Source organism: Oryza glaberrima, chromosome 6, assembly GCF_000147395.1.
Source record: "Oryza glaberrima chromosome 6, OglaRS2, whole genome shotgun sequence".
Taxonomy (NCBI): domain Eukaryota; kingdom Viridiplantae; phylum Streptophyta; class Magnoliopsida; order Poales; family Poaceae; genus Oryza; species Oryza glaberrima.
Genome location: NC_068331.1, coordinates 19,923,789 through 19,995,361, shown reverse-complemented (window position 1 = coordinate 19,995,361; position 71,573 = coordinate 19,923,789). Strand labels below are relative to the sequence as shown.

The 71,573-nt window shown below is 43.0% G+C and overlaps 6 protein-coding genes across 6 annotated transcripts; 5 read left to right on the top strand and 1 right to left on the bottom strand.

Moving 5' to 3' along the window:
• Nucleotides 1–8,767: 8,767 nt before the first annotated feature.
• On the top strand, nucleotides 8,768–10,240 carry LOC127776609 (peroxidase P7-like). Its single transcript, XM_052303073.1, has 3 exons — nucleotides 8,768–9,093; nucleotides 9,198–9,389; nucleotides 9,467–10,240. The coding sequence occupies exons 1-3, from the start codon at nucleotides 8,881–8,883 to the stop codon at nucleotides 10,016–10,018; spliced, it is 957 nt and encodes a 318-aa protein (XP_052159033.1). The 5' UTR covers nucleotides 8,768–8,880; the 3' UTR covers nucleotides 10,019–10,240.
• Nucleotides 10,241–11,780: 1,540 nt separating this feature from the next.
• Nucleotides 11,781–19,155, bottom strand: LOC127777736 (uncharacterized). Its single transcript, XM_052304355.1, has 10 exons — nucleotides 18,493–19,155; nucleotides 17,171–17,257; nucleotides 15,261–15,302; nucleotides 15,088–15,193; nucleotides 14,643–14,707; nucleotides 14,519–14,563; nucleotides 14,313–14,420; nucleotides 14,139–14,226; nucleotides 13,669–13,715; nucleotides 11,781–12,438 (listed from the first exon to the last, which is right to left on the bottom strand). The coding sequence occupies exons 1-10, from the start codon at nucleotides 19,072–19,074 to the stop codon at nucleotides 12,355–12,357; spliced, it is 1,254 nt and encodes a 417-aa protein (XP_052160315.1). The 5' UTR covers nucleotides 19,075–19,155; the 3' UTR covers nucleotides 11,781–12,354.
• A 7,496-nt stretch (nucleotides 19,156–26,651) lies between these two features.
• On the top strand, nucleotides 26,652–31,022 carry LOC127775529 (O-fucosyltransferase 8-like). Its single transcript, XM_052301780.1, has 10 exons — nucleotides 26,652–27,533; nucleotides 28,045–28,134; nucleotides 28,254–28,359; nucleotides 28,633–28,703; nucleotides 28,791–28,879; nucleotides 29,142–29,262; nucleotides 29,425–29,568; nucleotides 29,678–30,003; nucleotides 30,108–30,348; nucleotides 30,438–31,022. Exons 1-10 carry the CDS (start codon nucleotides 27,240–27,242, stop codon nucleotides 30,765–30,767), a joined length of 1,812 nt encoding a protein of 603 aa, XP_052157740.1. The 5' UTR covers nucleotides 26,652–27,239; the 3' UTR covers nucleotides 30,768–31,022.
• A 5,233-nt stretch (nucleotides 31,023–36,255) lies between these two features.
• LOC127776023 (exopolygalacturonase-like) lies at nucleotides 36,256–37,890 on the top strand. The gene is made up of 2 exons (XM_052302344.1): nucleotides 36,256–36,798; nucleotides 36,903–37,890. The coding sequence occupies exons 1-2, from the start codon at nucleotides 36,307–36,309 to the stop codon at nucleotides 37,647–37,649; spliced, it is 1,239 nt and encodes a 412-aa protein (XP_052158304.1). The 5' UTR covers nucleotides 36,256–36,306; the 3' UTR covers nucleotides 37,650–37,890.
• A 947-nt stretch (nucleotides 37,891–38,837) lies between these two features.
• Nucleotides 38,838–46,855, top strand: LOC127776981 (uncharacterized). Its single transcript, XM_052303516.1, has 4 exons — nucleotides 38,838–39,838; nucleotides 40,241–40,683; nucleotides 46,297–46,603; nucleotides 46,678–46,855. Exons 1-4 carry the CDS (start codon nucleotides 38,838–38,840, stop codon nucleotides 46,853–46,855), a joined length of 1,929 nt encoding a protein of 642 aa, XP_052159476.1.
• A 16,530-nt stretch (nucleotides 46,856–63,385) lies between these two features.
• On the top strand, nucleotides 63,386–65,082 carry LOC127776029 (exopolygalacturonase-like). The gene is made up of 2 exons (XM_052302347.1): nucleotides 63,386–63,924; nucleotides 64,029–65,082. The coding sequence occupies exons 1-2, from the start codon at nucleotides 63,433–63,435 to the stop codon at nucleotides 64,773–64,775; spliced, it is 1,239 nt and encodes a 412-aa protein (XP_052158307.1). The 5' UTR covers nucleotides 63,386–63,432; the 3' UTR covers nucleotides 64,776–65,082.
• Nucleotides 65,083–71,573: the final 6,491 nt, after the last annotated feature.

Sequence of the window (71,573 nt, the reverse complement as noted above, 5' to 3'; positions counted from 1 at the left end):
ACGTTCGTTCTCACGGCCTAGAAATTCCCACATTAATCGGAGAAAAGAAAAACAGAGTCCATATAGAAATACAATTTACAAATAGTTGAAATTTAGAATTAAAAAAATAAGGAATATTAGAAGAGGAGACTATAGTCCATATAGAAATACAATTGAGAAACAATAGAAATTCGGAACTAAAAATAAGGAATATTAGAAGTAGAGTACATAGTCCATATAGAAATACAATTAAGGAATAATAGAAATTCGAAATTAAAAATAAAGAATATTAGAAGTAGAGTATAGAGTCCATACAGAAATACAATTAAGAAATAATATGTCGGAACCCGGAACTAACAACTAGGATCCTACTAAGATAATGTATCAATCCCTAGATCAGTAAATATCATACAATATAACTGGTTCTTCATTGCATACGTTAAAGTTTTACAATACTAAGGGTTTTAGAATAATAGGTACTCACCTAACTAATTAATTAATACACATCGGAAGTTTCTATCAGTGTTGTGGAAAACGGTGTTAATGGCCGTTAATACGTCCGATAATACGAATACGGAGATCAGACCGTCACGTCATGCTGATGCGGTCATAATTAGTCGGTAACGAACACATAAATCCGATCATTACCGATTAAATCGTCCATCTCCGTCTAATCAGCCGTATAATCGTCGGCGTGATGATGGTTGTTAGCTGTGCCCTTTACTACTACTGACTACAAGCTCTTCCGAAATTCTCACAAGGCAGCAAGATGTAAAATGACAAGGAACTGACTTCCTCTAAAATTTGAACATGAGTTCCTTGATTTTGATGAAGCTCTTCGAGGTAACCGATACATATGTTATTTGGGACCTTGATTACGGTCATCTATGCTATGTAACATTCTCTTGATAATCATTTCAAGCATGATGAACAAAACCCATCACTATGTGAGAATTGAGATATACAGTAACAGCTATCCATTATGAACTTATTTAAATGTCATACATGGTTATTCTATTTAAGGATATATAGAAGGAATATATTTAGTTATATGCATTTGTTTATCAAAAAGGGAAAACTATTATCAACTATGTACATATATTTTCAAAACGTTATATTTCCGCCAAATTCCGATTAATCGTCCGCATTCTGATTAATCGTTTGGCGGTACCCTCTCCATCCGATATCCGCATACCATCTTCCACAACACTGGTTTCTATACATTCTGACTAGGGAGGTATAACCTTTAGGGATTCTCTAAGCTATCGGGGTCATCATAGAAATAGTCATAAGGGTCCTCCTCTTGACCCAGATCTGAAAAAGGGGTTATAAGAGCAAGGATGAGTATTCACAATACTCAGCAAGTTATCATGGAAATATGTTATGCATTAGCATATAGTAGGGTTCTTTGCAAAAAGCAGTAATAAACAATCTGGAAGAGTTATAGCAAGAATTTATAAAACATATAGACTTTAGATTTCTAACCAGGGTACCATATGAGTCCCGATACTCAACTCCATGAGTACGGCTATTCGAATAGTTTCAAAGATATTCTACTGCAGTAGATGTACACTTTACCCGCAGTCCACGACTTGCTGATAATCATCGGCTTTAGTCATGGCCCAGTATTAAGTCATTAACAATTGTGGCACCTGTTTCATGAACTTATATCCTCATATGCTCTGAACGTATTGTTAACAGCAGCAAGAGGAGTTCTGGCATTCCCGAGGTATTTAAGAGGAACTGATCGTATGACACCACGTCATCTCGATCAGGGTTTAGAAATATACCATATAGTTTATACTCGAGTATCACAAACCATTTACCTGTACATGGTAATGGTTAAAGTTGCCCTTCGCGGCTATAGTTGCCTCCTGCGTGAGGACTTAAAAATAAGAACCACTATACAGAGGTGCCATATTGCTAATTAACATAATAACTAGGTCCGTCCCCATTCTAGAAACTGCGGTCGTACCCGTTCGTTCGACATAAATACCTGATAAAACTTATATCGATCGAGACAGTACTAGCCACCTGGAAATCGTTCAAATCTTACGTACTGTCCCAATCTAAGTATAAGGTATTTTAACCAGATTGTAAGCAAAATAAGCAATACTAAATTATCTGGGTTTCTATAATTGATTTATGCATAGAAAATAGAATATTGAATAGGATGTTATAAATAACTAATTTGTAAAATATAGGCTTAAATGATCAAAAGGTATATGGTAACTTGCTTTGCTCGATGTCCTGAGATTGATTGCTATTATCTAGTGTGTCAAAAGAATCCTCAAGACCTAGGGTTAAGCATATAAAATTTAAATTCAAAAGGAATTCAAATAAAATCCAAAAATAAGAAAAATTGAGAAAATAAAATAAAATGGAAAAATAGTAAAAGAGGGTTCAAAAGGTAGAGAATGATTTTAGAAGAATATTGGTCCAAGTTTCGCTGGAATTGGATCTATATTTTAAAATATATGGGCTTCTAAAGTTTGAAAATCAAATAAATGTGAAATGGCACTATGTGCGGGTCCCACCTGTCAGTCTCTCTCTCTTCTCTTCTTCTACCTCCGGCTGATCCCAAAAGCGGCCGCCGGCGCTAGGGTTGGCGATTACGGTGGCGATAGAAGAGAAAAGTGGTTGCGGCCGAGGAGGGGAGGGAGCTAGGGTTCTCCGGCGACGGCGCGCGAGCGGCGGCGGAGGGGTTAATTTGATATGTGGATAGCCTAGCGGCTAGGGCGGCGGCGGCACGGTTAGGCCGTGAAGGCAATTGGGATGGTACAAGTTAGACATGGCTAGGAGAGAGCTCCTAGAGCATCTACGAGGCACCTAGATGGATTCCGGCAGCTTGCCAACCTTTGGCAAGGCGCGGAGGGTAGTTGCCGACGAGCGCCTCCATAGGCGGCGGCCGTGCTCACGTCGGCAGCCCATAGGGCGACATGATAGTGCAAAGTGATTGCTAAAATGGAATTTAGGGAGTATGTAGATGATTAAAACGGAAGAACTCATCGAGATCGGTTGAAACGAAGGATTGCGGCCGGAAAAACTTCTCGGCGGTGAAGAACAGAGCAGCGCGGGGGCGGCGGTGCTCGGCTTGGCGCGGCAAGGTAAAACTCGACGCAGGGCTTCGGTTAGGGTCTACTATGCTAGAACATGGTTGATATAAGGTTTTCTAAGGGATATTTAGGGCGGAGGATGGATGGAGTGGTGTGGAGTCGATCGCGCACAAGGTGTTTGACCGACAAGCGGTGGTGATTGGTGGGATGGATTGGTGAAGCAGAGCTTTGCGGTTGTAGGGTTATGGTTGTTGATGATCGATGATGGACATGGAAGGGATTGGGGTCCTATTTATAGGGCTATGAGGAGCGGATGAGCTCGGGCACCGTCATCGCCATGGATGAGCTCGATCTTTGGATATGGTTAGGGCGGCAGAGGTTGTGAGAGGGCGGCCAAGATCAATTTGAGTGGCGGGAGGCCACGTTTGAATACTTACCGGCAAAGGATTTGCTTGACCACGAGTGAATTCAGCTGGCGACGTGTTGGCGCCAATCCGGGCGCGACGCGCGGCGGCGGCGAGCATGGAAACGGCCAACTCGGGGGTGAATGGTTTGAATTGTGAGAGGGGATACCACCATCTATCTTCAATCCAACCGCGCGGCAAGAATTGGCGCGATTCACCCTGGGTAGAAGCGAAATCGTACTCGGCGGCGGCTTTGGACGGGAGCGCACGGCGTCGAGTAGCGATTCCTTGCGGCGGTCATCATCCCGGCTTTGTCTTCGTCGTGATTGGTGCGGCGGCGGTGGTCTGAGGGCGTCGAACGGCTAGCGGCGCGCCAAGGCGATTGGGCACGCGCGATCGATCCCGAGCCCGACGTGCGGCCGCTCGGCGCGTGGCGAAGTCGGACGCTAGAGAGCGCGCATGAAGGGAGGAAGTAGCAAAGAGATCCACGGTATTTGAGTGGGATGTGGTCCCCTAGGATCAATTCTAGACTTTGTGCAAGATTGGATAGGGATTGGGCTGTGTTAGTTGGGTTAGGCATTCTGTCGAACACCTTGAAGGCAATGAACAGTGAAATTCAAGAATTTTGAATATTTCCCTAGAAAAGATTTGAATTTAAACTATGAATTTGGAAGGGTTTGACTAGGATTTGAAGTATAGCAAATCCTCATTAATATTAAGATAAACTAAGGAAATAATCTATAGTTTGAAATTTGAGAGAATTTGCTCAAATTCACTAGGGTTTGGAAAAAAAAGAATAATTAGGGTAAATTAATAGGGTTCTAAGGAAGTAATACCTGAACCAATTAAGAATCAAATAGATTTTTAAAACACACTAATTTAATCAAAAGCCAGCATGATGCAGTCAAATTTTAGTTTAAAATTTGAGGATGTTACATAATAGAAATTCGAAATTAAAAATAAGAAATATTATAAGTAAAGTATGGAGTCCATATAAGAATTTAAAACTAACTAAATTCGGAATAAACATAGTAAAATTAAAATTAGAGTTTAGAGTTCGTATAAAATACAATTTACAAATAACTAAAATTCAAAATTAAAAAACATGGGAAGAAGACTCTAAAGTCAATATAAGAATACAATTTAGAAGTAGCTTAAATTCGAAATTAAAAATTAAAGAATATTGAAAGATGAGTTTAGAGTCCACACATAGATATACAATTAGAAATAATAAAAATTCAGAATTAAAAATAAATAATATCGGAATAATAATTAATATAATTTACAAATAATTAAAATTTGTTATTAAAAACAATTAATAACTAACACATATATAAAATACAATATGAATATTATATATTAGTAGTTTCGTAAAAGTAGTACAAAATTTAAAATTTTGTTGTCGTTGAATAATACATTGAGAAAACATATATGTTATTATATGATAGAAAATATAATGTTGCTAGCCGCGCAATCTGCGCGGACCACCATGCTAGTTCTATATTATAATACTAGGATGATACTCTTTGAGACACATCTAACCTCTACCATTTCTTTAAATTAACTATTTGAAAAATCTTATGCTAAACATCAAATATTTATGATCAAAGGGAGCATATCATTAAGAGCGCTCAAAAAGAGTCAACCATATTTGTTTTAGATGCGTATAGAAATTACCGCGCTAATCAGAAAAATGACAAATATTGTTATAGTTAGTAGGTCCAGAATACTTTTAGGATCAAATAAACATGGTCGAATTAAAACTTGATTGCGGAAGAAAAAATCTAGTCTATATTCCTAGATTCAAAATCTGGTACAGCCCAAGTTTTGCAACCTAATTAAAGGCGGAAGGAACAAGCGGGTAAAGAGCGGTGAAAAGGATAAGAAATGCAAACACAAAGACATACGAGTTTTTCCTGAGATATCGGAGATTCGAAAATCTCCATTAATTCTTATTGGAGCACACGACACAAGAGAACTCTTGCTCCCCTCTATAAGGTCACGAAGTCCATGGATGCTTGCATAGTAGTCATGGTTCCTCTCTACTCTGGATGGTTGAATGCCAAAACCTTCAAAATGCATCAGGTCTCTTACAAACTTTAGGAGAGATCATCGGGGACACCTCCAAAACTGGCTAGACATGCCGAGATGCTAAAAGTAGCAAGATGAAGTCTTCAATTGAAGCCACATAGCTCTATATTCTTGGTTGGGTGCACACTAAGGCTTTATTCATTTCACCGGGGAATACCTTGGCTTTTTCACGATACATAAAACAAGAAGAACTATTAGTGTATGATTAATTGAGTATTAAATATTACAAACTTAAAAATATATATATTTATTTATTAAAATAAATTCTTATATAAAAAATTTCTGTAAAAAAGAATTACCCCCTCCATTCCATATTGATCATCATATAACATTTTTCACCAAACCTAATAAAGTCTTAACTTTTCTATATTTCATTTAATGTTAGTATGTGGTGGGAAAAAAATCAAGAAATATGTAAACTTTAACTCTCCTCATGCACAAGCAACGAGAGTTTTACTATCCGAAATGAATACGTGCATGAATGCAAACTCAATTCACATGCATAAATGCAATAATACTACACATTAAACGGAGGGGTAGGGTTATATAATGATCAATTTAGAATTTTTGACTTTTGGTTATATAATGATCAATATGGAAGGATGGAGTGCCACTTAAAAGTTCGAGAACGTGCTTACAGAGAATAAGGCAGTATCTAGACGAAGAAGCTGATTCAAATTCAGTCTAAGTCACTCTCGGGCTGAAAGAATGAAAGTGAAGCACTAAACTTGCAAGAATTGATCTACAATTTGCTCTAGGTGCTCTTGAATGGATGGGAAAACATGTAGTGCAAATCAAATATATAGTGGAAACCTGAGAACTATCGTTGTATAAAATAATATGCGCATGAGATATCCACGTCACCAAGAGTAAAAATTTTTACTAGCATTTTTAGTAAAAAATTTTTACTCTTGGTGCACTACTACAGAAATGATTTTCCTGGCAGGGACCCTTTTAGATTGTGTGCGGGCGCTAACTCGATCCGCATGGGAAAATCGGCTCATTTTCCGTGTGGTCCATTTAAGAGGACCGCACAGAAAAATCAATTTTTGCAGACGGACATATTAAATGAATCACATGCAAAAATAAAACTATTTTCACAGGGGAACATCTTAACTGAACTGCAAGCAAAAATGCATTCCCTCCCACACACTTCAAAATTTCACCTACTCTCTTTACCTTTTTCCTTTTATTATTCACTCCATCACTCCTCCTCTCATCTCTCACCTACTCTCTCTCTCATTTTATTATTCTCTCTCGTCACTCCATCACTCATTCTCTCATCTCCTCTCCTCCCCTCTTCTCTGAGCGCGCGGCGCGGGCGGGAGGCCGCGGGCTCGCCGCCCCTCCCCTTGCAGATCCGGCGAGGGGGGGAGAGGGTCTTCGGCTGGCGACCACGGGGACGACGGGCCGAAGGGAGCTAGGGTGGCGTCGTCGGCGGTAGGGAGGCATGGGGGCGGCGGATCCGGCGGTGGGCGTAGGCGGCGGCGGTGCGCGGCCCCTCCCCTCCCTCCCCTTGGATATCCGGTGGAGGGGAGGGGCGTCTTTGGCCAACGACCACGGGGACGATGGCCGGAGGAGAGGGTGGCGTCGGCGGCGGTAGGGAGGCATGGGGGGCGGCGAATCCAGTGTCGGCGACGGGAGCGGGCGGCGAATCCAGCGTCGGTAGCGGGTGACGACGGCGGTGGTGGTGGCAGCGGTCTCCCAGCGTCTGGATCCGTCGCCGGCGACCGCGGGGGCGATGGCGGCGGGCCTCGGCTAGGGCGGCGGCGGCGGCGGCTGGATTAGGGTTAGGGTTTTGGTTTTGATTTTCTTTTCTTTTTTTGTTTCAACTTTTTATTTTCCCGTGTGGTGCCTCACCTGCATGAAAAAAATCACGATTTTCGCGGACCTTTCGTTCCAGACGGGCGAAACAACCGCACGCGAAAATGAGTTTCGACCGTGCGGAAAAATCGTTATCGTAGTAGTGGTGACGTGTATAAATCTCAGCCTTTCATTTTTTATCCGGTAGCTTAAGTTTGCATTGAGTAGATATTTTCTGTGGATGAAACACAAAATGCAGTTGATGGTGGGGCCTGCCATCGAATTGTTAACCGGTGCCAGTGCCACTGTTTCCACGATCAACGTGTTGCGGCTGCAAAAATCACCAAGATACATGCAAATTGAGATATGGAAACGCTGCCCCTACGCTAGCTGCCGCAGCAAGTCTGTACGCGTCAGTTTCATTGACATGCACACTGCTTAGGCTTAGCGCTGACAATTGATCGTACCAAACTAACAGCTCATCAGCGGCAGCAAAATGTACTTGTATATTGTGATTAGGTGACGGTGAAGCATAATTTGCGATTAGGGCTAGCTGCAGGGCAAAGTCTTGTCTTGATAGGCTGGAGTTGCAGTCGTTCAGAACTGATCGGCCATTTTGTCTCGGGAAATGAGCAGAGTTGGGCTCACTTTGGACACATACAAACCGTTATTTTTTTTACGCAGATGGGTGGCTCGTGGTCGTGCCTAACTTAAGATGATGGCAAATGTTCCATGATCGAAGAAAAAATATTGTTCGATGTGCTCCAACTCAGCAAAGTGGTGCATGCATGATCTGATTGAACAGTCAATCACAGATTCACAGTAGGACTTTGTGAACCAACAAAACTGCAAATTGAAGTGCATTATTAGTGCTACCGTGCTAGAAAGATTCCCTTTTATAAGGGCCTATTTTTAGGATGTTGCGGTGAATCGAGAAAAAGTCTCACGTTCTAAAAAGAGCTAATGCAACTGTCTTGCCTTAGCATGACAGAAATGCAGGTTAAAAACTAGATGTGTTAATTTTGCTTGGCACGATTACAGTTTGGTTACAAATAGTAGGACCAAAATTTCATTCGAACTTCAAGATTTGTCTGTTTAACTACTTTAAAACTTCAAGATACAAAAAGAAATATATATTAAAAAATAATTTGTCAACTGGTCCAATACGTCTTTGGTCAAGCCCAAGTTGCAATTTACAAACATGGATACACGAACATGCATGCGTATATGCGCGTACGGGTATCCAACCAGCGTCCTCTGCATCGATCTCATCAAAGCAATCTGGCCAGAGTAGGCCATGCAAATTAATCAACTAATCCAGCTCGAGTTCACGCGAGTTCGGCCACGAAATTCTCTCCCGGAGCATTGATCTGCCCATGCATTGCACGAATCATCAAGCAATCTACGCACACTATATATACGCCGCGAGCTCTGCTTCAATTCTCATCAAGCAACCACTGGTAGTACACTGCAAATATTCCTCTTGCCGTGTCACTGGCTTGCTCTGCTCGATCACGAGCTTGAACTGTGCTTGTGATCAGCGAGCAATGGCTACTCAATGGGTGCTCGTGGTGGTTGCTGTAATGGCCGTGCTCTTCGCCGGAGGCGCCGCCGGCGGGCAGCTGTCGACGAGGTACTACGACGGCAAGTGCCCGAACGTGCAGAGCATCGTGAGGGCCGGGATGGCGCAGGCCGTGGCGGCGGAGCCCCGGATGGGCGCCTCCATCCTCCGCATGTTCTTCCACGACTGCTTCGTCAACGTGAGATCGCATTGCCCATCTTAATTCGCCATTAGTCTTGTTGGGGGGGAGATGTTTGTGTTTGTGTTAATTTGTGTGTGCGGCTTGGCTGTCGTGTGATGCAGGGGTGCGACGCGTCCATCTTGCTCGACGACACGGCCAACTTCACCGGCGAAAAGAACGCCGGGCCGAACGCCAACTCGGTGCGCGGGTACGAGGTGATCGACGCCATCAAGACCCAGGTCGAGGCGTCCTGCAACGCCACCGTCTCCTGCGCCGACATCCTCGCCCTCGCCGCGCGCGACGCCGTCAACCTGGTACGCTTTGACACAAGCTAACCTCCAATGCAATCCAATCCCAATGCAGCACTTTGACACAAGCTACTCCGATGCAGCTGGGCGGGCCGACGTGGACGGTGCAGCTGGGTCGCCGCGACGCGCTGACGGCGAGCCAGAGCGCGGCGAACGGCAACCTGCCGGGGCCGGGGTCCGACCTCGCCACGCTCGTCACCATGTTCGGCAACAAGGGGCTGTCGCCGCGGGACATGACGGCGCTGTCGGGCGCGCACACGCTGGGGCAGGCCCGGTGCGCCACGTTCCGCAGCCGCATCTTCGGCGACGGCAACGTCGACGCCGCCTTCGCCGCGCTCCGGCAGCAGGCGTGCCCGCAGTCCGGCGGCGACACGACGCTGGCGCCCATCGACGTGCAGACGCCCGACGCGTTCGACAACGCCTACTACGCGAACCTGGTGAAGAAGCAGGGGCTGTTCCACTCCGACCAGGAGCTGTTCAACGGCGGGTCGCAGGACGCGCTGGTGAGGAAGTACGCCGGCAACGCCGGCATGTTCGCCGCCGACTTCGCCAAGGCGATGGTGAGGATGGGCGCCCTCCTGCCGGCGGCCGGGACGCCGACCGAGGTCCGTCTGAACTGTAAGAAGGTCAACTAAAGTCAACCTGATGACGAACGTGTCCAAGAACTACAAGTGTAGTGAACAGTCAAGATGGCTGTTTCTGCTCCTTTGGATTTATTTTTGTGATCTGGTTAATATTTTTATTATTTGTGGAATTAATAATGTTGCTGTAAACATCTTTTGATAGCTGCCAGTCAGTCAATGATCATCTGTAAGCTAAAAAAATCGTTTGAAAATATGTTGCACACGTTTTTGTGACAAACTTGAAATCATGAATAGAGCTACCGAGCTAGAGTAGCACACTACGCAACCAGCATTCGACAAAGCCGACAACCACAGCTGATCAACGTGTGCTTTTTTTTTTGTTCCCCTGAGCTACAGGAAATTCTTGGATCCGTCCCTGGGAACAGAAATATCAGCGCGCGGGCAAAGATAACATCTCCAGATCTCCCCCATCCAGAGCTACTAGGCTCCAGAATATCACGTTATAATTATAGTGCAAGTAGCGGCACACGGATCGAACATATATGGGATTCAAGTTGCATATGCCATACCAGGGCAGCATGAGGGGCCGGACGGCTGGTGACGCGCACGCACGCACATCGCTTCGTCGTAGTACAGAGTCGTCACGTTTGCTTTGGATATTCATCTTTTATTATTATTATTATTATTATTTGAGAGAAGGGTATTTTTCTTACCAGTTCACTGCATCCAAATCGGATATATGCAACATTTTAAATCGGAAACTTAGCTCCTTAAACAACCTAATCTAAAATTCGTTCTTTTGGATATTTAAACTCGAGGGACCATAAAATACTACTTAGATCACTGCAATCACTAAGCTACGAATGCCTTTTTCAGAGATTCATCTTGGGCACAATTTGGCTTGGTGATATCACGAGGCGTTGTTGCGTTAGCGCGGCCGGGCCCTGTGTTTCCCCGGCCACTTGGAGCAAAACGCCGGTGCTCGTGCAGTGCACGCACCAACACATGAGTCTTGTACCTGGAAAATGGCTTGGCTGTGCTCGCTATGCCGATCGACCATGCCTATCTATCCTGAAGTACTATTCTCGTCATCGCTTCCCCATTGCCCTCCAAACTCGAACTCACGTCTGATACGATGCATCCAGCAGCTCACGAAAGTTCAAAATGTTCAACGAAAGTTTTAGTTGGCTTGCAAAGGCGATATATTATCCTGGCAGATGCATTGGACTTGTTTCCTAGCTGATCCGCGTCGGTCGCACTATCCTTGTTAAGAATTTCTTCTTCCTCGTTGTCACAAACTCACAATCAGTCACATGGTAGCCCATCAAGTAGAAGACAGACACACGTTCAATTGAATGTTTTTTGTTGACTGGAGTAACTCTATATTATAGCTGATTAGAAGGTTGCACCATCCTTGTTAAGAATTGTTATTCTTTTTGTTACTAATCGCTTTTTTTTTTCTTTTCATGGTTTGGTGATGAAGCAGAAGATTTTGTTTTACTTTTTTAAACTTTTTTTATAAAAAAATAAACTCTCACGGAACTAATTTTTGAATCATAACCTTCGGATGGCATTGCAAAACAATGCTAGACGCCAATCTGGTTTTATTTGGCCCCACCACTCTAGCTAACTCTAGCTAACGTAGCATTACAAAACTTGCTTATGTTGCGAGTGGCGCGAGTGTTGTTTTGCCACGCCATACGGATTGCTGGACAAAAGCTTCAGATTTTAGAGGGTTTATTTTTATAATTAAGAATTAAAAAGCTTTAGAAAATAATAAAAATTCGAAGCAGAAGACATACCATTACCACCATCTTCAAATAAGTTCCCCAAGGTCCTACAAAGCGGACGAAGAGGCGATGGCTCGATGTCGCCACATCAAGACGTTAACCGTGCCAAGAGAAAAAAAAGCCCAACAAACTAGTTTGATCCATGCTGCTGGGGTAGCTTTACAAAGGCCCACTTGAGTCATTATCCAGTATAATCTGACTGATGAAAACATTCATAGCCCTTCGATTCGAGTGCCATATTCTGTCGGATCACATTATGCGGTATCTCGACCATTATTATCTCCAAAATGCTAGAACTACAATCTTGTTTAAGAATAAACTCAGAATTACATTTCTTACAACAAATTGCAGAACACCGTGGATGACAAAGGTGGGCCATTTAACGCAGTCACATAATTGCTGAGCAGCAAAAAAAACTAAGAATCCCCTACTGAATGTTTCTTGAAGGTTTTTGTCCACAATCATTAACCCAGTGTCAAAAACAGCCATTCATCTAACTGCGGTCGGCCTCTATGCTTCATCACCAAACCATCCACAACTTGCAAGCCGGCTGTGTTCACTAGTGCAAAAAGGTTCGTTTAACTTGATTATATTTCGTTAGCTGGCTTGCACCTTGCTATTGTTATAATGATCAGCTGCCGCGGATAGCGATGGTATGGTTACAGGAAATCCAGGACCCATCTGCAAGGAATTCGTCCATTAAGACAATAAGACAATACCAACTTAAGGGCAAGTTGCAGAAAAAAAAAATGTCAGACAGAAACTGTACATATTGCAGTCGAAGATGACAAATTGCATAACTTGGGATATTTTCTCTTATACTCATGAACTTGCTTATGTGCAGCTTTTTACAACTTCAAAAGCATCCCAAGTTCCCAATGTTCAGTGAAGGTTTGGGTTGCAGTTTTATGAATACTTCTCATTGGACATTACAGACAGAACCAATAGGTGAATCATGTCAAGAAAACTTCAGCAGCATCCCAGATCCCAATAAATTAGTAACGTTCTCAAGTACCGAGCAGTATTTCCACCTTTCTCCCCACTAGAGAGAAACATCTACCTTTGAAGTCAATGGACTAGTTGGTATAGCCATAAGTTAAGTACTGTTTTATTTTATTAACAATGTCCCAAAAACTTTCCTCAAGATGTCTGAGAACTTTCACGCAAACAGCACATTCAAGGTTGAAAAGTGAACATTTTTTTATAGTGCAAAGTTTTTTAATCTTATTTTCTTTTCGAGTAAATTTCACAAAACTACAGATTTAACAATAATTTATCACAAAACTACAGGTTTAACTGTTTAAGGCTAAGTATCACAAAACTACAGATTTAATAATAAAATTATGACAAAACTACAGATTTTGAGGTTTAAATCCTTAGAACAAATGTTATGCTTGAGTTATAAACAACAAACTTTTGTGATTAAATTGGTGCTAAACCTGTGTAGTTTTGTGATACTTCACCTCAAATCTATAGTTTTCTAGTAAATTTAGTGCTAAATCTGTAGTTTTGTGATAATCATCTTAGATCAGTAGTTTTGCGATAGTTTAGTTAATATATCTGTAATTTTGTGAAATTTACTCTTTTCTAAATATTATTATAATAATTACGATATAGTTTGACTAGGGTCCTTCCTAATATGGCCATAGCTAAAGATAAGCCTAGGTCTTTGTTTCCTGGTGCCTCCAATCCTATAGCTTTTACGGCTGTATGATTTAACATAACGGAATCTATTCCTTGCTCAGGGAGCCTACAAATAATGGACGCCATGAGAAGATGAGAAGTCCAGCTAAAGGTATTTAGCATTTTTGTACTATTTCTTGTGAAATATTCCATGATATCCCAATAAAATGGGAAAAAAATGCAGCATAGTTCTATTTTCACAGAATAAAGAAAAGAGAGAAAACTTACTGTGCTACTCAGTGTGAACTTCTTCACGTATCCAACATACTTTGAAGCTGAAAGAAATGGAGAACATTAATACCTTGTAAAGAGATTCAGAGAAACAACAAATAATAACACTATTGAAATGAAGCAAATAAAAAGAAGTCGAATGAAAAGAAATAGTCATTATCCATTTAGAATGATTTGATAGGCATTTTGCCACTGGAGTTGCAAAATGTGAAAATCAGATATATTTTCTATAAAACCTGATAGTGATTTTAAAAAAATGAAATTGTGGCACTGACAGTACAACACTAGGACCATAAATACCCAAGTCCAATCACATTAAATTTTTAGCATATTTACATTAAATTTTTAGCATATTTTCTTAAGACCGTGTGCTTAAACATTCATATGTTGATCAAAGTGCCAGTTTCATGCTAGGTGTCTAGAGTACTAAGGAGATGCAAGATATGCGATATAAATAGGCCACTTACTTTTCTTTAATCCCACTGGCTTGGCAAGTAGAAGTGCATGTACAAAAGCACCAATATTTTCACGCAAATTCTCATCAGAAAAATTTATCTGCAAAAGAATACAAACATTAATAAGGCGTGCAACAAAGCTGCAACACAAATATCGAATTTTCCATCAATGCTGATCTTCCGTACCTTCCCAAGACCAACATGCACTATAGCTGTTTTATCTATTTTGAAATCAACCCGGCCTGATTTTGCTGCTTTGACAGCACCAGAAACATCGTTTGTCACAGACCCTAGCTACAGAGCAATATGTCACGTTAATGATTCATGGTACCACAAAAAACATCAAGGCAGAACACTCCATACCATAAAATACAAAAAGGACAGATATTTACCTTAGGATTTGGCATCAGTCCGCGTGGACCCAATATTCTAGCAACCTGAAATAGCAAAGCAGTCAAGAAATTAATAATATAGCAAACAGAAAATAAATTTGTATCAAGAAATAAGCATTACTACCTTCGAAAGACGAGGCATGTACATAGGGGTAGCAATGCACTTGTCAAAACTCAGTTTACCGCCTCCTATATAAATGGCCATAGATGAAAAAGTTCCAATCAACAGGGATGTTGAATATTGAAGATGCAAAACTACGAAAATACCTAACTGAAAACATACTGTGCAATGCAGTAACAAAAGACTGGACAGGTAATTATCTGCAATATCACTTTTTTTTGAAAAAAAAAAAGAGACCGAACAATTTCTATAACTTATACATGAAAAAAAAGATGTTAAGTATTTTAAAACCTTGTAAACGACTATTCATCTATATCTAATACTTATAATGCAGTAGGATAAAGTTTCCTGATCCTCAATGTACAATGTATCATGCATTGCAATTTGCAAATATGCCTGTCGTTAGAAAGAAAAGAAGCTTATACAACAATTGGAGGAAATAAAGTACCTGTGCGGATCTCCTCAATCAGCTCGTCACCACCAACGACATCAGCTCCAGCAGCTCTAGCTTCATCTGCTGCAGGACCTTCTGCAAATACCGCTACCCTAACAGTCTAAAAGTAAAGAAGACCTCAGCACAAAACAGTCAAGAAAACCTAAATGTTACATTTAGAAAGGTACCTTGCCAGTGCCATGTGGCAAAGTTAACGCGCCACGCACCATCTGTAACCCAGGGAGAAATATGGTCAGTATAACTTTGCACCAATCCAACAACCACAACCAGATAAAAGAGATCATAAGATTGATTGATTGACTTGGTTATTGGATCATGCATCATAAAATCTATGTTCACCATTTCTTGTGCATTGCCAGTAACTTTCCACTAATCTAACAATCACAACTAAATGGGGTACAACAGAAGTAACAGAACACCATAATATCATTTCAGCAGTATCTCTGTTAACTTGTGTTGTATGCATCATGATTTCACCTTTCGAGGAACACTGGCCTCACAGCAAGAATAAACGCATAGACAGACACAAATCATTCCCATTACTGTAAGTAGTAGGTTATCTCAATCAGCATATCCTCTTAGGACATTTTTGCTGTCATAACTCATCACTAGAGGTTAGGACACAAGAAGAGTTGATACACACATAGTTCTAAAAAGCGACCAAAGAGGCTGACTAGGCACTAGGCGTCATCTTGCCACTTCAATTGCACCTTGGAGAAGAATTTGAAAGAGTTGGGCGCCTTTGAAATGCAAATTGTTTATATGGTTGGCAATTAATAATCGTTGTTGGACAGCAGACCGGTTAGACAAGCGAGGACTTCAACACCCACCTACATGTCCATTATGTGATCAAGCTCAGGAAACTATTAATCACATCCTAGTCACTTGTGTGTTTTCTCGACAAGTATGGTGTTTGGTCCTGCAACGGCTTGGCTACTCTAGCTTTCCAACCCAGGTTACTGCTAGGTTTGCCAATTGGTGGTCAAGAACGGTAAGGGGTTTACCTACTAATGAGAAGAAAGGGCTAAACTCTTTAATCATCTTGGTCGCTTGGGAAATTTGGAAGCACATGAACAATTGTGTGTTTAATGGCGCTACCCCATGCTTGGCTGATGTCCTCCGAGCCATCGCTAATGAGGGCGCTCTTTGGCGCCTAGCAGGAGCTGCTAGGCTCCGTGATCTCTTTACTAGGACTGGGCTACTAATGCACTAGTTTGGGTTTTCTTTTTCCTTTGGGTGTGTGCTATTCTCTTGTATCCCTGGTGGGCGGGTGTCGGAGTCTTTCTCTAACACCGTACACCTTTTCTTATCTATCTTAATGAAACGATACACAGATCTCCTGCGTGTTCTAAAAAAAATGTCACTAGCCAATCTAAGGCCCTCTTTGTTTGGGCTTATAAGCCAGAGCCCAAACAAATGGACAGCTTTGGCTTTTTAAGTCATAAATCATAAGCATCCTTATTAAGTCAAAAGCCAGGTTTGAGTAGCTTGTTTTGGTTTATGTGGATTAGTGTTTGGACTACACCCTTGACATTGCGACATAAAAACTACTGGCTTATTAACCATAAAAGCTGAAAATGAAAAGTCAGCTTAAAAACCTAAGCGGAAACAAAGGGGACCTAAGCATATTTCATATACTTATGCAAGGTGCAGCTACAATTCTACAAACTTTACATTGCTTATTTGAAAAATGGATGTACAGGAACATGAATTCTTGATGTTTGCTTCTTCTGAAAATAGCATGTCTATTTGTCATTCTGGTATTCTAATACATTTCTGTTTAAACATGGATTTTGCACTGTCAGCTGTGCAGGGGCCTCTAGGGTCTATATGTCCTACTGATACCTGCCTAGCACATAATGCTTTCTAAACACAGTGTACAAACCCACTAGCTGAAATAAAGGCTGGCTGGATTGAGTAAACTAAACCTGTCTTGAAAGTAAAGCAAGCAATGAAGCCGGCAGTCAGAAATGCAATGTAATGACTAATGACAATGCTACACTTCCATGTTAGAGAAGTAAGCAATAAAAACTTAGCACTACAAAATTATCTAGTTTATACATATAGCGCAGCAAACCTGGTCACCACGACGTGGATCAACACCTAACATTACATGAGCTTCAACTGTTTCGGTAAAATTCCGCTTCTTTTCATTTGCACTGGTCTGGAAACAGAAGAGCAAAAAGTAAGAAAACTTCATTTTTCATCAGCCAATTAGGTTGATTTTCATGTTTTAAGAAAGAGTAAAGCATGCAAAAAGTTGCTTAACCCAATATTTCTATGGAACTTTCCAAGTTTTCATGTCATCTTAACTTGTATGACTATCAAATAAAGTATTGAACCATTAGATTGCAACATTGAATAGAGGATCTAAATGTATATACCAACATCTATCTACAATAAAACATAATATCTAGGGCTGTAACCAACATTGGAGAAACAATATTTGTAAAAGATCATATTCTGCTCCAAATAGCATAAAATTGAAGCAACAGAGGAAATAAAATAAGATGGTAAAACGTTTGAACGGATATTTTTTAGTGAATAAATTTGCAGAAATTTTCAGGATTTTGCCAATATCAAATTTAAGTGTTTTATCTATAATTCTCTCACTAACTAATGGAAAGAAGTGGTGGGACCAGGGTTCGACTTACCGTCGGTAACCGCGCGGTTACCGAGCTTACCGCGGGGGTACGGTAATATAAATACCGCGGTAACCTCCTTAAATTCAAATAAATTTAAAAAATAATTTGAATTTTTGATAAATTTTGCACGGTTTTGTACGGTTTTTCACGGTTACCGTGTGGTAACCGTGCTTACCGACGGGGCGCGGTAACCCCGGCCCCGGCGGTTTGGGAAACCCTGGGTGGGACTGAAGGAGTGGAAAGTTTTGAACACTTCGTAACTAAGAGGTGGCCATACCAAATTATCTGATGAGCTATAGTTCTTTCAGAAGTAAACAGATGTATGTTTTAAAAATGACACAATACTTGCATGATCATGTTTATTTTCAGTAGCTATTCCGTGTATAGCAGAGAAGACAGTCATTAGACTGAGCTCAACCAACTTCCCAGGCTTCCACATCAAAATCGGTATGAGATTTGCATATGTTTGAACTTCCTATCGCCGATCAGGCAATCACTAAAATACCAGTTGATCTTTCATACTAGTTCAGCAGTTCTGCATTGATATTTGATAGTGATGCTGCAAAGCTAGCCGACATGCAACTGCCAGAATGACAGTCGAATGTAAAGTTTGGATCTACTAGTATCTATTACCCAGGTGCCAATTACACCGTAATAGAAAAATGCATCACCACATCATGGGTATTATCTTCAAATGCAAAACGAATTGCAATTCAAACCGCACGGAGAAAAATCACGAGCAAGAGTGACAGACCTTGATTTCGCGGATGGCGTCGACGAGATCAATGGCGACCTTCTGCGGCCGCTTCTCGACGGGTATGAGCGTCGGGTATGGCGCCTGCTCCTCCTCCGCCTGCATCCCGAAGAAGCTCCTCCTGGCCCGCGTGGCGTCCATCTCGATCCGCTCCCCCTCTCCCCGCAGCCCCTCGTCCGCCGGCCCCTCCGGGGGTGCCTCCTCCGCCGGACGGTCCTCCGGCAGCGGCGCGACCCTGGCCGGGTACGACACCGGCGTGATCGAGGGCCCCGCGTCCTTCACGAACCGCATCTCCTCCCGCGTCCACTGCTGCCGTTGTGGTGGCCCCTGCGATCTCCTTGGCGGCGGCGGGGGCCGAGACCCGGGGTCATCGCTCGGGGCAGCCTCCTCCGCGGCGGCGGGAGCCTCCTCGGGCGCTGGCTGCGGCTTCGGGGCGTAGGACACGGGCTTGATGGGCGGCGGCGTTGGGCCGGAGCCGGAGCCGGAGCCGGTGTTAGAGGAGAAGCGGAGGAGCGAGATGAGACGGTGCGGCTGGGGGTGGTGGCGGCTGGAGTGGGAGAGGAGGAGGCGGAGGTGAGCCATGGCGATGGCGGGGAGTGGCGGCGGCCGGCGGCGGCTGGCGAGGCCTGGGGTTTTAGTGGGGTGTGGGGAGAAGGGGAGAGAGATCGAAGATCGAAGCGAGTGTGAAATGGAGGCACCGGTACTGGGCCGGATCGGTTTTGTTGATGGGCTTTTTCCGTGCGAGTTTATGTGCTGGTTCAGCCCAGATGCTCAGTCATGTGGGTTGGGGATTTGGGCTAAATATTGGGCTGTTTTTCTGTTAGCTGGGAAGGAATAAGTCCACTAAGACGTCCTCAAAGATAGGTCGAATGTAATTCGTATCTCTCAATTATAATTTCAGATATCTTACCCTATAACTACTGAAACCGGTGTAAAATATAGCTTGTTGACCCGATCCAACCGGCTGACTTACCATGTGAGACCCATAGGCTAGTGTCACATTTTCTTCTCCCCTCTTTATTCACTTTGACTTCCTTAAAAGTGACCCGAATCTAATCTGTAACCCTCAACCGCAAAACCGGATAGGATGACTTCCCGAACTATTGAAACCAACACAATTTGACTCTTTTAGCGGTTTTGGAGAGCGGTTTTGCTGATGTGGCGTTGACGTGACGATGTTGACCTAGTCTTCGTCCCACGTGGCGCTTATGTGGCATTAGAATTAAAAGAAATATCTGTGGGACCCATCTGTGATTCACACATAATATTAAAATATTGTGGGTTCCACTGCCATGTATTCTCTTGGTCAATTGGTCGAACACCTAATGGCTAAACATTACCCTGACGCATGATTCCACGATTTTACTAAAAAATCCTGAAGAAATTGGACGGCATTGCTACATACGATGCATTTCACCGGTTGATTCTCCGTTCTTTAATGAAATTTAAATGCAAACGACGATTCTGGATATTACGGTCAGAACATTTCAACACCTCAGATCAAGAATCTCACCACCGAAACAAGAAGCGATGAACATGGTGAGGCAAGAGCACGGAGGTAGGTAAGCAAGGCAAGAAGAAACCACGACACGACCAAGAACACAAGAAGAACAGATCAACGTGCGCTCGTTACCTGTCGGTTTTGTTGAGCATGGCGAGCATGCCCTCGATGTAGCGGAGGTCGATGGCCTGGATGAAGGCGCCACCGGCGCAACACGGCAGCGGGAAGGCGTCGACGACACACACGGTGTCGAAACAAGATTTCGGCAATATTAAAGGGGGTGGCTATCAAGCTGAAAAAGTAGAAGGGTTGAGAGACAAGGAATTTTATACATGTTCAGGCCTTCTTAATCAAGAAGTAATACCCTACTCCTGTCCTGGGATTGATCCGCCAAGTGTATTATTGATCGTATGATCTGGGAGAAAAATCGTGCCCCTAGAGGCACTCGGACCCCTCCTTATATAGGGGAAGGGGTCCGCATTACAAAGCACAGTCCATATCCCTAACGGAATAGGTAGTTACAGATAAGATACAATCGTAACCGACTAGGATCCCGGATATTTCCTTGACGTACAAGTTTGGAATTTAACCCGAGTCCTTTTAAGGATATTCTATCTATACATGGCACCCTATACCCAGTCGGACTATACATGCCGTGTAGGTATGGGGTATCCATAATTTCCACACACCGAGAATCCGTCCACCTCCTTGCCCAGGATCACCCCCATCGGCGCCACGGCGACTCCCGCGCCGCTGCACGTCGCCGCACATGAGCACCGACCCCAAGAAACACAAGGTGTTCGACGCGTGTCGCGCGCGCATACTGTGGACGAGGATCTTGAGGAGTCGGCGAGATGTAGGCCGTCTGGGAGGTCTCCTGGATAGGGGAGTCGGGGCCGAGGAAGGCGGCGGCCACCAGTGGTGGCGGTGGCTTCTTCGTACGCGCTCCGCTCTGCTTTGCTTCTGCTGCTCCGCTCGCAGGTGGGGAACCCTCGCCCACCACCGCCGCCCGCTCCAACTCCCACCCACCGTCGCCGCCCAGACCGCCGATTGCGCCATGAGAGATAAAAGAGAGAAGGGAGAGATGGAGGAGGAAGGAGAAGAGAGAGGGGATGACATGTGGGCTCCACATGTCAGTGGGCCATAATATTTTTTAATGTGTGCATCACAGATAGGTCCCACAGATGAATCTTTAATTCTACTGCCACGTAAGCGCCACGTGGGATGAAGACTAGGTCAGCATCGCCACGTCAGCGCCACATCAGCAAAACCGCTCTCCAAAACCACTAAGGGAGTCAACTTGCACTGGTTTCAATAGTTCGAGGAGTCGTCCTATCCGGTTTTGCGGTTGAGGGTCATGAATTAGATTCGGGTCACTTTTAAGGGAGTCAAAGTGGAATTATTCCTTTTCTTATTTTCTCCTCTTTCTTAGGGGTGAAAATGGATCGGGTTCAAACGGATAGTAGTCATACCATATCCTATACCATATTTTTTAATCGGATTCAGAGGCGGTGTGGATAATGTGCGGATGCGGAGCGGATTATTTCGGATGTCGGAAATGGTGCGGAGTCGGTGCGGACTCGACTCGAAAACGGATGAAAATAATCAGATGTGACATGTATATACAATCGATATAACATCTGATCATCTATACAATGAGCAACAATGAGGTACCAATATCACAATTCATATGACTCATGAAAGTACCGATCACATCATAATATAATGTCAAGTTGTTAACATTGACCTGTCTTCTGTCCAAAAGTATGTAATCGACACATACAATATTGACATCACGATATATCGTATTCACATAACACGTAAGACATAGAAGTTCACAAATGTTAGAAAAAAATAATATCACATGACATAGGTGATAGAACATTGGAGGTCCACAAATGATGTCCAATTCTCATACAGTACTACTAATGAATTGCATATTGCATATGACATAATTACACATATGCAGCTAAGGTCAAAAGGAGATGATCGAGAGAAGTCTCGATGAAAAAATTGGTTGACGCGATGCCGACGGAGTCACGGACTGAACTCCTGGATAGATTGATGGATAAGGTGGACCTGGATGGGCTGAATCTTTACATGATGAAAACGCTCATGTCAAATGGGCCAATTTGAGTGGTTATATGGGCTGTGAAATTCGGATTATCCGCCAAAACGTTTATTGGATAATCCGCTTAAAATAGCGGATAATCCGTATCCGTCGGATATTACCGATACCATATCCGCATCCGCATGCAACTATCCGCATCCGGACGGATATATAAAAACCCTTACCATATCCTCACTTCGGACGGATTCGGAGCAGATCGGATCGGATAATATCCGCTCCGTTTTCACCCCTACTCGAGGTTCAGCATCTTGCCTGCCACTAGATCTGCTTCCTCCAACCATGCTTGTTCCTCCAGCGTCTGTGCCGCCATATCCACTCTGTCCCCATGCACGTGGGCCTCACTAGAGTCGGTTGGCGCCGAAGCTCAAGCCCAAAGCGTTGCCCTCAGTTGGAACACCGCTCTCCCCCAACCTGGGATCAGATGGCTCATTGACGCCACCTACCGCGCCGACACCATCAACCGTCTCCTATTCGACTTCCTTGACTAGTACGTCCCCGCCATACCACTAGAGAGGAAGGCAGGGAGTGAGCTCGATGGCTACACCAGGGCAGAGAGGGAGGAGGTGGGGATGCTGGCTAATAGTGTTTGACGTCGACGTGGGTAGGGGGCATGAGGATGGTTGACCATGCCCGCCATCAGGGCGCTAGCTTCTTTGCCGCACATGCCACTATCTAGACTGACCGGCCTCTCGAGGCTGCCATCGTCATGGTAGTAGAGAGGAAAGGAAGAGTGAGAGAAGAAAAGGGAAGGGAAAAAGAAATGTGACACTGACATATGGGTTCTACATCTTGAGTCAGCCAGTTGGACTGCGTCAACATGCCATGTTAGCGAAAACAACTCTCAAAGCCGCTAAGGGAATTAAATTACATCCGTTTAAATAGTTAGGGGGTGAGGGTTAATATATTTGTTATCATGATTGAGGGATGCGAATTATATTGGAGCAATATTTGATGGAGTCAATCCGAGAAAGAATACTACTATGTTACTGTTACAGCCCGGTGCATTCAGGGAATGCTGCTCCTTGAGGGCCTATTCAACTTATATACACTAGGGTTGGGGCGGGGGGTTAGTGCGCGCCGTTTTGCACAAAAGCCCCTCTCCTTTCAAGTTCTACAGCGCGGTCCTAATTAGCGATTTTTCTCTCCTTCGCATAGAATATCTAGTCTTTCGAAGGGCCTATAAGTAAAGCATCCACTTAGGGATACTGATCACGGGGGGAGCTCGACCGAATTACACGCGAAGCGGAGGACCTTTTTGCAAAAATTCCACCCGCGCCCCTCCCGCCGCTCTTTATATTCTTCCGATAAGGTTTTATTGAGGTGTGAAATTAATCTCACTTAAGACCCTCTTTGTTTATAGGCTTATAAGCCAAAAAGTACTTTTCATTTGGCTTTTCTAAAACTATAAATCACTCACTGTTAAGAAAAAAAAAATTTTTTTTGGCTTATGACACCACCATTAAACTTAGAACTTTCAATTTATCGGCTTATAAATCATATAAGCGCCAATAAATCTAAGCCTAAACAAATAAGCCCAGGCTTCAATCTCTCTTAGTGAATGGATTAACCGAACAAAACCATAAGGATTAACAAAACTAAGGCTGTGTTCTTTGCTCAGTGTTCCCAACCCCTTTTCCTCGTATTCCGTGCGCACACTTTTTAAACTGTTACACGGTGTGTTTTTTGAAAAAAAAGTTCTATATGAAAGTTGCTTTAAAAAATCACATTGATCCATTTTTTTAAAAAAAACAAACACTTAATTAATCAAACGTTAATAAATTGCTCTATTTGCCATGCGGAGGGAAGGAGTTCTCAGCCCACAGAAAAGAACGCAGGCCTAAGGGTTGGAGGGAATTGAGGTGGATTAATTCCACCCCTCCAAATCCCCCTCAACCTTCGTGGGAGGGATTAAGGCCCTGTTTGTTTCAGTTTATGATTATTATAATCTATATTATTAATCCAGATTACTATAAGCTGGATTATAATAAGCTGATATATAATAAGCTGTGAGTTGTTTGTTTGTCTGGATTATTGGAGGTATGGATTATTGGGTTTGATAAGCTAAAGTCTATAATGCCCTCAGCTATCTGTTAGGTTGATGGCATAGGTGGGTAATTTTTCTCAAGTATGTAGGAGTAGTGGGTCTTTAGCCACTCAATAATATGAAAAAAAGCTCCTCTAGATCAGCTTATTAAATGATACTACCTGCGTTTTTTAATAGACGACGCCGTTGACTTTTTCTCAAATGTTTGACCATTCGTCTTATTCAAAAATTTTATGCGAATGTATAAGATATAAATCACACTTAAAGTACTATGAGTGATAAAACAACTCATAACAAAATAAATTATAATTACGTAAATTTTTTGAATAAGACGAATGATCAAACATGTGAGAAAAAGTCAATGACGTCATCTATTAAAAAATGGAGGGAGTAATAATCTGCTATAATAATTTACTTGTTTGTTTCAACTTACTACTAATAAGTTAGATTATAATAATCCTAAGCTGAATCAAACAGAGCCTAACTTAACAAAACTTTATCGGTTCTGTCGAGAATCACGATTATTGCTTGGTTAAGAAAAAAAACTGATCAAAATAATACAAACTTTACGAAAAAGTTTGAATTTTAGTGTAATTTTTTTCTTGGTTACCCGGTTTACCGAGCAGTTTATTGATTCGTACAACTCGATAAGTCTAACCATCACGAAAACTGAGCGGCACACTTCACCGTCACATTTGATAACTATAGTTTGAGTGTTGCTCCTGGTAATAAAACATTTATTAAAATTTTTTTAAAAGCAATCTATTATATTACTAGAGGAATAGAAAAAGGAGCCTCCACGTTCACTCTCATGGTTTAGAAATTCTCATATTAATCAGAGAAAAAGAAAAGGCAGAGTTCATATAGAAATACAATTTAGAAATAGCTGAAATTTGAAATTAAAAAAAAGAAATATTATAAGAGGAGACTAGAGTCCATATAGAAATACAATTTAGAAATAGTTGAAATTCGAAATTAAAAAATAAGGAATATTAGAAGAGTAGACTAGAGTCCATATGGAAATACAATTAAGAAATAACTGAAATTCAGAATTAAAAATAAGAAATATTAGAAGTAGAGTATAGAGTCCATATAGAAATACAATTAGGAAATAATAAAAATTCAGAATTAAAAATAAGGAATATTAGAAGTAGAGTATAGAGTTTATATAGAAATACAATTAAGAGAAAAATAGAAATTCGAAATTAAAAAATAAGGAATATTAGAAGTAGAGTATAGAGTCCATATAGGAATTTAAAACTAACTAAAATTCAGAATAAACATAAATAAATTAAAAGTAGAGTTTAGAGTCCGTATATAAAAACAATTTACAAATAACTAAAATTCGAGATTAAGAAAATCATGGAAAGAACAATTTAAAGTCAATATAGGAATGCAATTTAGAAGTAACTGAAATTCGAAATTAAAAATTAAAGAATATTGAAAGATGAGTTTAGAATCCACATAGAAATACAATTAAAAATAATAAAAATTCAGAAATAAAAATAAATAATATTAAAAGAAGAGCATAGAGTCTATATAGAAATACAATTTACAGAAAATTTGAAACTAAAAAAAATATTAAAAGACGAGTCTAGAGTCCATATAGAAATAGATATAATTTACAAATAATTAAAATTTGATATTAAAAATAATTAATAACTACCACATATACAAAATACAATATGAATATTACCCATTAGTAGTAGTTTCGTAAAGTTATTGCAAAATTTAAAATTATGTTGTCATTTTAATATATTTGAATAATATATTAAGAAAACATATATACTATTATATGAGAGAAAATATAATGATGCTAGTCGCGAAAGCTGTGTGGGCCACCATGCTATTTGAAATACAACAGATACCCCATCACGGGTTAAAGAACGTGCGGCCGTCCGTTGGTTATTTCCTGGGTCAACTTCTTTCCGGTGCACCGTCTGCTTCACCGTTAAGGCGACATCCCCGTACCGTGGTCCGTGTGGCCGGCGCTGCTCTGACTTCCCCAACCCAAAGCCGTGTTTGTTCACGAGTCACCGTAGCCACGGCTCGTGAAGCCGCCTTCTCCCTTTTAGCTCCGGCCATCAAACGCCGCCCGCCCGGCGTCATCACCCGCCGATCTCAATAATACTAAGTCGCCATTTCGGTTGCACACACATGCAGTGCAGCACATTTGGGGATCAATCGAATTATGCTTGATACCTCACAGTTCACAGCTGCTGCACACCAAACAGACACTGTTTAATCGGTGACAGCGGCAGATTAGCAATGATTAAGGGATCAACAGTTGAGCGAATCAGCTACTACGAGTATTCAGCTACCTACAATCTCGCAGGTACACTTGTAACACTAACATAACATGTACTGTGCACCAACCAACCTGCTAATAAGCGGCTAAGCTAGCTAGGCGGCTACCCACTCCCTTGCTTTTTCTCGCTATCAATCACAATAATCCAATCAACTTCCCAACCGAAATGCCATCCCTTTTGCTTCCACAAAACGCCTCTACTCCGCTACGCTACGGCTACTACCTGACAACGATCAAGCCATCGTCAGGATAGCTCCAGGGGAGAGTCCCTCTCACGTTAGGTTGTTCCCTTCCCCTGAATTCCTAACCATTTTCTATCATAGAAATCACATATTTTTAACACCTCCATCTCCCTCCTGGCCTGTGAGGCGAGCACGTTTGTTTAATCGTCGTTGCCTCGCGCGTGGGCGCCGAAGCTTCGATCTGCATCCGATCGGATCAGAATCATCACCTGCTCATCCGGTGGTTGTGTTTCTGTCTGTCCACCCTGCTGCTGCTGCCTCGTTTGACCTACCGTTTCTTTACTCTGGCGCCAGCAGCATACGTGCTATAGTGTGCTGCCATTGGATGGCCACGTTGTCCATGAACTGGTCAAGAGGAGGACGAAGAGAAATAGAAAAAGGAGAAGCGAATCATTCAACAGCTCGGTACACGAATGGTTGTTGCCGTGTTGCGTTAGGCTTTTGTGAGCTGGTGAGGAGGTTGTCCTCGATGACAAGCTAGGTGTGAAGGATGGTTTCTTGATCGGGACGGCCGGGCATCCATGGAAGGTTCTTGCGGCGGTGGCGGCGGCGGCGGCGCCGTGCAGATGGCGGCGTGGCAGGGGAGGGTCGGGGCGACCAACATCGGGAGGCTGCGGCATGGGAAGACGTCGTCGTCGTCGTCGGCGGCGGTGGCGGCGAGGGGCGGCGGCGTGACGGCGTGGCACCTGAGGGTGTTCGCCGGTGTGGTGGGAGTGATGGGGTGCCTCCTGCTGGTGGCGTCCCTGATGATGTCCGCCGTCCACCAGGTGCAGTTCAGGAACGCAGCCATTTCCAGGAGCTTCAGGGGCCTTCAGGTACGCTGCCTACCTCTGCTCTGCTCTCCTCTCATCGAATCAAATCATGGCAAATTAAGCTCAGTTTGATCATCACAAAAGCGTCCCCAAATTGCATCCCATTTTCATCATTCTTTCTAGTCCTTGACTTGTTTTGGTTGAAGTCTCATGGTATGATGGGCTTTCTTACAAACTCGGATTGCAATGATATTTCATCCAAAAAAATATCTGATGGTGCGTTTTTTTTTTCAAAATGAAAACAAAAATGTACTGATTTGGCATGGTCATTGGAACCAATGCGCTCTCAATGCAATAAAAAACTGAATGGAAGTCAGTCTAGCAGCTTGAATTTCCATTCAAATGAAGTACGGTTCCTGTAGAAGGAATGATCAGGACCTAGCAGCATTATATGACACGCTGATTGCTGACATATTATAAATCGTATTGCAAATTTAGATAGAAAACCGGTAATTGATTTCTTCATATTCTCATCGAATCAGTCGACCTGATAATCCCATTTTGTGAATTGAAGGAACTGAAGCAAAATTCTGTAAGGACGGAGGAAGCAGAGCAGATAATGCACCCAAGGCTTCTGCAAATGGCAACTTCAGTTGTCACAAAGGTTTCACGCTGCCATCATACGCGGCACCAAACTGCCAATTAGCTTCAGAAGTAGTGTAATTTACGACATCATATATTTAGCTTTTACTCATGTCAAATTTTCCCTCCCTGCCAGTGCAGAACGAGTCTGACAGTGACAGTGTAAAATTTTCACTATGGGAAGAGCCCTACAAACAAGCACGTAAATGGAAGCCCTGTGCTGCAAAGCATAGTTTACCTGATGAAGGTGAAGCCTTTCCTTTCAAGCAATTGCAATTAGTTTCATTATCATCACCATATCAGGTGACAAAAAGAATTCTTAACCCACCCCTTTTGTATTAAAAGAATGAAAGCCCTTATTGCAGCTTTTTTTTATTGATGCTTGAAGCCTCTGCAATTTGAATTCTTAAACCATCAACATCTAGCATATGCCTACACCCTGAAATGTTTCTGAAGCATGGGAAAATACTATGGTTTAACACAACTATTTCATCTCTCACACTGGATTTGTGCTTCACAGTGCCTGAAGAGAACAACAATGGGTTCATTCTGATCAGCGCGAATGGTGGTCTGAACCAACAGCGTGTGGCTGTAAGGATCTAGTGCTGAAATGCTCACAAAATCCATACTACGTTATTTTCAGATTCAGTAGCTAATAGTTGAATTTTTATCTTCCAGGTGTGTAATGCTGTTGTTGTTGCAGCTCTGCTTAATGCTACACTAGTCCTCCCCAGGTTTCTTTACAGCAGCGTTTGGAAGGACACAAGGTTAGAACTGCAACTGACTGCCAGTATAAGCTTGGTTCTACCTTTTTCTTTTACTTTTATTGTAAGTAATCATTGCAGTTCTACTAATCGCATTATGGAAAGAAAAGCACACCGAACTGAGTTTATGCTTTTGCTGACATGTATCAATTATCAGTTGAACTGAAATTGATAAACTGCGATACTATTTGCCATCTTTTTATCAAGAAATAATTTTTGGTAACTTTTGTCTGATATGCTTCGCCGAACCTTTCGTTTCGACCAGCCAGTTCGGTGACATATATCAGGAGGACTACTTTGTGAACTACATGAAGAGCGATGTGCACATTGTGAAAGATTTGCCTCCCCATCTTCAGTCACTGGATCTCGAAGCAATCGGCAGCCAAGTTAGTGTCTCTACTCTAACAATTATGCTACCTAATTCTGAGAAAAAAAAATCTATGATCAGTTTGAAGATCATAATTTTTTCACTAAATCCTGAGAAATTTCTGTAGAATTCATGCCCTCTAAAGTTTAAACAGATGCGAAATCTCTCTGTTTCATGACAGATCACAGACATGGACATCTCGAAAGAAGCTGCGCCATCTGAATTCATCAAAGCTGTGCTCCCAATTCTCCAGCAGAATGGCGTTGTCCATTTCCTCGGATTCGGCAACCGGCTCGGCTTCGATTCGGTGCCCGTTCATCTGCAGGTCACGCACACAGTTCATCTTCCTCGATCGTCGCACTTGTCGAGATGAGAGAAGCACCATTGCCATCCATCCTCTGCTTTGCTCATGGCGTCGGCGTCGGTTCTTGCAGAGGCTGCGATGCAGGTGCAACTTCCACGCGCTCAAGTTCGTCCCGGAGATCCAGCGGGCGGGCTCCCTGCTGGTCCAGCGGCTGCGCCGCGCCGGCGCGATGCGGACGGAGATGGACAAGCAGCTGTTCGGGAGCAACATGCTCGACGTCCCCGCCCTCCTCGCCGGCGGCGAGCCGAGCAGGTACCTGGCGCTGCACATGAGGTTCGAGGAGGACATGGTGGCGTACTCGCTCTGCGACTTCGGCGGCGGCGACGCGGAGAGGGAGGAGCTGCAGGCGTACAGGGAGACCCACTTCCCGACGCTCGCCATGCGCCTACGGAACACGTACGTCTCCGTCTCGATCTCTTGCGGAAGAACCCGATCGCCGGCGTGGTGTCTTGTCTGACACGGTGGCGCCGCCGCCATCGCGTGCGTTTGTGTGTGTGCAGGTCGGTGTCGCCGGAGGAGCAGCGCAGCCTGGGGCGGTGCCCGCTGACGCCGGAGGAAGCCGGGCTCGTGCTCACCGCGCTCGGCTACGACCGCGGGACGTTCATCTACGTCGCCGGGTCACAGATATACGGCGGCGCCGCGCGGCTCCGCCCACTGACGCGCCTCTTCCCCAACCTGGTCACCAAGGAGGACGTCCTCTCCTCCGCCGAGCTAGCCCCATTCAAGAACTTCTCCTCCCGGGTCGGTAAAACATCAAACACCTCCCCTGCAAGCAACGCCATCTCCTCCGTTATTCTGACATCCGAAAGAAAAAAAAAAACAAAATGCAGCTCGCGGCGCTGGACTTCATCGCGTGCGCCTCGGCGGACGTGTTCGCGGTGACGGACTCCGGCAGCCAGCTGTCGTCGCTGGTGTCCGGGTACCGGGTGTACCACGGCAGGGGGAGGGCGCCGACGCTGCACCCGAACCGGAAGCGATACGCGCAGATCCTGGGCGAGGAGGAGGGGATCGGGTGGGGCGGATTCGAGAGGAGGGTGAGGAACATGGTGGAGGAGTACAAGCGGGTCAGCGCGCGGCCGCGGGGGCGGAGCGTGTACCGGCAGCCGAGGACGCCCGGGTGCATGTGCAGGGCAGCCGGCGACGGCAGCGTCGACTTCTGATGACGGCGCCGCCCACCGGCGAGTTCTCCGCGTCTCGATCGAAATTCTTTTGTGCATAGCTCGGTTTCTAATTTTCTATAGGTTTTTCGGGTCGTTTTAACCTTTTAATAGCTCTAGGATATACGGCAGGTTTAAATGATCAAATTTTGAATTTTTTTTACAGGCTGTTTTTAGATTGTAACAAACAGATTTGAAAAAGGTGCAATTCAAAATTATGTGTCTGAAATATTGTTCATGCTACATATCTAGCTACATTGCAATTTGCAACACCCTTTATGCTTTTTCTTTTTTAAAATAAAATCCAAATACTACCTTAAATTTGATCGAGAGTTTCTATAGCACCGTAAACTTTAAAACCGAACATCCAACCCTCCACTCTTTACAGTACCGTTTATATAACTTTTTAGAGTGGTTTTATATCTTATCTCTATATACTTTAGATAAATTTGACTACGTGAGATACGAATTGGACATATGTGTTAAAATTTTTACCCAAATATTTCTTTTTAAACCCTTTCGCTCTCACTAACAAATGAATGTCAACAATATATCACTACACATGACATCACTATGGAGTATAAATTGAGAATCGAGGACGATATATAAGTATGTTATATTATGTCATGATTACGGATAAGACATACATTCTATCCTACGACTTATAGAATATATGGATATGGCATATCTTCGTGCAAACGATATATTTCCATATACGATAAGGAAACTAACATGAGATTATAGAAATTATCCTCACGGGCAAGTGAATATCAGAGTCATACTCGAAGAGGATTGGGTTTATGCTATATCGTGCGGGTCCATAGTCTCTGAGTTCTACTTGGAGACTAAGGTGATTCACGGTATAAAAGGCATACCCCCGAGGGGTTCAAATAATCGAATCACAGCGCCAACACAACCACCATAGTCTACAATCCGGAGAACGTGAAGCCTACTCGCCGGGAGATCTCGTCGAAACCATCTCGACGAGGGATCTCACCGGTAATCTCGAGATCATCGGTTCTCTATTGTAATCTGTGGCTTTTCCATATCAATCTCATATAAACTGGATTAAGGCTATTACCTTACGAGGGGTCTGAACAGTATAATCCTTGTCTTATCGTTTGCTTGATGTCGTATCGTGTATATTCTCGTACCAACGTACGTACCCCAATACCCTATTCATCTGGTATATGGGTATCCCCGTCGACATATTAAGTATTCAAAAACACTCATATAAGCATCCGAATACGCAAAACCACTATCTAAAACCATCTTACGGGATAATATAAATGATATTCCAAAATTTAGGGGGTTCGATATTTGGTTTTAAAGTTTAGGGGTGCTGGATGGACTTTCACCTAAAGTTTACATGTGTATATAGACTTTTTCTTTTTTCATTTGGCAAAAATTCGAAACTTCGGGGCTACATTCCTTATAAGCCAGTCAAGTTTTTATCGTACTTTTGACTTGGGACTAAACCTACTAGTAATAAGAACTACTGCTGCTCATTATTATTAGGGCACGTTCTAACGTGCCTACATATATTTACATAATTTTATTCGTGCTCGCTCTCAAAAATATGCATTCTAAATAAAATTCTACTGAAACTACTTAGATAATTTTCCCCAACTACTCGCTAGAAAAATCATCAAATAATTATAAAGCTAAAAAACACTGATAATATTATATTATACAAATGTGAATATTTTGATAATTAATTGATGAAAAAATAAATATTTACATGGTTACATAATATGGTGGATTCGGAACAGGAACAGGGAACAGAGGGAGGAACATGGGAGTCACATCCCCACACTGCAACTGTATTATGAGTCCTATGGTGTTGTTTACTAGTAGTAAAATAAAGAGTAAAGTTCATTACCGGTCTCTAAACTTGTACCGCTGTGTTATTCCGGTCCATAAACTCGCAAATTGACTGTTCAGGTCCTCAAACTTGTTCGACTGTGTTATCCCGGTCTCTAAACTTGCTTATCACTCATTTAGGTCCTCCAACTTGTTCAGATGTGTCACCCCGGTCCCTAAACTTGGATTTGAATATCATCTGGGTTAAATAGGACGGTCTAAAGACTTTATATTTAAAAATAATTCATAACTTTTTCATGTGAACTCTAATGAAGACAAACTTTATATCAAACTTGTAGCCCTCGACGCGACCTATAACTTTGTAGTTGAACTTGTAGCCCTCGACGCGATCTATAACTTTGTAGTTGAATTTTTTTTATTGTAAGTCATTTTTTGTCCCAAAATGTAATTTTAAAATTAAAGTTTCAAAATCTATAAACATGCAACAATATTTTGGGACCCTAAACAGTTTTAATTCAAAACCTTTTCACCTACAAAGTTGTAGGTCGCGTCGAGGGCTACAATTTTGATATAAAGTTTGTCTTCATTAGAGTTCACATGAAAAAGTTATAAATTATTTTTTGATATAACGTTTTTAGATCGTCCTGTTTAGGGACCGGGGTGACACAACTGAACAAGTTGGATGACCTAAACGAGTGATCTGCAAGTTTAGGACCGGAATGACACAGTCGAATAAGTTTGTGGATCTGAACGGTCGATTTACGAGTTTAGGGATCAGGATGACACAGCGGTACAAGTTTAGGGACCGGTGATGGATTTTAAATAAATACAAACCGTTGATCTTTAACGGTAGTAAAAAGATAAGAGGGTATAATTTAAGCCTGCTAATGGGTCAGAATCCACCCCGAATCTAACCCAGTCCAAAAGCGCTTGTAACAACTCTATCGATCCAATCCAATCAAAAAAAACTCTCTTAGCTAACCCCACCCAACCCAACCTGCAACGTTCCTCAAACCAAGTTCAACCCAATCCATGGGTTGAACCCATTTCTCAGACTGTCGACTGTTGACGGGGGATACCTGTAAACCGGATATAGAGGGTATTGGGGTATGTTAGTACGAGGATCTTCGTAGTACGATATCAAGCAAACAAAAGACAAGGATTATACTGGTTCAGGCCCCTTGGTAGGTAATAGCGCTAATCTAGTTGGTATGGGATTATATGATGGAAACCACATATTACAAAGGGAATAACGGAACTCGATGATACCGACGAGACCATAGTCGAGTTGTTCGACTAGATCACCCGGCGACCTGGCTCCTGTAGGCTCCGACTTCGTAGGCTGTGGTGGATGTGTTGGCGGTGATATTCGATGCCCTAGGTCCTGCCCAGGGGGTCCCTTTTATACCGCTGGTCAGTTGATCTACAAGTAGGACTCAGAGATATCGGACCCCTCACAATATGGTAAAGACTCAGTCTCGTCCGAGTAGGACTCCTTCCACCCGTGGATTCTGTTTCTATCACGTGATAGATTTCCTTAACGCATATAGGATCTATCCGTATACGCGCGGGTATACCATATCAGTACTCATCGTATATCCAGGATAGAGGGTATATCTTATCCGTAACCCTGACACAGACCACAGCTAATCCATGGATTATGAACTGGTTTGCCTCCACACGGAGGGGAAGGCAGAAGCTGCAGGGGCAAAACAGGTGAGCTAAAACAGCCTAACACCACCATGCATCAATACATGCAGCCTACTAGCAGACTTGAAAATCCCAGAATTTTATTAGAAATTACTAACCAAAGGTTACAGCTACTAACCAGGGATTACAACATTACTAAAAATTATAGTGTTACTAATAACTACAGATTACAGGCTCAACACTTCACATCTTCAGCAAAGCTACCTAAACATGCCATTCAACACCATGAAAAATAACAGAACATCAACAGTTATTTGTGTCTCCATCTTTAGATCACCTTCTAAGAGAATCAAAATTCCTTCCAATTCTCAGCCACACTTTCTTGAGAAGGTAAGCAAAATAATTAATTATGATGATGCAAATGGTGGTTTCTGAAATTCAGAGAAGTTCAGCAATATTCAGAAAGCAAAGCAAAACAAGAACTCTAGTTAGCAGATAGCATCAAACATGCCAGAAACAGAGCTATAAAGGTAAAGAAAACCAAACTCGCAAAGTAATAACTGCTTCCAAACACACGAGATCACCCAGGGTTAGTGATCAGAACCAAGAAAGATCATGTTAAATAAGAAAATTAAGTGTTCGATGAAAACAGAGAGTAGATTGGTAGAAGAGTAAACTGAACCATGAGGTGAAGGATCCAATCAGCTTAGGACACACCTGGAAAGAAAACTCGATGACGATCTAGAAGGCCGGTGGTGAACCATTTTTGGTGCCGACAGTAGGGAGTAGAGGAGGTTAGAGGTGGCGGAGCGGTGCTGGGAGAGGACGATTGGGGCAGCAACACCGGCGGTGGTGGAGAGGACTGGCGGAGGAAGCCGATGGAGTCACCTGTAGAAAGCCAACGAGGCCGGCGAGGGCGACCAGCAACCAGCAGCGCCGCCCGACGATGATGGCGGCGGAGTGGAGCAACGGCCCTGTCTGCCCTAGCAACTACTCGAGTACTCGTTTCTTCAGTTTTGGGGCCAATCCATGTGGTCAACCCATGGATTTAGTCCATGAATCAACATTTTTAGTCAGTCTGCATCCACTCCAATCCAACCCACATTTGTTGAGAGTCCAATCCACTCCAATCCAAGATGGAATCTCAGCCCATCATATCCCATACCAACCAAAACGATCCAAACCAAAAGTTAGATGGGGTACTTGGAAGCATTTGTATACTAGACATATGGAGTATCAAAGATGCTTTCGTCTCAGCAATGCTGCAAGGCAACAAACATGTGTCGATCCTCATATTCGGACGGCAATTTTTTTATCATATTTTTATTTAAATTTTTTAGATAATGAAATAGAAAACCATATTGATCTTTGTTTAAGCGAGTTACAATCAATTATTGCACTAAATCACTCAAAATGAGTGCAACTCAAAGAAAACTTAAAAAAAACTCTTTCAAACATGAAGCAGACACAAACTCATAAACGCCAATACAAGATAAATAGTACACAAATAAATTAGGAAGAAATGAACGACACAAATTTGGGGACAAATACAACGCGTAAATTTCCCGCAAAATACATACAAATGAAACATGTACTATAATTTAGACCAACAAATTAGCTTAGTACTGCAGTTCAATAAATCATCTAACTTGTCATCGACGTGATTAGCTGATGAACCACGTTGAATACGTAGGGACCGTGACGGCGTCCTCGGAGGTCTCTGCGGCGGCGGATGCGGTGCCTGAGATCGATCGAGTTAGCGACCAAAACAAACGAAATTAAAATATGTATGTGTGGCCGGCAATTGGGGAAGAAAGGTTCAAGTGGTCGTCAACGGCAAAGAGGATACACAGGACATGCAGGGACAACACTCACACATGCACCTACGTCGCATGGGCCACCATCCAAAGGTTAGTGATGGCACGAGCAAAAGCAAAACGCTAAAATTGGCGCGCCTTAACATAGCAGTTGGCGCCAGTTATATTCTCCTACTCCTCCAGCCTCCCAGATCATCCCACCAGTGGCGAAGAGAGAATAAGGAGAGAAACATCTAGAGTGAATAAGAAAGATGGGGTTCGTCCGTGCCCTGTTCCTGCTCGCGATGGTGTGCGCGGCAGCGCACGCTAACGACTACCCCAAGGAGGGCGCGAAGGCGGAGGGGCCGGCCGCCGCCTCGGGGGGCGGCGGCGGCGGCAGCACCCACGACGTGGTGAAGCTGGGCGGCAAGGGCGACGGCAAGACGGACAGCACCAAGGCGGTCAACGAGGCGTGGACGGCGGCGTGCGCTGGCACCGGCAAGCAGACGATCGTCGTCCCCAAGGGCGACTTCTTGACGGGTCCCCTCAACTTCACCGGGCCATGCAAGGGCGACATCGTCATCCAGCTCGACGGAAACCTGCTCGGCTCCACCGACCTCGCCTTATTCAAGTCGAACTGGATCGAGATCATGCGCCTCGAAAGCCTCGAAATCAGCGGCAAGGGCAAGCTCGACGGCCAGGGCGCCGCCGTCTGGAGCAAGAACTCCTGCGCCAAGAAATACGACTGCAAGATCCTCCCCAACGTATGCATGCATGCTTTCCTGTGATCGATCCATCGAGACATACGCATTAATTATTTATTTGATCGACCATTTGGTATGATCCATGGATATAAATATATGTGCAGACTTTGGTGCTGGACTTCGTGAACAACGGTCTCATCAGCGGCATCTCTCTGGTGAACCCCAAGTTCTTCCACATGAACGTGTTCAAGAGCAAGAACATCACCATCAAGGACGTGACCATCACCGCGCCGGGGGACAGCCCGAACACGGATGGCATCCACATGGGAGACTCCTCCAAGATCAGCATCATTGACACGGTCATCGGCACCGGCGATGATTGCATCTCCATCGGCCCCGGCACCGAGGGCGTCAACATCTCCGGCGTCACCTGCGGTCCTGGCCACGGCATCAGCATCGGTAGCCTGGGCAGGTACAAGGACGAGAAGGATGTGACGGATGTTACCGTCAAGAACTGCGTGCTCAAGAAGTCCACCAATGGCGTCCGGATCAAGTCCTACGAGGACGCCGCCTCGGTGCTCACCGCCTCCAAGTTTACCTACGAGAACATCAAGATGGAGGACGTTGCTAACCCCATCATCATCGACATGAAGTACTGCCCCAACAAGATCTGCACCGCCAACGGCAACTCCAAGGTCACCATCAAGGACATCACCTTCAAGAACATCACCGGCACCTCCTCCACGCCCGAGGCTGTTAGCCTCCTCTGCTCCGACAAGCTGCCGTGCACCGGCGTCACCTTGAATGACATCAAGGTCGAGTACTCTGGCACAAACAACAAGACCATGGCCGTCTGCAAGAATGCCAAGGGCACTGCCACCGGCTGCCTCAAGGAGCTTTCGTGCTTCTAAACGATCAACCCACGCTACATCCTGCCACCACCACCATTATTTTTTCATTTCTATTTCTATTTTCCAGGTCACTTATAGTTTTTCTCTGGCGATGCTCTGATTGGATTGTTCTGATGCAGTCGGACTATCCGACTGCTCTATAGTCAGATTGTCTGCAGTGGTACCGGACTATCCAGTTAGTTCTAAGCTGTTTGTAAGTTTAAGAAATTTTTGGAAATACCTATTCATCCCTCTAGGTGACATATACAATCCTCAAGACTCTTTCAATCACATTATCTCAAACTAGATGGAGCATACATCACATAATAGCAACTATTAGCAATGTATACCAGTGGTTGCGATGGTGGATTCACTACTGGAGAAGAAGTCTTTGGAGGGTCGGCCAATTTTCACAATAGTCCCGGTTCCAAAACGAACCGGGACTAAAGTGGCTTATTAGTCCCGGTTTATTACTTCAACGGGACGAAGGGATTTTTAGTCCCGGTTGGTAACACCAACCGGGACTAAAGATCATCTTTAGTCCCGGTTCGCCTCCTGACAGGGCATGTCAGACCTCTGTCGGGGGGGGGCTTGGGATCTTTAGTCTCGGTTCGTGTTACCAATCGGGACTAAAGTGATTTGAGATCTTTATGCCCGGTTGATGTTACCAACCGGGACTAAAGTTGCACAGCTTTATATACCCCTTCTTCCTCCTCCAGCCCGAACCATTGCTTCAAAATTAAGCTTTGAGGGAGGGAGGTGCTGTCAAAATTTTAAGTAAATTTTTTTGGTGGTAATATACAAATTTGAGGTCTTCAAAAGGTTAGCAACTTCATCCTACTCTTTGTTTTGCTTAGCATCTACATTTGGAGCTATTTTTTTTTTTACATATTTTTCCCTCTAGAAAATGTGATGGAAGATGATGAGAGAGAAAGTGTGTGTAGGGAATAAAGAAGATTATAAATACTTGTTTGAATAATTACATATAATTTTGTATGAAATTATAAAACTAAGCTAATTTAATATTAAAATAAGAAAAACATATTAAATATTTGTTTATAATGTAATTAAAACATGAAAAATATGTACAATGAATTTAATAATAATGATTAATTGTATGAATAATTATATTCAATTATTGTATTATTATGTAATTACCTTGTAAATCTTGGATTTTGTATAATTACGATTTATATGTATTTCATATAGATGGATCGGCAATGGATGTACGCGGATCGGCGGTCGAAAGAGTTTATTGACGGCGTGCATTATTTTTTGGGTGGGGCCAATGATAACAAGTGTAACGGTTTTATAAGCTGTCCATGCGACAAGTGCAAAAACCAGAAGGAGTATTCCACCACACGAACTATTCATGCCCACCTGTTTCAGTGGGGGTTCATGCGTAGCTACAATTGTTGGACCTCGCACAGAGAGGTTGGGGTTGCAATGGAAGACGATGAAGTAGAAGATGAGAACATTCCGGACTGGGTTCAGTATGGCAGATTTGAAGAAAACACAATGGGCGAGGCGGAGCTGGATGTTGAAGGGAATGCCGGTGCTGATGAACTTGGTCAAATATTGCGGGACTTACAGGAGGACTGCGAAAGTGAAAAGGAGGTGCAGAAACTGGAGCGCATGTTAGCGGACCACAGAACAGCGTTGTACCCAGGTTGCGAGAAGGGCTACAAAAAGTTGAGTACCATCCTAGAATTCTTGCAATGGAAGGCTAAAAATGGTGTGAGTGACAAGGCATTCGGCGAGTTATTGAAACTCGTAAAGAACATTCTTCCGGAGGGGAACGAATTGCCCGAAAGTACGTACGAAGCTAAGAAGATAGTCTGCCCTCTAGGTCTGGAAGTACAGAAGATTCACGCGTGTCCGAACGACTATATCCTGTATCACGGTGAGTACGAAAACCTGGAAGCATGCCCTGTTTGCAAAGCACTACGATACAAGATAAGACGAGATGATCTAGGTGAAGTTGACGGACAGCCTTTGAAGAAGAGAATTCCTGCTAAAGTGATGTGGTATTTCCCTATAATACCAAGGCTGAAGCGGTTTTTCAGGAACAAATCACATGCTAGAATGATGCGGTGGCACACAGAAGAACGTAAACAGGATGGGATGCTGAGACACCCCGCTGACGGGTCGCAGTGGCGAAATATCGACAGAACATTTAAAGACTTTGGCGAGGATGCACGAAACGTGAGGTTCGGTTTAAGCACGGATGGAATGAATCCGTTTGGAGAGATGAGCAGTGGCCATAGCACCTGGCCAGTCACCATGTACATCTACAATCTTCCCCCTTGGCTATGCATGAAGCGGAAGTACATCATGATGCCGATTATTATTCAAGGCCCGAAGCAACCTGGTAACGACATTGATGTGTACCTAAGACCATTGGTTGAAGATCTGAAAGTGCTGTGGAGGAAAGAGGGTGTCCCCATGTGGGATGAGGACAAGCAGGAGCAATTTAACCTACGAGCGTTGCTATTCGTTACAATTAACGATTGGCCTGCGCTTAGTAACCTATCCGGACAATCAAACAAAGGGTACAACGCTTGCACTCACTGTTTGGATGAAACTGAAAGTACTTATCTGAAGCATTGCAGGAAGGTTGTGTACATGGGCCATCGTCGATTCCTTGCTGCAAACCACCCTGTACGGAAAAAAGGCAAGCACTTCGAACAGAATGCAGACCATCGTACTAAGCCTAAACATCGCAACGGGAAAGCAGTGTTCGAAATGGTGAAGGATCTGAAAGTAGTATTTGGAAAGGGGCCTGGTAGCCAACCTATAGAGAGCGAAGATGGTCACGCAGCGATGTGGAAGAAAAACTCTATTTTTTGGGAGCTACCCTATTGGGAGGTCTTGGACATTCGCCACGCAATCGACGTGATGCACCTCACTAAGAACCTTTGCGTAAACCTGCTGGGCTTCTTAGGTGTATATGGGAAGTCCAAAGATACACTCAAAGCACGCAATGATCTCAAGCATATGGAACAACGCAAGGGCCTTCATCCGGAACCGAACGATAAAGGAAGCCATTACTTAAGTCCGGCGAGCTACACCCTAAGAAAGGAAGAGAAGGAGAGTATGTTTCAATGCCTAGAGAGCATCAAGGTACCGTCCGGATACTCCTCGAATGTAAAGAGAATAATAAGCACGAAGGATAAGAAGTTCACAAACCTAAAGTCTCATGACTGTCACGTGCTTATGACACAGCTGCTTCCTGTTATAATTCGTGGTATCCTTCCTGATAATGTGCAGGCAACAATAACGAAGCTTTGTGCTTTCATGAACGCAATTTCACAGAAAGTCATTGATCTAGAAAGTTTAGCCGCCCTTCAGCATGACGTGGTGCAATGCCTTGTCAGCTTTGAGTTGATCTTTCCACCATCATTCTTCAATATAATGACGCATCTTCTGTGCCACCTTGTAAAAGAGATCGGTATTCTCGGTCCTGTGTACCTACACAACATGTTTCCTTTCGAGAGGTACATGGGCGTTCTAAAGAAGTACGTTCGTAACCGTTCTCGTCCGGAAGCAAGCATCGCGAAGGGGTATTGAACAGAGGAGGTCATTGAGTTCTGCGTAGATTTTATTGAAGACCTCGAGCCAATCGGGGTACCCGAATCAATCCATGAGGGGAGACTACGGGGAAAGGGCACACTTGGAAGGAGAGCAATTATGACTGTAGACAACGATTTATTCCGTAAAGCACATTTCACGGTTTTGCAACAATCTTCGTTGGTTGCTCCTTACATCGATGAGCACCTTGCGATTGTTCGCTTAGAAAACAGTGGCAAGTCCGAAGCCTGGATTACACGCCATCATATTGATACTTTCCCCGCTTGGCTGCAAGAACACCTCCTGGGTAACGAGACGATTGACCGACAACTAGCCTTCTTGGCTAGGGGACCCTCCGGCTCGGTAACTACATTCCAAGGTTATGAAATCAATGGATACACTTTTTACACAAGAGCCCAAGACAAAAAGAGCACGAACCAGAACAGTGGTGTTCGTATCGATGCCATAGGACACGATGGTCCAACTAGCACATATTACGGTGTCATCGACAACATTTGGGAACTAGAGTATGGACCCCTGAAGGTCCCTCTGTTTCGGTGCCAATGGGTTGGGCTGACTAGTGGAGGCGTAACGATTGATGACAGCGGGATGACGACGGTTGACCTAAACAAGGTAGGATACTCAGATGAACCATTCGTTCTAGCCTATGATGTAACGCAAGTTTTTTACGTGAAGGACATGGATAGCAAACCAAAGAAGGGGAAAGGGTCCGATGAGCCAAGACGCCATGTTGTTCTCCCAGGCAAGAGGAAAATCGTTGGAGTCGAGGATAAGACTGACGAAAATACGATCTGTTTGAGGGGCAACCTCCGTTTGCAGTGACGGTTGACCCGAGCATCATACTATCAAAGGAGGACACGCCGTACTCACGCAACGATCATAGCGAAGGAACAATAGTGAGGAGAAAGTACGTGAGGAAGACAGTGACCTAGGTTGTTTGATGGAAGATGTAAATTATTTGTATTGTATTGAAGGTCGAACAATTTGGATCAATATATTATTTTCAACTGCTTAATTTGTAATGTATTACTATTTTTCAACCATATGATATTTATAAATGGTCACTTCCATTTATTTACACTTTGAATACAATTAATTAGGCAATATGTTATTTATAACTGATTATTGGTATTTATTTCCACTTTGAAAACAATTAAGTAGGCCATATCTTAATTATAAATGATAATTTCTATTTATTTACACTTTGAATATAATTAAATTGGCCTTATGTTAATTATAAATGATTATTTCTGTTTATTTATACTTTGAGACCATTTACTTAGGCATATCCTATTTATTTCTATTTATTAAAATTTTGAAAACATTTAATTCGGCCATACGTAAATTACGTACGATTTTGGTATTTATTTGGACTTTGAAACCATATAAATCGGCCATGTGCTAATTATATTGGATTTATTGGTATTTATTTCGACTTGTAAGACAATTTAAGAAGGCCATAAATCGGTTTTGTGTACACATCTTTAGTCCCGGTTATTAACAGTATCCGGGACCAATACAAATTTTGGAATAGCGGGAAAACATCTTTTGTCCCGGTTCGTGGCTTCCACTGGGACTAAAGATGTCTTTAGTCCCGGTTAGTAGTAACAACTGGGAGTAAACATTTGTTCTTTACTCCCGGTTGTAACTACCAAACGGGACTAAAGATATCTTTAGTCCCGGTTGAAGCCACGAACCGGGACAAAAGATTACCGGGTATAAATATCCACTGCATCAGCTTCCCCGCATCACACTTAGACTTCTCCACGATCGATCTTCTTCCTCCCGCGCCATTACCGCCCCAGACGTCGCCGCCGCCTCCGCCGTCGTCGTCGTCGTGCTCGCCACGCTCATCCGCCCTCGCGAACGCCACCGGCAGCGTTGCCTCCCTCAAGGTGAGGGGCGCAAATCTTGCGCCTCCGATCTCGCACTCTCTCTCTCTCTCTCTCGATCGATCTTGACACGCGCCGGCCGACCGGATCGACCTCGCCGCCATCTTCGTCGCCGACTCCACCGCCGGCCGCCGCCGCCGCGCGCTGACTCCACCTCCACCGCCGCCGCCGCCGCCGCGCGCCGACTCCACCTCTGCCGCCGCCACCGCCGTCACCGCCGCCGCCGACTCCACCACCGCCGCCGCGGCGCGCCGACTCCACCGCCGCCGCCACCGCCGTGCGCCGACTCCACCGCCGCCGCCACCGCCGCGCGCCGACTCCACCGCCAACTCCACGGTGGAACGTTTGAACGAGAACGTTTTAGCGAACGATGACTTAGCGACTTAGCGAGAACGACGTCTTAGCGACTTAGCGACTTAACGACTTTCACGAACGATGACTTAGCGACTTAACAACTTTCACGAACGACGACTTAGCGACTTAACGACTTTCACGAACGACGACTTAGCGACTTAGCGAGAACGACGTCTTAGCGACTTAGCGACTTAGCGAGAACGACGTCTTAGTGACTAAACGACTTTCACGAATGACGACTTAGCGACTTTGACAGACAACGACTTAGCGACTTAGCGACTTTCACGAATGACGACTTAGCGACTTTCACGAACGACGACGACTTAGCGACTTTCACGAACGACGACTTAGCGACTTAGCGACTTTCACGAACGACGACTTAGCGACTTTGACGGACAACGACTTAGCGTCTTAGCGAGTTAGTGACTTAGCGAGAACGACGACTTAGCGACTTAACGACTTAACGAGAACAACGACTTAGCGAATTATACATGTATACTTGTAGGGTTTAGACGTATGAGCTGTACATGTTGATGTCCATGACCTCACTGTCTTTTTTTCTTTGCACGCATAGATGGCAGACCGCGATGACGAACAAATCCTGTTAGACACGATCGCAGATGGCAGCAGTCAGTACTGGGTGGATGTTGAGGGGAACGAGGATCCCAACCAATACCTGAACGAGGAGGGCAACGATGAGGGTAACCAGGAGGCTAACCAGGAGGGGACCGAGGAGGGGACTGATAGTCAACCGTCGGCCGGACAGAAGAGGCCACGCGGGAAAAGAGGTCCCGCGAAGAAGCTTGAGGGAAGGCACATCGTTACTGAGATTGCCCCAGACGGCGAACCAGTAGCCCCGACGGGTATAGGACGAAAGTTTGTGAATCATTGTGGTTGGGTCGTGAGAGACAACGTCCCCATCAGCATAGTGTACTGGCGTCGAACTAGGTCACACGGGGATGAAGATAGCTTTCTCCCTGACACAGAGAAGGACATGTTGTGGACCACCATGCTGGAGACATTCACGATCCCTGAGGCAGATCGTCCCAGATACAAAAAATGGACCCTGAAGAAAATGGCAGAACTATTCCAGAGCTACAAATCAGATCTGTACAAGAGATACATCCTCAAGGGCTTGATACTTGATTTCAACGTGCATAACAAGCTTAGGGATCACTAGGATGCGTTTGTGGCATACAAGACTGGAGCGCAAGGGCAAGCACAGATAGAAAAGAACAAAGCCAATGCAGCTAAGAAGAAATACCATCACCGGCTTGGGTCAGGCGGATATGCAAAGGCAATCCCAAGTGGGACAAGTTGGAAGCTGACTTGATAGCAAGGGGTATCGAGCCGGCCACGGCTAATTGGCCTGAGCGATCGAGGAACTGGTTCTATGCACACGGTGGATCGCTCAATCCAGGTGATGGCTCCCTCATATTCGGCGATGAGATTCGAGATGCAGCACGCCGACTTGCGGATGCAATTGAAGCCTCTACGCAGGGGACTTTCTGGCCCGACAGAGAGAAGGACGAGCTCACCCTCCCACTACAGAATCCTGAGCATCCAGGACGAATGCGAGGAAAAGGCGTCATTCCTTGGAAATATGGATTCAAAGAGGACATCCACACGTATAGGAGTCGGATGAGGAGCAAGAGGGATACAGAAGCTAAGATCGTCGATCTTGAGTACAGGGTGTCCACCTACGAGGCAAGGATGCAAGAGGAGGTGACAAGACAGGTGGACCAACGCCTGGCCGAGCAGCGTGGAATGGAAACACAAGCGCCCGTCATGGTGAGCCCCTCAGGCAACCGCAGCAGCTGCGCATCAACGGGCCAAGTTGGATCAGAGGGCACTGAGGCAGTGGCAGCTCACGAAGCAACCCACTTCCCCGTTGGTGATATCACGCAGCGAACACCCTGCGATATGCATACTACATTCAGGAACTTGTCTATCAAGGTATGCGAAATGCGAAATTTGTTACATATATATGTTGATTAGTAATTAATGAACTATATTTCTTGTGAAGGTCACGTCGGGCATGGCCATACCCACGGACCCTTCGATTACATACCATTGCAGGCCCATTCCACATGGATATGTGAAGGTCGAGATAGAGCTAGTGGAACAAACCTACGAGGATCTCGAGCTTGACATCCCCGGAGGAGACGGGGAGAAGAAACTTGGAGACACAGCCCACGCCATCATACTCTAGCGTAAGAAGTACATCATGTTTCCCAGGCAAGAACGACCGCCCGCTCCTCCTTCCCCGCCGCAAGCACAGTCTCCTCCGCCATCACTGCCTCGTCAGTCTCCTCCGGCTCCTTCCCCTGCACCACCACCTCCTCCGCGTGCACCAACTGCCAAGTCTGCACCGTCGGGCCCGCGGGCAACTACTCCTCCGCGTGCACCTGCTGCCAAGTCTACACCGTCAAGGTCCCGCCCATATGAACCCGCACCATCAAGGTCGAAGAAGAAAGCCAGATCTGACAAGCCACGGCTCTCCGCTCTCAAGAAAAGGGCGTACGACTTGACTCCGGAGGAGCTCGATTAAGCCGTTAGAGCGGAAGTTAGGGAGCAGTTGAAGCCACGTAGTCCGGAAAAGAAGATCCCTATAGCCCCGGAGGTTCAGGATCACTTTATTAAGATGGCCGAACTGGGCAAACCGGTCGAAGTTTCTGACTATGATCGAACATTGAGGAAGGCTCTTAAAGCCAAGCCTTCAGCAGTAAAGTGCGGAAAGGAAGTCCCTCAGCTGGGGCAACAGCCACGACAAGAGGTTGAACCGTTAGTCGTAGAACCGGCACAACTAGAGATATGCAACTTCTTGAAAGATACGGGACTGAGTATGGAGCAGTTGCTAGAGGACGCATCTATCGAAACGGCTCCAGTCATGTACACGTTTAAACTCGGTGAACCGCTAGTCACGCCTGATAAGATCAGAGAGCTACCTACACAGATGTACCGGTTCCATCAATGGTACATGGACAAATCAGCGATGGGTAGAGAGATGTTCGGAGCTAGGGTGCGAAACTCAGATTATTACCAAGGAGAAGATGTTATTTGGATCCGCTACAAAGAAGTCTTCGACTTATACCACCTGAAGGCCCTCGACGTCTCTATTCTCAGCGCGTGGACTTTGTAAGTACTGTTTATAGTTCAATTTTGTTCCTCCTTTGAACGTTTCTCACACACATTCCTTTTCCCCGTTGTAGAATGGAGATTCAGTTGTGCCGTCAACACAACAAATTCAATACTGGATTCATGGACCCACATAAAGTGAACACGCTGATGATACAACAATACAAGAAACAAACCGAGGACAATATCGTCCATTTCCTGGTGCAGCAGCATTATAAGAGGTTCATACTACTTCCCTACAACACACCGTGAGTTCCTACAATCATAATTAACTTCAATTTTGTTCCTACAAAGTTCCTACAATCATACTATGTATCATGTAATGCAAATTGCAGATTCCATTGGGTCCTTCTTCTTTTCGACCTTGAGAAATCCAAAGTTCATGTCTACAATTCAGTGGATAAACTGGAGAAAACTTTCGCAAAGATTTTCGAAGTGATAGATAGGTATTGTCATATATTGCACTGTCATTATGAATCATTGTATAACTACTAGATCTCGGATAATAAATTAATCCTTCCTAACAACTCTAAATAGAGCATGGATTTGGTTCCGTACATTGGTCCGCGGGATTTGGAATGAAAAACTCACCCGGAGGTTCAATTTTCCGGTTAGTACATGCTAGCTCCAATTTTGTATTGAATCACTTCTTTGTTCTAAATCAGATATGCATACTAAATCTCTCGTTGTTTCTCTTTCAGTGTGCAAAGCAGGAAAAGGGGACTAACTTGTGCGGCTACTACGTATGCCATTACATGCACTGCTTAGCACACCAAATCAAGACTGGCCAGGACCTTGAAGTACGTAAATTTATTCTTCCGTCAATTATTGCTTACTGGTTTCATATATATAATCCCTTTTTTTCCAAATAACAGATGATTTACCTGATAGATAACACCACCCACGATGATTTCATAAGGGCTGTTCAAGAACAGAGAATGGGATTCATCAACAAGCATATTCTCCATCCCACAGGAGAATTCTATTACGATGGATCGACTATTCATAAAGCCGGTCCTTCTTCTTCCGATGTCACCAAGTCGTAGTAGCAGAAACAAAGATTACAACGTCCGAACGAATTGTAATATATATCTATATATTCATATATGCACACATGCATTTACTTTTGTGTACTTGGTTTGGTAATATATGTGTATATTTACTTACTTGCAAACTCATATTTTGTTAATATATATATGCATATGGCCTCTAATTACTTAAGTGCACACATATTTGTATATACATACATACATATATACATACATATATATATATGTGTGTATATATATCTATATATATATATATGTATGTATGTATGTATGTATATATATATATGTATGTATGTATATATATATGTATATATATATGTATGTATGTATATATATATGTATATATATATGTATGTATATATATATATATATATATATATATATATATATATATGTATGTATGTATGTATGTATATATTACACACATGCATCATATATGTGTGCACTATATGTATAGATATACATATATATAAGCACATGTGTGTAATATATACATTTCTATATTATGCATATATATATATATATATATATATATACATGATATATACATGATATATATTCATATATATATATGTACACCAGGCAGCACAACCAAATTAAAAAAAAATAAAAGAAAATTCTTTATTCTAAAGATGTCTTTGCCGGCCACGTGGCTCAGCCATCTTTAGTCCCGGTTGGTGTCACCAACCAGGACTAAAGATGGAGATTTACTCCCAGGTATTTGAACCGGGACTAAAGACCGCCATATTTAGTCCCGGATTCTCCCTCCCGGTTCACTACCCGGGTGTAAAGGGGGTTGCGAACCGGGAGAGATGAGCACTTCTCCAGTAGTGATTTGGTTGCTTCGCCGGTGCATTTGGTCATGCTCTTAAGGGAGGAGACTCAGGAGAAAGGGCCGGACAGGGCAGTGACACTTTGAGGTGGTTGAAGGGGGCGGCGGGGCAGGGAGGTTGATTTACAAGGCGAAGGAAGATGGAGCTAGGGCTAGGTACCAATCTCCGGTGCAGCTTGCTCTACCAAATCAACCTCCTAGCAACCAACTCATATTCATTCACCAGGTATTCCACTTCCTTTTAAATGTGGAGTAACTTACTCACAAACTTTAGTGGGCTATGCAAAAGAGAAATAGCTTGAGGGTGACGCCTAATCAATTAGGAAGAGAACCTTGAAGAGTAACAAGCTGACAGATGAAGGTCAGATGGCAATCCAGAAGTGCTCAAGATGCAATATATACCTAGCTCTGAGTAGCCCAAATCCCCAAATCGCACTCCAAACTCACAAGAGATGCTCAAGATAGAAGGTGGATTTCGTGTTAATCCTAATGGAGGCTAAGGAAGTAGGTCTGATAGGTCAAACAACAAGCCATTCAAAGAGGGGTGTGTCATGGTTATGGATATGACATATCTAATAGTAGTTGACTAAACTTGGTAGGGCCCACCACATACCATGTCATACGGAAACAAACCTCGTATATAGAAGGAGTTCCGGATAAGGAAGGATAAATAGAGTTCTATATGGAAACGATGAGGACTACTCGGATTGTATCCATATTTATCTCCCTAGTCTTACTTAGACAAGGGGGCATATATGGGTATAAATACAAGCCCCCCTAGGAGGAGAGAGGACAGACCCACCATAGACGCACAATACACAAGCCAATATACGCCAAGACAAGTCGCTGGATATCAAGATCATAGATAAGCCTAGACATACCCCATCCGGTACATACGGAAGCCAGCAAGAGGGATCTAGCGCCATCTCTGATCTCGACGAGTTCACACTTCAGGAAGAAGACTACCCTGCCGTCGACTACGAGCTGGTTATCTAGCTGCCAAGTCAACGACAGCTAGGTAGGTTATCCCAAATATTGTATCTGTGTGATTCAGATGAATAAAGAGCAACACCGGCTTTGGCCAACAGGATGTAGGGCTATTACCTATCAGATAAGGTGCCCGAATCTGCATAAAAATTCTTGTTTCCATCTCTTTTACCTCAATCTCGCATATACCCCGGTACCAACGATCCCCATACTGTCCAAATACCGTAGTCGCGGTACCACCCGTCAACAGGGTGGTAACTATTAAATACTTGACCTACACTAAAATTAGTCGTTACTGACAATAAATTTGAATGTCAAAGGGTCTAATCAGGCATATTAGAACTTCTAATCCATGGCCTCCATTGTTCGATCAACCCTCTCTGTCTTGACGAGGAGCACCAATCGAGACTTTGTATGATGTCCATCGAGGAACTTCTGATCGCCCTCCCTCAATATATAGAGAACTTTGATTGGAGGTCCTGATTGCAATTGATGGAACTTTGGATCTGGAAGCTATACTAAGCCTATTTTCCCATGCAGGTGTTGTGCAATGTCGCCTTCTCTCTAAAAACCAAAGGAATATTGAGCGTGTGGAGACACAAATGTTGATATTGACTTCAAACCCTCATAATATGCAGCTTTTCCTATGACTCAATTTGAAATAAAAAATAAATTTAAACTTCTTGAGTCTTTTAGCCTTGCTTGCATTTGTAGGGGTCGTCATACATTCACGTTAGTCCCTTATTTGGTCATGTTATGAATCATCCAAAATATACTTACACACTAGGGGCCTAGATGCACTTTCAGAAGTAACTATAGTGTTAGGGGAGGGGGGAGGGGGTGTTGGTATTTCTTAACAACATTACTAGAAAATATTCATTCCAGCAATGGCGTCATAGATGGTCATGGTATATTTATGGTTACAGAATTAATCCGCAAGCGCATGGATATACCATTGTAGCATTTCACCCGGAAGTATTCCTAGATATCGTATTTTTAATCCCATGGGAAGATAATAAGAGTGAACTGTACTAATGCACTTTATACATATATTAATTATAATTGTCAGAGCCTAAGCAGGGGTTAAATCTAATACAAGGGTAGAGTGACACGAAGCAAAGCTATTCAATCCTTATAACAAAATAATTCTAAGTGGACGAAGAAATAGAAAGCACTCAATTCCTATACTTCTAGTATACACTCAAATCCTAACTTACATCTGCTAATGTACAATTGTGTGGCCAATAACCCTTAACAGTGTCCTCCTGGTACTTCGAGAGACCACCCCGGGTTGTCGAGTTTCTGACAACAACTTGTCATGGCCGTCCAACCGGGGCTAAATACGGAGGAGTACCCTCCTCAGGAATTTGTCTTATATACTAACATGGAGGAATACCCATACTGAGCTGTCACCATCAGCGGCCCACCTCTACTATCCTGCAGCATATATGCCCAATTAATGATACTTAATAATCTAAGTATCATGCTTACATTATTAAATACTACTCTATACCCGCATACCCGACATAGAGTAACTGATAAATCAGACATTAAATCCACACCATTACACCTCTCTGGTAGGCTACCCACACAATTATCATAATGCAGATATAAAATAAGACCTGTACTCAAACTAAATAAAGTACCGAAAATATTTAAAGAAGAGTATTTCATTAATTCGGAAATTCGGAAAGTATTACATAAGAGATTACAAGAGTGGCTAGAGCCGTACCGAAAACACTTCCGAAGACTTCGAGGACTTCTGAACACTATTCTATTCTACTGCACTTAGGACTATACTACTAATACTAAAGTATGAAGAGGAATTTAGCTTGCTTGAGTGTGTTGAGAGAGTGAATAAGCTCCTCCTTTTATAGGGTTGGTATGACGGTTGTAGTTATGCGCAGTGTCGGTTTCGCCCTTGTAACCGTCATTGAGGAGTGATCCTAGACGTCCACGTGGAGGGCTCAGCAGAACCCCTGGTTTGGCCCCTGGTTCGGCCGAACCTGGGCCAGCCCAGCAGGCCTCCAGTTTCGGTAGGTCGCTAACAAGTGGGTCCCTTAGGCAGTTGTGGCAGTTAAAGTCGGTTTCTGACGGTTGCACCTGACTTGTGGACCCATCTTATCCATTTGCTTGTTTAGGAGTGAGGTTTTCTCCACTTTCTCTTTATTTTATTTGATAAATTCCTGCAACATGTTATTCTCCAAGTACAAGTGGAAATATATTATTTGGAAATAAGCATGCATTGTTAGCATAGCTAGTTCTCCATTATTTTAGCTATATTGATGGTCGAAATTTTGTCGGTAACGACCGTCAACAGGGGATAAGTCTGTCACACCCCACCCTAGCACCACCATCAACGTGTTGATGCGAAACACGGCGGCCTAGGAGATTTACTTCACTCCAGTGTAGGTCCAAGGCTTGTCTCGAGTGTCAAGAGCGTGTCAGCTGGTTTGATCCTGCAACTAGCAAGGAAAATAGAAAATATAGTTAGCTGCACGATAGCTGATCGGCTAATAAGCCGATGACGTATCGCTAAGACCTATCGGCTAATAAGCCGATGACGTATCGCTAAGACCTAGTCGATACAGTCAGACTAGATCGGTTGTGTGTTTATGATACAATAGATAAAGCAAAACCCTAAATATGTCCCATCGGCTGTAATATTACCATTTTGGTTTTTGTCAATTAGATTTAGGTAATATTATAGAAATAGCTGATTATCCAATATTTAGATCATAATAGATAGAATACTGGCTATTACTCTAGTACAAACTTATATAGGCAAATCGATCTAGATAAATATACCAAATAATGACCAATCTCAATTACAATGATCTAACCGTGATTGACTAAGACTAGATATATAAAGTGATCTACCTGTATAAGTGGCGAATACATACATACATACATACATACATACATACATACATACATACATACATATATCTATATATATATATATATATATACATACATACATACATACATATATATATATATATATATATATATATATATATATATATATATATATAGATATAGACGCATGGATGGGGCTCCATGGAGTATGGGCTCCAACGTTAGGAGCCGTAGGATGCTTACTGATCGATTTTGATCATTTGGGTACATAGCTTAATGGGTATACACCCGTTTAGTGTATAGTATTTAATAATGAATGGATTCCATATATTTGAATAGACAGTAACAAAAGAATAAATGCATTTATATGCATGCATGCAATGCGGATGAGAGAATATCCATAATTGCGTGTACATTTCAAAAATGGAAACATTAAATACCCATGAAATTGGAAATAATATCTTTAAATATGGAAACTTACTTGCTTCACGTTGGGAAAAACAAATTATTTTTTTTGGAAAAATGGAAAGTAAGTATATGTGAAAATGGAAACTAAGTATGTAACACTAAATACTGATCATTGATTTTTGGAAACATGGAAACTAATTAGTTGGAAATTTATTATATATATCACAGCAAATTCATTATATTCAAATGTATTTGGAAACATGAATAATATCGCAACAAATTTATATGGTAATGTATCCGTACCAAATTATTACATTCATGACTCCATTAATTTAGCAATTTGAGTGACAAAATATGCAACAACCGGTCACTTTCCATTTTTAGGTACGGATGGGTCGTATACTCAAAAATTTGGTATGAAACGGAAAAAGAATCCCATGCAATGAACAAATTTCGATTTTAGTCTATGTTAAGTTTATGGCAAAAAAAACTGGGTATTAGAAGTACATTTTTTGTAATTATATGATGTATAGAGATGATATATTCTCAAAAATTAATCGTAGTATGTGAAAAAAAAAAAACTTAGGTACAGTTGTGCATCACGCCGCCTAGCCGTTTGATTTAATATATGTTGGATACTTGAAAAATCTAGTATATACTATCTAAAATATCAGTATATACCGGAGAAAAATTAAGTACAATATAACCCATAAACAGAATTGATTTAGGTATATACCCATTAAAAATTGCATATTTTGGACACCAATTTTTAGTTAGGTATATACCTATCTAAATGGGCGTGAAAAAAATTTGATTTTCAAGTAGCTTACATTTTTTTTTCTTGAACTGAATTTGAAACTAGCCAGGCCTTTTAGTTAAGTTTTTTTTTATACTCTCGCTAGGTAGCTGACCAGATGTAATTAGGTAGATGTAGATGTATGTATATAAGTCTCGTGTGTTGTGTTTTCTAATTTTTTGGGTATGTGACGTGCATACGTTTCAAACGTACTACAAGCTAGGTATTTACATGCATGCATTTGAGATGTACATTTAATTGGGTATAATACTATTTAGGATACACATTTGTAGGTATTTAAACACGTACATTGGGTATGTGTGACATACCATATTCTATTTGGGTATATACTGGTCTAAACACACATTCTAGGTATATACCCATTAAAAATTGCATATTTTGGACACCCATTTTTAGGTTGTAGTTTGGTATATACCTATCCAAATGCGCTTCAAAAAAGTTTAATTTTCAAGTAGCTTATTTTTTCTTGAACTAAATTTGAAGCTAGCTAGGCCTTTTAGTTAAGTTTTTTTATACTCTAGCTAGGTAGCTTGGCCAGATGTAATTAGATACATGTAGATGTAAGTATATAAATCTAGTTGGGTATATACCTATCTATTTATAGATGTAGGTATATAAGCCTCGTGTGCTATGTATATTCTACCGATGTAGATTAAGTAGGTGCTGATATTTATGGAATAGTAGGATGGTAGGTATATACATAGTACCAAAATATTCTGTATTAATTTGCATGATTACAACGTGCAAATTTTATGTTAATACACTGAAAAGAACATCAGTTTAAAAAAACTTGTGTTAATACACTAGCTCTTAGCGCGTGCATCTAACTGGTGTTTCTTCTGCCCACGACCATCTTCTCCGCATGATCCCAGGGCAACATACGTATGTACAGTCTTTGGCTCACTAGGAAGACAAACCAAAAACTTATTAGTAGGATGCATTCCCATCTTAAGGTCTTGACAACGAAATGAAATTGTTACAGTACTCAATCTGCGAAAACGGTAGAACAGGGACTTGTCAAAATATAAGAATAAATTGAAATGAATTACACACGAACCACGCGTGGCGACCGTCGGTGACAGTAGCGATGAACCTCCTCACGGGCGACCTGCGGCGGCGACAACGAACCTTGCGAATGAACGGCGCGCGGTGCGTAACGGCGTGGTTACGAAGCTAACGGATGACTGATAACGGCAACAAAACCTTGCAGACAACCGGCAGCGATGAAAAGCTCGCCGACGTCCGGCCGGCAGGGTAATAGCGTGGACTGGACAGTGGAGTGTGTAAAAAATGAAATGTCATACCATTTTATATGTAAACAGAAAGTAGAAAATATTAATCGTTATTGATGGAAATAAATCAATTACAACCTAATTAGTGGAATTACTCAAAATTTGTGGATTTGATTCAGTGTCATCTCAGATATGGAAATAAATTCACACAATCATAGGGAAACAATGTGAGCATGTGCAAAAAAAAAAAGGAAAGTATGCATCATATATGGAAATAAATTATCATGCAATCGGAAGGAAATTATTACGTACATGTTTGCTTATATGGAAACTATGTGAGTACGTTTATATGGAAAGGCAATCATGTCCTGCAATACATGCATGCATGCAAATCATGCGGGTACACTAAAAATGGAAAGATCTAATCGGGTTTACCCGTTAATATGTCTAATACTCCGGTTTGAGCAGCACAAATCTCAAAGCACATATACGGTGGATATTGTTGGAGCCCATACTCCATGTAGCACCAGTTAATTTACCTATATATATATAATATATAATATATTATATATATATATATTTATAGCATGCAATATTATATAGTAGATAAGATCAGCTGAAACTCCGATACTATCCCTAATTATGATTAATTACAGGTTAGTTTTTAGGGTTCTAGACAAGACTAGGGTTGATGCATCTCAAAGTATGTAAAGAAACCTAAAATCTAAACAATCAAGTAATTAACTAATTTTCAGGATGGTAGATTCCTTAGCTAATCTAATCTAGCGAGGTAATTTAGCCAATACCAGTATAAACCTAAAGCGAATCTCAGCCGATACTAAATCGAGATACTAGACTAGATTAAGTAAGATATATGATAAACGATAGCTACAAAAATGAGACTAATACATCTAAAGCGACGCAATAGCCCCGATAATGAAACCCATCAAGACAAGTTACCTCTTGTCGAGAGATCACAACCGATGCCCCGACTCGAAGCAAAAACTCATCTAAAAGTTAAAGAAAAAGGTGGCGATGCACCGAAAGTTGTATTGGTTGGATGAACGTCCTGTTTTACAATGATCTTGGGTTTATATTTATACCTAGAGTACAAAACTTGTCTATTATGGACATGACTCAAACTTTCCAAAAGATAAAAACAACAAACAAGTTCACATGGAGGACTCATACCATATCTTTAATTTAAACCGACATTAAAATCCTAATTAATAAATACAATTGACTTAAATAAGCCATATCTCTATATGGCAATTTCAAACCGAGCCCAAGTCAAGCTATATCGGCCACTTTCAATATCGACTGAATTGGTTCCCGACTGAATTGATACGCTGTCTGTTTTTGGTAAGATTTAATCTCCTTCAAATCCATTTCGATATATGTCTCCAAATCCGAGTATATCTTGCCAAATTTCGTTGTTAACACAGTGAAACCAGAGAGAGTGCGATGCAAGACATCAGTGTGAACTGACTCCCACGGAACCGCGATGCCGGTACTAGTCCTAGGAAACAATTCCTGGTACCCACAGTCAACCGAGATACATCATTGCAACTAAACATAGTATAGTTAGGTTATACATTTAGAAGTCACATGTTCAGAGCAACTCCTGAAGTGAAACCGTCAAGCAAAGAAGCAATAATGGAACCTAGCGCAACTAAACCCAATCCACAAGCAATGACTTGGGTTTAGTACAGAAATGCTGACCTTCAACTTCACTTCACTTTGCTCTCCCTGGGGAAGTCAATAACAATTGAGTACATACGTACTTAGCAAGCCATGGGAAATGTGAGTATGCAAGCTTCAAAGAAGGGTTGGTTTGGTTTCGCAGACTTTTGAAAACATTTTTCAAAGGGACAATTGCTTATTTGACCCCGTTTTGAACCGTAACTATCAATTTGACCCTACTTTTTGAAGTTTGCTTATTTGACCCTCCATTTTAGAAACAAAGCTCCCGTCTGACCCCCTTTCGATGACTCCGTTAGGGTTGAATTTAAAAAGAAAAAAGAAAATGCTTCTAATATTCCTAATGTCCAAAATACCCTCCAAACCCTATCCTTTCACTCTTCTCTGGTTTAGGGCGCTCTCTCTCGTGCAAACTGCAAAGTGTGCGGCGGCGGCGAGCTGAGGGGGCACAGGGCGACGGCGACTGAGGAGGCGACGGCGGCGATTTGTTGGGGCGGCGGCGGCGATTTGAGGGGGCGGGGCGGCGACGATCTGAGGGGCGACGGCGGCAGCGTGAAGCAGAGCCCCGCCGAGGCCCCCTTGTGAAGGTGGAGGGCGGCGGCGATCTGAGGGGGCGGCGCGCACGCGGAGGAAGGGGTTGCGGTGGCTGCAGCAGGGTGCAGAAGGAGCGGCGGCGAGCAGAAGGAGCAGCGTCGAGTGGCGGCTGCACCGAGCGGAAGGAGTGGCGGCTGCTCGACGACGATGAGGAGGAGCAACGGCGGTGGGTCGGCGATGGCGGAGCGGCGGTGGTCTCAGGGACTGCGGGTTGACAACGACGCGCGACCCCGCGCCGGCTAGTTCTCCGGCACTGGATGCCGCTCGCCGCCGTCCTCCGCATCTCTCTCCCGCGTGCTGGCGAGCTCCGTCACCGCACATCCTTTGTGCGCCGGCCTCCTTCCTCCGTGCGCATGATGCCACCGCCCACCCACCGCACGCCGGCGACCTCCGGCGCCGCAAAGGGCGGCGCTCCCTCCCTTCCCACGTGCCGGCCTCCGTCTTCCTCCGTGCGAGCGCCGCCGCCACAACAATGACGCTGCCATGCCCAAGAGTCAAATAAGCAAGGGCATATTGGACATTTTTTGCTCCAGTTAACACTGTTACATGCCCTTAACAGAATAGGGTCAGATTGTATCTTCAATTTTGAAAAAGAGGGTCAAATGAGCAAAGTTGAAAAAGAGGGTCAAATTGGCAATTTGCTCTCAAAACAGGGTCAGATGCGCAATTGCCCCTTTTTCAAAACTCTAAGTGTGTAATTGTCCTATTTGGTCGAAAAGAAACTCTCCCCTTGATCCTGTCTACAAGTTGCTTTGCAACAACTCAAGTAGATGAGACAAATTTTAGTTGATTAATAACTATCCTCCCGCGCGACCTACCATGATACCGACACACAAACTTCTTCCAATAGGCAGTTTCCAACTATTTCTCGTTTATTAGTTTCTTTTCATTTTCCATATCCATCAACCATCAGCTCAACTCATGTCTCATATCTTTGGTTCCCACAGTTGTCCAAAATCTCTAGCCCACACCGTGTTCTGTTGGGAAGCCTCAACTATGATGTCATTCGACATCCCAGTTCACATAGGACTGTTTCAGACCATGTAATGGTCATCCAGTAGACATCATGACCAATTTTGGTAACGATTTCCAATCCCACAAAATGTTTGTCACAACACTTTGCAAGCAAACCTACGCTAGAGGAATCACCTTCCATTCGCCCATAACCATATGCATGGTTGTTCGAACAGTTTGGTAACCTCTGCAGAGGGTGTGCACTTTACTCACAAGATGTGATCTTACCTTATCACTGGCCAAGTAGGGGGTTCGCGACAAGGCCTTTCCAAAGCTAACCGAGGATACATCATGCCACACAAAAGGGTTCTCTCTGAATCGAGTATCAGACAAATCTCGACCATCTTCTATCTAGGAATCTAGGATGTCACCAATCAACCGTGCCCAACATGTTAAAATTTAGGGAAATTTTGCTACAGGACACTTGTTATGTGTGGTTTTAGCCCTAGAACACTGCCCAAACTCACTTTTGGGGGAAAACACTCCATAAACGTGGTAATTTGCCAGTGGACACCGCGCTGATTAAAATAATACTTTCCGGTTGGGAAGGAGAGAGAAATCGCGTGAAATGTCAAAAATGACCTTGGGCCCACATGTCAGCTCTATCTCCTATCTCTGTCTCTTTTCTCTCTCAGAGCGCGCTCGGACGGGGTGGCGTCGGTCGCGGCGGAGATGGCGAGGACGGCGGCCGGCGGAGTGGAGTGGGCGGCGGCGGCGGTGGACAAGCGTGCGGCCGGCGGAGCCACCCCTCGCCGCCGGCATCGTGCCCGTGCCCGCTCCGCGAGGCGTGGGGCAGCCTTGACGTGCTCGTCGGCCGCCTCCGCGCCGCCTTCGAGGAACACGGCGGCCACCCCGAGGCCAACCCGTTTGGCGCCTGCGCCATCCACCTCTAACTCCACGAGGTCCGCGACAGCCAGGCCAAGGCGCCCGCCCACCTCGTCTTCTTACTCTCAGGCCGCCGCCGTTGCCACCTCCCCGGCGAGCCCAGCCGCTAGCCCGACGCCGCCACCGCCACCGTTGGAGAGATCAGCCGACGTGGGAGCTTGCATCGCCATCACCGTCGCCATGGGGTGCGCGCCACTCTCGCCAGCCACCCGCCACCGCGGTTCCTGTCGCGCGCTCGCTCGCCGCCGCTAGCTGCCGCCTACCGTGCGCTCGCTCGCCGCCGCTGCCACTTCGCTCGGCCGACGCTCCCGCTCCGCCAGCCGCACGCTCATCCACCGCCGCCGCCGCCCCACTCCCCTCCGCCGGCCGCCGTCCTTGCCATCTCCGCTGCGCCCGACGCCACCCCGTGAGAGCGCGACGGCATCTCCGCCGCAATCGACGCCACCCCGTGCCAGCGCTCTCTGAGAGAGAAAAGAGAGAGAGATGAGGAGGGAGATAGGATATAGAGATGACATGTGGGACAAGGGCATTTTTGACATTTCACGTGATTTCTCTCTCCTCCCCAACCGGAAAGTATTATTTTAATCGGCGCGGTGTCCACTGGCAAATTACCACGTTTATGGAGTGTTTTCCCCCAAAAATGAGTTTGGGCAGTGTCCTAGTGCTAAAACCACACATAACAAGTGTCCTGTAGCAAAATTTCCCTAAAATTTAATGTGTGCCTAGTGCATCATATCAACTCACATCTTCTCATCCCAACATTTATCAACTATTGGCACACAAGGTAGAGCATCACCACCATGGCGTCCACTTTTCATCATGGATTTTTGAAAACAAATTGTGATTTGCAAACACGCTGACACCACCAATCGAGTTTTCAAAGGTTTATAAACCCATTTTCCTATATCAACAAGCAAGTGTGAAGTGTGTGGTATTGTCGACACCTATGCTCGGGGCATGGTTGCCGAGGTACCATTAGGGGGAGCGACAAAGGATAACCCTAATCAACATCCTATAGGTATAGTGCAACTATTAGGTAGGTTTGTTAGTTTGTTTCGTGAACTAGGGCCAGTCATATTTATCATGCACACTAGGAATGCATTTTTTTTATTTTTTTTTAAAAATTATAGGCTAGGAGCAATATGATCAAATAATGACTTGCCTCTGTCTTCATTTTCAAAATCTTCGAACTTGCTTGTCTAGACTAATTTTCGTCGACGTGGACTACACAGGAAACAAATAAAACCAAGCAAAACTAAACATAAAATACCATTATTAATAACTAATCATGCCATTAGCAATATCTCATTTTTTAAAAAAATTAGAGACTTGAAAGAGGTTGATCGGAGTTACCAATAGGGAGATATGAAGTTTGAAATATTACAAGGTTTTTCTAGAATTAGAAACAAAATTAAAGGTTTTCTGTGAAAGAAAAAGAAAAGGATAGGTGGGGTTGGTTGGATTGGGTAGAGGGAGGATGTAAAGTAGACTTTGTTTGAGTGGGAGGAGATTGTTGGGCCGGGGGAGAGAGAGGAAGAGGGGCAAGGACCTTTTAGGCTTAGCAGGCCACACAAGCCAGCTAAAGCTATGGCGTTGCCTATAAGCGAGGACACGAGGGGGCGCGGTGTGGTTTGCTGCCTATGGGCCATGACCTAGCCACGTAAGCGCCACCACATGGGCTGTAGACCGGGCCAGCGTTGACCCTTACCAGCATCAACAGTTGGTGGAAGTTGGTGGCGCATCAACGAATAGCGTCTTGCCAGACTAGGATTAGCCAAGAACTATTCGACGACATGTAATCAACGGCTAGCCATTGACTTCCTCCCGCCTGTTACTCAATGTGGCGGGTGGCTAGGGCTTGTGATTCAATGTCCTACCCTCTTGTGGGGCTTTGTATATATACGACTAGACAACTTTCTCTTCGAATAGAACTCGGATACTCTAAGTAGGGCACAAATAGATATAAACTTGCCTTTCACGAATCGGAGTCCAACAACGTACCACTCTACTATGTTCTTAATTATCCATTGTATTTTCATAATTGCGTATACGTTTCCGCACAATATTAGGTATGTGGTATTTCAGGGCGTTATGATTCCAAGTATAGATGTGATACCTTATCTAATACTTACTCACAGGTTTAACTGTGGCATATAGGACCATGACGCTCATCAATAATGCCAATGTTTTCTAGATTGATATAAGTGCCAATGTGCACCATATAATCTATTTTATATCTATCTATTATGTTATGAAAACAACCTTGAAAAAAGGCACCACGTTCGCTGTGGAGGTTAGAAATTTTCACATTAATCGAAGAAAAAGAAAAGAAGAGTTCAAGTTGAACACAATTTAGAAATATCTGAAATTCGGAATTAAAAATAACTAATATTGGAAGAAGAGTCCATATAGAACCACATTAATTAAAATTCGGAATTAAAAATAAAATAAATTCTGAAATTAGAAAAAAAAAGTCTAACTAGGAATACAATTTAGAATTATCTGAAATCGGAATTAAAAATAACTAATATCTAAAGAAGGGTCCATATAGAACAAATATGACATTAATTAAAACCCGGAATTAAAAATAAAATAAATTCTGAAATTAGAAAAGAGAAGGATAGTTCAAATAGGAATACAATATAGAAATAACTGAAATTCGAAATTAAAAGTAAGCAATATTAGAAGAAGAGTCCATATAAGAACCCGATACAAGATTAATTAAAATTCTAAATAAAAATAAAGTTAATTAGAAAATTGTTAGAATAATAAAAAATAGAGTTCAACTAGGAATACGATTTTGAAACAACTAAAATTGAGAATAAAAAATAAGGAATATTGAAATAATAGTCCATATAGAACACAATACGAGATTAATTAAAATTTGAATTAAAAAATAAAATAAATTCAGAAATTATAAAAAAAATAAAAGTTTAACAAGGAATACAATTTATAAGTAACTGAAATTCGTAATAAAAAATAAAGACTATTGAAAAAGAGACCATATAGAACACATGACAAGATTAATTAAAATTCGGAATAACAAATAAAATAAATTCCAAAAATACAAAAATAACTATAAGAGTCCAAGTAGGAATACAATTTTTAAAAAATATCATAGTGAAAGATGTGGAATTTTTTTTTAAAAAAGTCCATGTAGAACACAACAATGACAAATGAGGGGAGAAGCAATAGAGCTGTAAAGGAGTAGAGTGGTGGCAGTTGATGGGACATCTAAAGTTATAAGCAAAACCCCAAATAGAATCTCAACGACGATTAAGAGGAGGGACAATGGGTAGGCCATTAACAGCACAGTCACAGTGGTTGACGGGTCTTATAGAAAGTAAAAAATAAACCCTAATGATAATCATAAATCTCAATGACAATAGATAGGGGAGTACAGTGGTAAAGTCGCTGACAGTTTGACGGGACTTTTACAAAATAAAAAATGAACCCAAATGATAGTTATAGTTATGTTCGATTTTTAAAACCCCGGTGACAATAAAGAGAGGACGCAACGGGCGGGCCGTAGAGGAGTACTGTTATGGTGTTTGACGGAATTTTTAATAATTATAAAAATGACAACCAACGAGACAATGAACTCTAAAAACTACAAGGTCCAATTTTTAAAGGTTTTAAGGAGGATGAATAAAAACAGTGGTAGATCGACAAATAAATAAAGGGGTGACAATGGAACAAGCGGTAGCGATTGGCGTGAGTTATAAAAATATAAAATTAGAAACAATTGGATGATAAAGTTCAGTCTTTCAAAGTACTAAGATAACGAGTTATCTATTTAACAAAATTTAAGTAAAATCATATATAGAAAGTAGATAATTTTGTATGGGTTGCTAGCCGCGCAATTGCGCAGGCCACCCAACTAGCTATATTATTAAGCTAGCATGAAAAGTAAGCATCACATTCTCTCTAGAGGCTAGAAGTTCATACATTAATTGGATATAAAAAGAGAAACGAGAGTTCAAGTAGTAAGACAATTTACTAACAAAAATTAGTTCATATAGAACACAATACGAGGTTAATTACAATTAAAATTTTATGCTAGAATAATTTAATAATTCTGCATCGTAACATAATTTTGCTTCGATGCTAGCCGTACATTTGCACGGACCACCTTGCTATGCTAGTTGAATGAAGCCTGTAGCAAAACTCTAGTAATTATGTATGTGCGCCATTTGGGAAACAAAAAGAGGTTCAAGTGTTGTCAACGTCTCAACGACAAAGAAGAGATCATGCGCCTAGCTACAGGACATGCATGGACACACACACCGTCCAGAGGTTAGCGATGGCGCGAGGAAATGCAAACGCTAAAATTGGCGCTCCTTAACATAGCAGTTGGCGGCACCATATATTCTCCTACTCCTCCCAGATCATCCCACCAGTGGCGAAGAGAGGAAGAAGGAGAGAAACATCTAGAGTGAATAAGAAAGATGGGGTTCGTCCGTGCCCTGTTCCTGCTGGCGATGGTGTGCGTGGCGGCGCACGCGAAGGACTACCCCAAGGAGGAGGGCGCGAAGGCGGAGGGGCCGGCCACCGCCTCGGGGGGCGGCGGCGGTAGCACCCACGACGTGTTGAAGCTGGGCGGCAAGGGCGACGGCAAGACAGACAGCACCAAGGCGGTCAACGAGGCGTGGACGGCGGCGTGCGCTGGCACCGGCAAGCAGACGATCGTCGTCCCCAAGGGCGACTTCTTGACGGGTCCCCTCAACTTCACCGGGCCATGCAAGGGCGACATCGTCATCCAGCTCGACGGAAACCTGCTCGGCTCCACCGACCTCGCCTTATTCAAGTCGAACTGGATCGAGATCATGCACCTCGAAAGCCTCGAAATCAGCGGCAAGGGCAAGCTCGACGGCCAGGGCGCCGCCGTCTGGAGCAAGAACTCCTGCGCCAAGAAATACGACTGCAAGATCCTCCCCAACGTATGCATGCATGCTTTCCTGTGATCGATCCATCGAGACATACGCATTAATTATTTATTTGATCGACCATTTGGTATGATCCATGGATATAAATATATGTGCAGACTTTGGTGCTGGACTTCGTGAACAACGGTCTCATCAGCGGCATCTCTCTGGTGAACCCCAAGTTCTTCCACATGAACGTGTTCAAGAGTAAGAACATCACCATCAAGGACGTGACCATCACCGCGCCGGGGGACAGCCCGAACACGGACGGCATCCATATGGGCGACTCCTCCAAGATCAGCATCATTGACACGGTCATCGGCACCGGCGATGATTGCATCTCCATCGGCCCCGGCACCGAGGGCGTCAACATCTCCGGCGTCACCTGCGGTCCTGGCCACGGCATCAGCGTCGGCAGCCTGGGTAGGTACAAGGACGAGAAGGATGTGACGGATGTTACCGTCAAGAACTGCGTGCTCAAGAAGTCCACCAATGGCGTCCGGATCAAGTCCTATGAGGACGCCGCCTCGGTGCTCACCGCCTCCAAGTTTACCTACGAGAACATCAAGATGGAGGACGTTGCTAACCCCATCATCATCGACATGAAGTACTGCCCCAACAAGATCTGCACCGCCAACGGCAACTCCAAGGTCACCATCAAGGACATCACCTTCAAGAACATCACCGGCACCTCCTCCACGCCCGAGGCCGTTAGCCTCCTCTGCTCCGACAAACTGCCGTGCACCGGCGTCACCTTGAATGACATCAAGGTCGAGTACTCTGGCACAAACAACAAGACCATGGCCGTCTGCAAGAATGCCAAGGGCACTGCCACCGGCTGCCTCAAGGAGCTGTCCTGCTTCTAAACGATCAACCCACGCTACATCCTACCACCACACCACCATTATTTTTTCATTTCTATTTCTATTTTCCAGGCACTTATAGTTTTTCTCTGGCGATGCTCTGATTGGATTGTTCTGATGCTGTCGGACTATCCGACTGCTCTATAGTCAGATTGTCTGCAGTGGTACCAGACTATCCAGTTAGTTCTAAGCTGTTGTAAGTTTAAGAAATTTTTGGAAATACCTATTCATCCATCTAGGTGACATATACAATCCTCAAGACTCTTTCAATCACATTATCTCAAACTAGATGGAGCATACATCACATAATAGCAACTATTAGCAATGTATACCTCTGGTTGCGATGGTGGATTTGGTTGCTTTGCCGGTGCATTCAGTCATGCTCTTACGGGAGGAGACTCAGGAGAAAGGGCCGAACGGGGCACTGACACTTTGAGGTGGCTGAAGGGGGCGGCGGGGCAGGGAGGTTGATTTACAAGGTGAAGGAAGATGGAGCTAGGGCTAGGTACTAATCTCCGGTGCAGCTTGCTCTACCAAATCAACCTCCTAGCAACCAACTCATATTCATTCACCAGGTATTCCACTTCCTTTTAAATGTGGAGTAACTTACTCACAAACTTTTGTGGGCTATGCAAAAGAGAAATAGCTTGAGGGTGACGCCTAATCAATTAGGAAGAGAACCTTGAAGAGTAACAAGCTGACAGATGAAGGTCAGATAGCAATCCAGAAGTGCTCAAGATGCAATATATACCTAGCTCAAGATAGAAGGTGGATTTCGTGTTAATCCTAATGGAGGCTAAGGAAGTAGGTCTGATAGGTCAAACAACAAGCCATCCAAAGAGGGGTGGTAACTATTAAATACTTGACCTACACTAAAATTAGTCGTTACTGACAATAAATTTGAATGTCAAAGGGTCTAATCAGGCATATTAGAACTTCTAATCCATGGCATCCATTGAATCGTTCGATCAACCCTCTCTGTCTTGATGAGGAGCACCAATCCAGACTTTGTATGATGTCCATCGAGGAACTTCTGATCGCCCTTCCTCAACATATAGAGAGCTTTGATTGGAGGTCCTGATTGCAATTGATGGAACTTTGGATCTAGAAGCTATACTAAGCCTATTTTCCCATGCGGGTGTTGCGCAATGTCACCTTCTCTCTAAAGACCGAAGGAATATTGAGCGTATGGAAACACAAATGTTGATATTGACTTGAAACCCTCATAATATGCAGCTTTTCCTATGACTCAATTTGAAATAAAAAATAAATTTAAACTTCTTTAGTCTTTTAGCCTTGTTTGCATTTGTAAGGGTCGTCATACATTCATGTTAGGCCCTTCTTTGGTCGGGTTATGAATCATCCAAAATAGACTAACACACTAAGGACCTAGATGTACTTTCAGAAGTAACTATAGTGTTAGAGGAGGGGGGGAGGGGGTGTTGGTATTTCTTAACAACATTGCTAGAAATATTCATTCCAGCAATGTCGTCAGAAATGGTCCTGGTATATTTATGGTTACAGAATTAATCCGCAAGCGCACGGATATACCATTGTAGCATTTCACACGGAAGTATTCCAAGGTATCATATTTTTAATCCCAAGGGAAGATAATAAGAGTGAACTTTACTAATGCACTTTATACATATATTACTTATAATTGTCAGAGCCTAAGCAGGGGTTAAATATAATATAAGGTAGAGTGACACGAAGCAAAGCTATTCAATCCTGATAACAAAATAATTCTAACTAAGTAGACGAAGAAATAGAAAGCACTCAATTCCTATACTTTTAGTATACACTCAAATCCTAACTTACATCTGCTAATGTACAATTGTGTGGCCAATAACCCTAACAGTGTCCTCCTGGTACTTCGAGAGACCACCACAGGTTGCCGAGTTTCTTACAACAACTTGTCATGGCCGTCCAACCGAGGCTAAATACGGAGGAGTACACTCCCCAGGAATTTGTCTTAGGAATATATACTAACGTGGAGGAATACCCATACTGAGCTGTCACCATCAGCGGCCCACCTCTACTATCCCGCAACATATATGCCCAATTAATGATACTTAATAATCTAAGCATCATGCTTATATTGTTAAATACTACTCTATACCCGCATGACCGACATAGAGTAACTGATACAGACATTAAACCCGCACCATTACACCTCTCTGGTAGGCTACCCACACAATTATCATAATGCAGATATAAAATAAGACCAGTACTCAAACTAAATAAAGTACCGAAGATATATAAAGAAGAGTACTTCATTAATTCGGAAATTTGGAAAGTATTACATAAGAGATTACAAGAGCTGCTAGAGCCATACCGAAAACTTTTCCAAAGACTCCGAGGACTTCTGAACACTATTCTATTGTACTCCACTTAGCACTATACTACTAATACTAAAGTATGAAGAGGAATTTAACATGCTTGAGTGTGTTGAGAGAGTGAATGAGCTCCTCCTTTTATAGGGCCCGTATGACGGTTTTAGCTATGCGCAATGTCGGTTTTGCCCTTGTAACCGTCATTGAGGAGTGATCCTGGACGTCCATGTGGAGGGCCAGCCGGAGCCGACGCCACTAGGGTTCAGCCGAACCAGGGGTTCGGTCGAACTTGGGCCAGCCCAGCAGACAACCAGTTTCGGCAGGTCGCTAACAAGTGGGTCCCTTAGGCGGTTGTGGCAGTTAAAGTCGGTTTCTGACGGTTGCACCTGACTTGTGGGCCCATCTTATCCATTTTCTTGTTTAGGAGTGAGGTTTTCTCCACTTTCTCTTTATTTTATTTGATAAATTCTTGCAACATGTTATTCTCCAAGTACAAGTGGAAATATATTATTTAGAAATAAGCATGCATTGTAAGCATAGCTAGTTCTCCATTATTTTAGCTATATTGACGGTCGAAATTTTGTCGGTAACAACCGTCAACAAAGGGTAAATCTAACACACCCCGCCCTGGCACCACCATCAACGTGTTGATGCGAAACACAGCAGCCTAGGAGATTTGCTTTACTCTAGTGCAGGACCAAGGGTTACCTTGAGTGTCAAGAGCGTGTCAGCTGGTTTGATCCTGGAACTAACAAGGAAAATAGAAAATATAGTTAGCTGCACGATAGCAGATCGGCTAATAAGCTGATGACGTATCGCTAAGACCTAGCCGTTACAGTCAGACCAGATTGGTTGTGTGTTCATGATCCAATAGATAAAGCAAAACCCTAAATATGTCCCATTGGCTGTAATATTACCCTTTTGGTTTTTGTCAATTTGATTTAGGTAATATTATAAAATAGCTGATTATCCAATATTTAGAGCAGAATAGATAGAATACGGGCTATTACTCTAGTACAAACTTATATAGGCAAATCGATCTAGATAAATATACCGAATAATGACCAATCTTAGATACAATGATCTAACCGTGATTGACTAAGACTTGATATATAAAGTGATCTACCTCTATAAATGGAAAATATATATATAAAACAAACTAAAAGCATGCAATATTATATATTAGATAAGATCAACTGAAACTCTGATACTATCCCTAATTATGATTAATTCCAGGTTAGTTTTTTAGGGTTCTAGACAAGACTAGGGTTGATGCAACTCAAAGTATGTAAAGAAACCTAAAGTCTAAACAATCAAGTAATTAACCAATTTTCAGGATGGTAGATACCTTAGCTAATCTAATCTAGCAAGGCAATTTAGCCGATACCAGTACAAACCTAAAGCGAGTCTCAGCCGATACTAAATCGAGATACTAGACTAGATTAAGTAAGATATATGATAAACGATAGCTATAAAAATGAGACCAATACATCTAAAGCGATGCAATAGCCCCAATAATGCAAACCATTGGGACAAGTTACCTCTTGTCGAGAGATTACAACCGTTGTCCCGACTCGAAGCAAAAACTTGTCTAAAACTTAAAGAAAAAGGTGGCGATGCGCTGAAAGTTGTATTTATTGGAAGTTCGTCCTGTTTTATAATGATCTTGGGTTTATATTTATACCTAGAGTACAAAAAACTTGTCTATTATGGACATGACTCAAACTTTCCTAAAGATAAAAACAACAAACAAGTCCACATGGAGGACTCATACCATGTCTTTAATTTAAACCGACATTAAAATCCTAATTAATAAATACAATTGCCATAAATAAGCGAATGCAAAAGACTCGGAGACGAGGTTGGCCCCGACAGTTGGACTGTAGAGAATACCGACGTCGTTCCCTTCCAAATGCGCGTCAAAAAAGTTTAATTTTCAAGTAGCTTTTTTTTTCTTGAACTGAATTTGAAGCTAGCTAGGCCTTTTAGTTAAGTTTTTTTATACTCTAGCTAGATAGCTTGGCCAGATGTAATTAGATACATGTAGATGTAAGTATATAAATCTAGTTGGGTATATACCTATCTATTTATAGATGTAGGTATATAAGCCTCGTGTGCTATGTATATTCTACCAATGTAGATTAAGTAGGTGCTGATATTTATGGAATAGTAGGATGGTAGGTATATACATAGTACCAAAATATTCTGTATTAATTTGCATGATTACAACGTGCAAATTTCATGTTAATACACTGTAAAGAACATCAGTTTTAAAAAACTTGTGTTAATACACTAGCTCTTAGCGCGTGCATCCAACTGGTGTTTCTTCTGCCCACGACCATCTTCTCCACATGATCCCAGGGCAACATACGTATGTACAGTCTTTGGCTCACTAGGAAGACAAACCAAAAACTTATTAGTAGGATGCATTCCCATCTTAAGGTCTTGACAACGAAATGAAATTGTTACAGTACTCAATCTGCGAAAACGGTAGAACAGGGACTTGTCAAAATATAAGAATAAATTGAAACGAATTACACACGAACCACGCGTGGCGACCGTCAGTGACAGTAGCGATGAACCTCCTCACGGGCGACCTGCGGCGGCGACAACGAACCTTGCGAACGACCGGCGCGCGGCATGTAACGGCGTGGTTACGAAGCAAATGGATGACTAGCAACGGCAACGAAACCTTGCAGACAACCGGCAGGGATGAAAAGCTCACCGACGTCCGGCCGGCAGGGTAATAGCGTGGACTGGACAGTGGAGTGTGTAAAAAATGAAATGTCATACCATTTTATATGTACACAAAAAGTAGAAAATATTAATCGGTATTGATGGAAATAAATCAATTACAACCTAATTAGTGGAATTACTCAAAATTTGTGGATTTGATTCAGTGTCATCTCAGATATGGAAATAAATTCACACAATCATAGGGAAACGATGTGAGCATGTGCAAAAAAAAAAAGGAAAGTATGCATCATATATGGAAATAAATTATCATGCAATCGAAAGGAAATTATTACGTACATGTTTGCTTATATGGAAACGATGTGAGTACGTTTATATGGAAAGGCAATCACGTCCTGCAATACATGCATGCATGCAAATCATGCGGGTACACTAAAAATGGAAAGATCTAATCGGGTTTAACCCGTTAATATGTCTAATACTCCGGTTTGAGCAGCACAAATCTCAAAGCACATATACGGTGGATATTGTTGGAGCCCATACTCCATGTAGCACCAGTTAATTTACCTATACATATATATATATATATATAGCATGCAATATTATATATTAGATAAGATCAGCTGAAACTCCGATACTATCCCTAATTATGATTAATTACAGGTTAGTTTTTAGGGTTCTAGACAAGACTAGGGTTGATGCATCTCAAAGTATGTAAAGAAACCTAAAGTCTAAATAATCAAGTAATTAACTAATTTTCAGGATGGTAGATACCTTAACTAATCTAATCTAGCGAGGTAATTTAGCCAATACCAGTATAAACCTAAAGCGAGTCTCAGCCGATACTAAATCGAGATACTAGACTAGATTAAGTAAGATATATGATAAACGATAGCTACAAAAATGAGACCATTACATCTAAAGCGACGCAATAGCCCCATTAATGCAAACCATCGAGATAAGTTACCTCTTGTCGAGAGATCACAACCGATGCCCCGACTCGAAGCAAAAACTTGTCTAAAACTTAAAGAAAAAGGTGGTGATGCGCCGAAAGTTGTATTTATTGGAAGTTCATCCTGTTTTATAATGATCTTGGGTTTATATTTATACCTAGAATACAAAACTTGTTTATTATGGACGTGACTCAAACTTTCCTAAAGATAAAAACAACAAACAAGTCCACATGGAGGACTCATACCATGTCTTTAATTTAAACCGACATTAAAATCCTAATTAATAAATACAATTGCCATAAATAAGCGAATGCAAAAGACTCGGAGACGAGATTGGCCCCGATAGTTGGACTGTAGAGAATACCGATGTCGTTCCCTTTCAGATGGCAAGGAATGATTCGGGGAGCGGTATTTATCCGAATTACTTCGGATGAAAGCTCTGCCTCCCTTAGCCATTCGTCACTCATTATGGATGTTAACTCCCGAACAGTTTCCCTTAGGAAGCCCAATTCCATAGGATCGGGAGGTGGCAAAGGAACAAGTGATTTCTTCTTGCTAAAATAGTTCAGGGTATTGCCATAGTCTTCGTCAAAATCGTCCCTGAACAGAATTGCGGCACGATCCGGAGTCTGAATTTCTTCATTCTCGACGAACGGCTGCTTAGCAACCTTCTCATCAATCGAGCTAGCAGAAGTGGATGGTTCAGTGAGCGGCTCGATCGTTAGAGGTTCCTCTATTTTGGGCACGTATGCCTCCGGTTGGGGTTCATCAGATTGCATCATGAAGGAAGTATTTTCTAGAATATGATCCATAATTGTTCT

Bases quoted from the DNA above. Each gene is read 5' to 3' on its own strand.
- LOC127776023 (XM_052302344.1), top strand. From the start codon at position 36,307: ATGGGGTTCGTCCGTGCCCTGTTCCTGCTCGCGATGGTGTGCGCGGCA. The intron at 36,799-36,902 runs GTATGCATGCAT...ATATATGTGCAG, and splicing joins ACTGCAAGATCCTCCCCAAC to ACTTTGGTGCTGGACTTCGT.
- LOC127776609 (XM_052303073.1), top strand. From the start codon at position 8,881: ATGGCTACTCAATGGGTGCTCGTGGTGGTTGCTGTAATGGCCGTGCTC. The intron at 9,094-9,197 runs GTGAGATCGCAT...CGTGTGATGCAG, and splicing joins TCCACGACTGCTTCGTCAAC to GGGTGCGACGCGTCCATCTT. The intron at 9,390-9,466 runs GTACGCTTTGAC...ACTCCGATGCAG, and splicing joins CGCGCGACGCCGTCAACCTG to CTGGGCGGGCCGACGTGGAC.
- LOC127777736 (XM_052304355.1), bottom strand. From the start codon at position 19,074: ATGGCTCACCTCCGCCTCCTCCTCTCCCACTCCAGCCGCCACCACCCC. The intron at 15,303-17,170 runs GTTTGCTGCGCT...CCTGGGTTACAG, and splicing joins ATCCACGTCGTGGTGACCAG to ATGGTGCGTGGCGCGTTAAC. The intron at 12,439-13,668 runs GTAAGTTTTCTC...AATTCCTTGCAG, and splicing joins AGTTCACACTGAGTAGCACA to ATGGGTCCTGGATTTCCTGT.
- LOC127776981 (XM_052303516.1), top strand. From the start codon at position 38,838: ATGGATCGGCAATGGATGTACGCGGATCGGCGGTCGAAAGAGTTTATT. The intron at 40,684-46,296 runs GTCCGGCGAGCT...ACTTCTTGAAAG, and splicing joins TAAAGGAAGCCATTACTTAA to ATACGGGACTGAGTATGGAG. The intron at 46,604-46,677 runs GTAAGTACTGTT...TCCCCGTTGTAG, and splicing joins ATTCTCAGCGCGTGGACTTT to AATGGAGATTCAGTTGTGCC.
- LOC127775529 (XM_052301780.1), top strand. From the start codon at position 27,240: ATGGAAGGTTCTTGCGGCGGTGGCGGCGGCGGCGGCGCCGTGCAGATG. The intron at 28,880-29,141 runs GTTAGAACTGCA...CGTTTCGACCAG, and splicing joins AGCGTTTGGAAGGACACAAG to CCAGTTCGGTGACATATATC. The intron at 29,263-29,424 runs GTTAGTGTCTCT...GTTTCATGACAG, and splicing joins TCGAAGCAATCGGCAGCCAA to ATCACAGACATGGACATCTC.
- LOC127776029 (XM_052302347.1), top strand. From the start codon at position 63,433: ATGGGGTTCGTCCGTGCCCTGTTCCTGCTGGCGATGGTGTGCGTGGCG. The intron at 63,925-64,028 runs GTATGCATGCAT...ATATATGTGCAG, and splicing joins ACTGCAAGATCCTCCCCAAC to ACTTTGGTGCTGGACTTCGT.